This window comes from Halichoeres trimaculatus, unplaced genomic scaffold, assembly GCF_033239565.1.
Source record: "Halichoeres trimaculatus isolate MK-OKI-2021-1 unplaced genomic scaffold, fHalTri1.1 fHalTri1_scaffold_12, whole genome shotgun sequence".
Lineage (NCBI taxonomy): Eukaryota > Metazoa > Chordata > Actinopteri > Labriformes > Labridae > Halichoeres > Halichoeres trimaculatus.
The window spans coordinates 38,524-110,612 of NW_027437190.1; positions in this window are offsets into that span (position 1 = coordinate 38,524).

Below are 72,089 nucleotides of genomic sequence, written 5' to 3' on the forward strand. Positions count from 1 at the left end.
TGTTGACCTGATGGCCAGTCAGAGAGTTGTATGGAATGCAGGATTAAAAGCTAATGTTTTTGGATAACAATTAGTGACTTGGTCACGTGACAGGGTGAAATCCAAGCTCTGATTTGATATCAAACTTGTTTGATTTGAAGGATGTTTAGTAGTATAATGATTGATTGATGTTAGACAAATAACACAGGGTTGAAAGTCAGCCAGGTCAGCTAAAATGACAAAGAACTCAACAGGCTGCAGATCATGACAGCAAAATTCAATCTGAACATGGAAGCCCTCATTGGAAAGCTTTCAATCTTATCTTTACATTGAGGGGTCACTTATCTGAACAAGACAAAGCAGTCCTTTTAAATCGTTCAAAACATGACATTAACTTTTGTGCGTTTGTTGACCTGATGGCCAGTCAGACGGTTGTATGGAATGCTAGATTATAAGCTAATGTTTTGGGATAACAATGAGTGACTTGGTCACGTGACAGGGTGAAATCCAAGCTCTGATATGATATCAAACTTGTTTGATTTGAAGGATGTTTAGTAGTATAAAGATTGATTCATATTAGACAAATAACACAGGGTTGAAAGTCAGCCAGGAAATCTGAAAAAAATACAGAGCTCAACAGGCTGCAGATCATGACAGCAAAATTCAATCTGAACATGGAAGCCCTCATTGGAAAGCTTTCAATCTTATCTTTACATTGAGGGGTCACTTATCTGAACAAGACAAAGCAGTCCTTTTAAATCAGTCAAAACATGACAAGAACTTTTGTGTGTTTGTTGACCTGATGGCCAGTCAGACGGTTGTATGGAATGCTAGATTATAAGCTAATGTTTCAGGATTAAATGTAGTGACTTGGTCACGTGACAGGGTGAAATCCAAGCTTGTAATTGATATCAAACTTGTTTGATTTGAAGAATGTTTAGTAGTTGAAAGATTGATTGATATTAGACAAATAACACAGGGTTGAAAGTCAGCCAGGTCAGCTAAAATGACAAAGAACTCAACAGGCTGCAGATCATGACAGCAAAATTCAATCTGAACATGGAAGCCCTCATTGGAAAGCTTTCAATCTTATCTACACATTGAGGGGTCACTTATCTGAACAAGACAAAGCAGTCCTTTTAAATCGTTCAAAACATGACATTAACTTTTGTGCGTTTGTTGACCTGATGGCCAGTTAGACGGTTGTATGGAATGCTAGATTATAAGCTAATGTTTCAGGATAACAATGAGTGACTTGGTCACGTGACAGGGTGAAATCCGAGCTCTGATTCGACATCAAACTTGTTTGATTTGAAGGATGTTTAGTAGTATAAAGATTGATTGATATTAGACAAATAACACAGGGTTGAAAGTCAGCCAGGTCAGCTAATATGACACAAAACTCAACAGGCTGCAGATCATGACAGCAAAATTAAATCTGAACATGGAAGCCCTCATTGGAAAGCTTTAAATCTTATCTTTACAATAAGGGGACACTGATTAAATTCAGACAAAGCAGTCCTTTTAAATCAGTCACAACATGACATCAACTTTTGTGTGTTTGTTGACCTGATGGCCAGTAAGAGGGTTGTATGGAATGCTAGATTATAAACTAATGTTTCAGGATTAAATGTAGTGACTTGGTCACATGACAGGGTGAAATCCAAGCCCTTCATTGATATCAAACTTGTTTGATTTGAAGGATGTTTAGTAGTATAAAGATTGATTGACATTAGACAAATAACACAGGGTTGAAAGTCAGTCAGGTCAGCGGAAATGACACAGAACTCAACAGGCTGCAGATCATGACAGCAAAATTCAATCTGAACATGGAAGCCCTCATTGGAAAGCTTTCAATCTTATCTTTACATTGAGGGGTCACTTATCCGAACAAGACAAAGCAGTCCTTTTAAATCAGTCAAAACATGACATTAACTTTTGGGCGTTTGTTGACCTGATGGCCAGTCAGAGAGTTGTATGGAATGCAGGATTAAAAGCTAATGTTTTTGGATAACAATTAGTGACTTGGTCACGTGACAGGGTGAAATCCAAGCTCTGATTTGATATCAAACTTGTTTGATTTGAAGGATGTTTAGTAGTTGAAAGATTGATTGATATTAGACAAATAACACAGGGTTGAAAGTCAGCCAGGAAAGCTGAAAAAAAATACAGAGCTCAACAGGCTGCAGATCATGACAGCAAAATTCAATCTGAACATGGAAGCCCTCATTGGAAAGCTTTCAATCTTATCTTTACATTGAGGGGTCACTTATCTGAACAAGACAAAGCAGTCCTTTTAAATCTTTCAAAACATGACATTAACTTTTGTGCGTTTGTTGACCTGATGGCCAGTCAGACGGTTGTATTGAATGCTAGATTATAAGCTAATGTTTTGGAATAACAATTAGTGACTTGGTCACGTGACAGGGTGAAATCCAAGCCCTTAATTGATATCAAACTTGTTTGATTTGAAGGATGTTTAGTAGTATAAAGATTGATTGACATTAGACAAATAACACAGGGTTGAAAGTCAGTCAGGTCAGCGGAAATGACAAAGAACTCAACATGCTGCAGATCATGACAGCAAAATTCAATCTGAACATGGAAGCCCTCATTGGAAAGCTTTCAATTTTATCTTTACATTGGGGGGTCACTTATCTGAACAAGACAAAGCAGTCCTTTTAAATCAGTCAAAACATGACATTAACTTTTGGGCGTTTGTTGACCTGATGGCCAGTCAGAGAGTTGTATGGAATGCTAGATTATAAGCTAATGTTTTTGGATAACAATTAGTGACTTGGTCACGTGACAGGGTGAAATCCAAGCCCTTAATTGATATCAAACTTGTTTGATTTGAAGGATGTTTAGTAGTATAATGATTGATTGATGTTAGACAAATAACACAGGGTTGAAAGTCAGCCAGGGGGGTATTCCACGAAGCTGGCTTAGCTCAAAGCCTGGCTTATTTGGGTTAGCCGCGCTAACTTTAGCGAGAGTTGGGTTCCACAAACGAGGCTTAGGGCTAGCGTGGCTTGGTAACCATGGTAAATTAGCCAGTGCGACTAGCCTGGTCCCGGGCAGGCTAAACGTCAGGCTTACCTTAGCTGCGTCTCAGAGAAGGTCAGACCGGCTTCTAAAAGACGCCTTGTGAACTGCAGGTGTCACATTAAATTAATCTATATCTGTAATAGATGATGTTCTTGTTCAGAAACATAAACTGAGACCTTTTGGTAACTTTTCTGACACCTGCTAAAAACCAAAAAGTGAGAAGGATCGTGAGGCTCCGCTTTCACGGTCCGTATTCATACTGAAAATCAAGATCAAGCGAGCTTTTGTCCTTCAGCTCCACGGGAGGTTTCCGTCTTCCCTGAGCTCGCTTTAGGACACCTGCGTGATCCTTTGACAGGTGAACCGCCCCAGTTATACTAGACTGGAATAACCGTGAGTCAAGACATGTCAGATACTAGACTGTCTAACTATACGGTAGGAAAGTTGGTGGCTGAGAGGTTAGAGAGTAGGGCACTGACGCACGGTGATCCATGCTTTATTTGTGGCGTGGGTTCGATCCCACTTGTGGTAACTATTTGAAATAACGATTTTCTTTCTTCTGTCACCCTCAAAGTACAGTCAACATATAACAGAATAAAAGCACAAATTGTCTTATGATATAAAAGGTGACAACAGCCACAATTTTCCATAGAAATACCCTCCTTTACCGGCGGTCCGTTCTGATCATGATGATAATGTAAAGGTGATTCCACATGGTGACATAACTTTGTGTCTTCCTCCTTATTTAAATATAGGGCACTGTATCACTGACACATCTCATCTGACAGCTGAATCATCTTTAATAAGAAAAAAAAAGACATCTCATCTACATGTCTTTTTCTGCTGTTTTAGTCAGTGTTTGATGAAACATCACCCCATGAAGTATATAGGCCTATATATATGAACAGCTTTAATTTAATCAAGACCAATCTCCTCTGGGCCACAGCAGTGTGAGGAGCTTCAGAGTGAGAAGAAAAAGGGTCATCAAACTCAGCAGAAACAGTCAGTGTTGATTTGACACATAAGCATGATATTCTTGAACCAGCAGCGTCTCTGGCTTTATTAATTGCCACCGTGTCACCCTTTTATGTGATTTTCATTTTGTAGTCATCATACGACTCCATGTAGGAGTGTTTTCTCCGCTGAGGGAAACATCTCCGCTCTCGGTTTTGACATGATTTGGTCATTTCGACAATCGACACGTCGGGGCTTTTTATCTACCGCGGACACGCGCTTAGCCGCAGCTTAGATCAGCCTGGCTTGAATAAGCGTCTCTGAAAATCAGCTGAGCCTCGTTAGTGGAACGACTTGCAGCTAAGATTAAAGTGGCAGCTTATTCAAGCCACGCTTACCGGCGATAGCCCAGCCTTCTTTAGCCAGCTTCGTGGAATACCCCCCAGGTCAGCTAAAATGACAAAGAACTCAACAGGCTGCAGATCATGACAGCAAAATTCAATCTGAACATGGAAGCCCTCATTGGAAAGCTTTCAATCTTATCTTTACATTGAGGGGTCACTTATCTGAACAAGACAAAGCAGTCCTTTTAAATCAGTCAAAACATGACAAGAACTTTTGTGTGTTTGTTGACCTGATGGCCAGTCAGACGGTTGTATGGAATGCTAGATTATAAGCTAATGTTTCAGGATTAAATGAAGTGACTTGGTCACGTGACAGGGTGAAATCCAAGCTCTGATTTGATATCAAACTTGTTTGATTTGAAGGATGTTTAGTAGTTGAAAGATTGATTGATATTAGACAAATAACACAGGGTTGAAAGTCAGTCAGGTCAGCTAAAATGACAAAGAACTCAACAGGCTGCAGATCATGACAGCAAAATTCAATCTGAACATGGAAGCCCTCTTTGGACAGCTTTCAATCTTATCTTTACATTGAGGGGTCACTTATCTGAACAAGACAAAGCAGTCCTTTTAAATCAGTCAAAACATGACATTAACTTTTGGGCATTTGTTGACCTGATGGCCAGTCAGAGAGTTGTATGGAATGCAGGATTAAAAGCTAATGTTTTTGGATAACAATTAGTGACTTGGTCACATGAAAGGGTGAAATCCAAGCTCTGATTTGATATCAAACTTGTTTGATTTGAAGGATGTTTAGTAGTATAAAGATTGATTGATATTAGACAAATAACACAGGGTTGAAAGTCAGCCAGGAAAGCTGAAAAAAAATACAGAGCTCAACAGGCTGCAGATCATGACAGCAAAATTCAATCTGAACATGGAAGCCCTCATTGGAAAGCTTATAATCTTATCTTTACATTGAGGGGTCACTTATCTGAATCAGACAAAGCAGTCCTTTTAAATCGTTCAAAACATGATCTTAACTTTTGGGCATTTGTTGACCTGATGGCCAGTCAGACGGTTGTATGGAATGCTAGATTATAAGCTAATGTTTTTGGATAACAATGAGTGACTTGGTCACGTGACAGGGTGAAATCCAAGCTCTGATTTGATATCAAACTTGTTTGATTTGAAGGATGTTTAGGAGTATAAAGATTGATTGATATTAGACAAATAACACAGCGTTGAAAGTCAGCCAGGTCATTTAAAATGACAAAGAACTCAACATGCTGCAGATCATGACAGCAAAATTCAATCTGACCATGGAAGCCCTCATTGGAAAGCTTTCAATCTTATCTTTACATTGAGGGGTCACTTATCTGAACAAGACAAAGCAGTCCTTTTAAATCAGTCAAAACATGACATTAACTTTTGTTTGTTTGTTGACCTGATGGCCAGTCAGACGGTTGTATTGAATGCAGGATTATAAGCTAATGTTTTGGGATAACAATTAGTGACTTGGTCACGTGACAGGGTGAAATCCAAGCCCTTCATTGATATCAAACTTGTTTGATTTGAAGGTTGTTTAGTAGTATAAAGATTGATTCATATTAGACAAATAACACAGGGTTGAAAGTCAGCCAGGAAAGCTGAAAAAAATACAGAGCTCAACAGGCTGCAGATCATGACAGCAAAATTCAATCTGAACATGGAAGCCCTCTTTGGACAGCTTTCAATCTTATCTGTACATTGAGGGGTCACTTATCTGAACAAGACAAAGCTGTCCTTTTAAATCAGTCAAAACATGACATTAACTTTTGTGCGTTTGTGGACCTGATGGCCAGTCAGAGGGTTGTATGGAATGCTAGATTATAAGCTAATGTTTCAGGATTAAATGTAGTGACTTGGTCACGTGACAGGGTGAAATCCAAGCCCTTAATTGATATCAAACTTGTTTGATTTGAAGGATGTTTAGTAGTTGAAAGATTGATTGATATTAGACAATGAACACAGGGTTGAAAGTCAGCCAGGTCAGCTAAAATGACAAAGAACTCAACAGGCTGCAGATCTTGACAGCAAAATTCAATCTGAACATGGAAGCCCTCATTGGAAAGCTTTCAATCTTATCTTTACATTGTGGGGTCACTGATCTGACCAAGACAAAGCTGTCCTTTTAAATTAGTCACAACATTACATTAACTTTTGGGCGTTTGTTGACCTGATGGCCAGTCAGACGGTTGTATGGAATGCTAGATTATAAGCTAATGTTTCAGGATTAAATGTAGTGACTTGGTCACGTGATAGGGTAAAAACCAAGCTTGTAATTGATATCAAACTTGTTTGATTTGAAGGATGTTTAGTAGTATAAAGATTGATTGATATTAGACAAATAACACAGGGTTGAAAGTCAGCCAGGAAAGCTGAAAAAAATACAGAGCTCAACAGGCTGCAGATCATGACAGCAAAATTCAATCTGAACATGGAAGCCCTCATTGGAAAGCTTTCAATCTTATCTTTACATTAAGGGGTCACTTATCTGAACAAGACAAAGCTGTCCTTTTAAATCAGTCAAAACATGACATTAACTTTTGTGCATTTGTTGACCTGATGGCCAGTCAGACAGTTGTATGGGATGCAGGATTATTAGCTAATGTTTCAGGATTAAAAGTAGTGACTTGGTCACATGACAGGGTGAAATCCAAGCCCTTAATTGATATCAAACTTGTTTGATTTGAAGGATGTTTAGTAGTATAAAGATTGATTGATGTTAGACAAATAACACAGGGTTGAAAGTCAGCCAGGTCAGCTAAAATGACAAAGAACTCAACAGGCTGCAGATCATGACAGCAAAATTCAATCTGAACATGGAAGACCGCATTGGAAAGCTTTCAATCTTATCTTTACATTGAGGGGTCACTTATCTGAACAAGACAAAGCTGTCCTTTTAAATCAGTCAAAACATGACATTAACTTTTGTGCGTTTGTTGACCTGATGGCCAGTCAGAGGGTTGTATGGAATGCTAGATTATAAGCTAATGTTTCAGGATTAAATGTAGTGACTTGGTCACGTGACAGGGTGAAATCCAAGCTCTGATTTGATATCAAACTTGTTTGATTTGAAGGATGTTTAGTAGTATAAAGATTGATTGATATTAGACAAATAACACAGGGTTGAAAGTCAGCCAGGTCAGCTAAAATGACAAAGAACTCAACAGGCTGCAGATCTTGACAGCAAAATTCAATCTGAACATGGAAGCCCTCATTGGAAAGCTTTCAATCATATCTTTACATTGAGGGGTCACTTATCTGAACAAGACAAAGCAGTCCTTTTAAATCAGTCAAAACATGACATTAACTTTTGTTTGTTTGTTGACCTGATGGCCAGTCAGACGGTTGTATTGAATGCTAGATTATAAGCTAATGTTTTTGGATAACAATGAGTGACTTGGTCACGTGACAAGGTGAAATCCAAGCTCTGATTTGATATCAAACTTGTTTGATTTGAAGGATGTTTAGTAGTATAAAGATTGATTGATATTAGACAAATAACACAGGGTTGAAAGTCAGCCAGGAAAGCTGAAAAAAATACAGAGCTCAACAGGCTGCAGATCATGACAGCAAAATTCAATCTGAACATGGAAGCCCTCATTGGAAAGCTTTCAACCTTATCTTTACATTGAGGGGTCACTTATCTGAACAAGACAAAGCTGTCCTTTTAAATCAGTCAAAACATGACAAGAACTTTTGTGTGTTTGTTGACCTGATGGCCAGTCAGACGGTTGTATGGAATGCTAGATTATAAGCTAATGTTTCAGGATTAAAAGTAGTGACTTGGTCACGTGACAGGGTGAAATCCAAGCCCTTAATTGATATCAAACTTGTTTGATTTGAAGGTTGTTTAGTAGTATAAAGATTGATTCATATTAGACAAATAACACAGGGTTGAATGTCAGCCAGGAAAGCTGAAAAAAATACAGAGCTCAACAGGCTGCAGATCATGACAGCAAAATTCAATCTGAACATGGAAGCCCTCTTTGGACAGCTTTCAATCTTATCTTTACATTGAGGGGTCACTTATCTGAACAAGACAAAGCAGTCCTTTTAAATCAGTCAAAACATGACATTAACTTTTGGGCATTTGTTGACCTGATGGCCAGTCAGAGGGTTGTATGGAATACAGGATTAAAAGCTAATGTTTTTGGATTACAATTAGTGACTTGGTCACGTGACAGGGTGAAATCCAAGCTCTGATTTGATATCAAACTTGTTTGATTTGAAGGATGTTTAGTAGTATAAAGATTGATTGATATTAGACAAATAACACAGGGTTGAAAGTCAGCCAGGAAAGCTGAAAAAAAATACAGAGCTCAACAGGCTGCAGATCATGACAGCAAAATTCAATCTGAACATGGAAGCCCTCATTGGAAAGCTTTCAATCTTATCTTTACATTGAGGGGTCACTGATCTGAATCAGACAAAGCAGTCCTTTTAAATCGTTCAAAACAGGATCTTAACTTTTGTGCGTTTGTTGACCTGATGACCAGTCAGACGGTTGTATGGAATGCTAGATTATAAGCTAATGTTTCAGGATAACAATGAGTGACTTTGTCACATGACAGGGTGAAATCCAAGCTCTGATTTGATATCAAACTTGTTTGATTTGAAGGATGTTTCGTAGTATAAAGATTGATTGATGTTAGACAAATAACACAGGGTTGAAAGTCAGTCAGGAAAGCTGAAAAAAATACAGAGCTCAACAGGCTGCAGATCATGACAGCAAAATTCAATCTGAACATGGAAGCCCTCATTGGAAAGCTTTCAATCTTATCTTTACATTGAGGGGTCACTTATCTGAACAAGACAAAGCAGTCCTTTTAAATCAGTCAAAACATGACATTAACTTTTGGGCATTTGTTGACCTGATGGCCAGTCAGACGGTTGTATGGAATGCTAGATTATAAGCTAATGTTTCAGGATAAAAAGTAGTGACTTCGTCACGTGACAGGGTAAAAACCAAACTTTTAATTGATATCAAACCTGTTTGATTTGAAGGATGTTTAGTAGTATAAAGATTGATTGATATTAGACAAATAACACAGGGTTGAAAGTCAGCCAGGAAAGCTGAAAAAAAATACAGAGCTCAACAGGCTGCAGATCATGACAGCAAAATTCTTTTTGAACATGGAAGCCCTCATTGGAAAGCTTTCAATCTTATCTTTACATTGAGGGGTCACTGATCTGAATCAGACAAAGCAGTCCTTTTAAATCGTTCAAAACATGATCTTAACTTTTGTGCGTTTGTTGACCTGATGGCCAGTCAGACGGTTGTATGGATACTAGATTATAAGCTTATGTTTTTGGATAACAATGAGTGACTTGGTCACGTGACAGGGTGAAATCCAAGCCCTGATTTGATATCAAACTTGTTTGATTTGAAGAATGTTTAGTAGTTGAAAGATTGATTGATATTAGACAAATAACACAGGGTTGAAAGTCAGCCAGGAAAGCTGAAAAAAATACAGAGCTCAACAGGCTGCAGATCATGACAGCAAAATTCAATCTGAACATGGAAGCCCTCATTGGAAAGCTTATAATCTTATCTTTACATTGAGGGGTCACTTATCTGAATCAGACAAAGCTGTCCTTTTAAATCGTTCAAAACATGATCTTAACTTTTGGGCATTTGTTGACCTGATGGCCAGTCAGACGGTTGTATGGAATGCTAGATTATTAGCTAATGTTTTTGGATAACAATGAGTGACTTGGTCACGTGACAGGGTGAAATCCAAGCTCTGATTTGATATCAAACTTGTTTGATTTGAAGGATGTTTAGGAGTATAAAGATTGATTGATATTAGACAAATAACACAGCGTTGAAAGTCAGCCAGGTCAGCTAAAATGACAAAGAACTCAACAGGCTGCAGATCATGACAGCAAAATTCAATCTGAACATGGAAGCCCTCTTTGGACAGCTTTCAATCTTATCTTTACATTGAGGGGTCACTTATCTGAACAAGACAAAGCAGTCCTTTTAAATCAGTCAAAACATGACATTAACTTTTGGGCATTTGTTGACCTGATGGCCAGTCAGAGGGTTGTATGGAATACAGGATTAAAAGCTAATGTTTTTGGATTACAATTAGTGACTTGGTCACGTGACAGGGTGAAATCCAAGCTCTGATTTGATATCAAACTTGTTTGATTTGAAGGATGTTTAGTAGTATAAAGATTGATTGATATTAGACAAATAACACAGGGTTGAAAGTCAGCCAGGAAAGCTGAAAAAAAATACAGAGCTCAACAGGCTGCAGATCATGACAGCAAAATTAAATCTGAACATGGAAGCCCTCATTGGAAAGCTTTCAATCTTATCTTTACATTGAGGGGTCACTGATTAAATTCAGACAAAGCAGTCCTTTTAAATCAGTCAAAACATGACATTAACTTTTGGGCGTTTGTTGACCTGATGGCCAGTCAGAGGGTTGTATGGAATACAGGATTAAAAGCTAATGTTTCAGGATTAAATGTAGTGACTTGGTCACGTGACAGGGTGAAATCCAAGCTCTGATTTGATATCAAACTTGTTTGATTTGAAGGATGTTTAGTAGTATAAAGATTGATTGATATTAGACAAATAACACAGGGTTGAAAGTCAGCCAGGTCAGCTAAAATGACAAAGAACTCAACAGGCTGCAGATCTTGACAGCAAAATTCAATCTGAACATGGAAGCCCTCATTGGAAAGCTTTCAATCTTATCTTTACATTGTGGGGTCACTGATCTGACCAAGACAAAGCTGTCCTTTTAAATTAGTCACAACATTACATTAACTTTTGGGCGTTTGTTGACCTGATGGCCAGTCAGACGGTTGTATGGAATGCTAGATTATAAGCTAATGTTTCAGGATTAAATGTAGTGACTTGGTCACGTGATAGGGTAAAAACCAAGCTTGTAATTGATATCAAACTTGTTTGATTTGAAGGACGTTTAGTAGTATAAAGATTGATTGATATTAGACAAATAACACAGGGTTGAAAGTCAGCCAGGAAAGCTGAAAAAAATACAGAGCTCAACAGGCTGCAGATCATGACAGCAAAATTCAATCTGAACATGGAAGCCCTCATTGGAAAGCTTTCAATCTTATCTTTACATTAAGGGGTCACTTATCTGAACAAGACAAAGCTGTCCTTTTAAATCAGTCAAAACATGACATTAACTTTTGTGCATTTGTTGACCTGATGGCCAGTCAGACAGCTGTATGGGATGCAGGATTATTAGCTAATGTTTCAGGATTAAAAGTAGTGACTTGGTCACATGACAGGGTGAAATCCAAGCCCTTAATTGATATCAAACTTGTTTGATTTGAAGGATGTTTAGTAGTATAAAGATTGATTGATGTTAGACAAATAACACAGGGTTGAAAGTCAGCCAGGTCAGCTAAAATGACAAAGAACTCAACAGGCTGCAGATCTTGACAGCAAAATTCAATCTGAACATGGAAGCCCTCATTGGAAAGCTTTCAATCTTATCTTTACATTGAGGGGTCACTTATCTGAACAAGACAAAGCAGTCCTTTTAAATCAGTCACAACATGACATTAACTTTTGTGTGTTTGTTGACCTGATGGCCAGTCAGAGGGTTGTATGGAATGCTAGATTATAAGCTAATGTTTTGGGATAACAATTAGTGACTTTGTCACGTGACAGGGTGAAATCCAAACCCTTAATTGATATCAAACTTGTTTGATTTGAAGGATGTTTAGTAGTTGAAAGATTGATTGATATTAGACAAATAACACAGGGTTGAAAGTCAGCCAGGAAAGCTGAAAAAAAATACAGAGCTCAACAGGCTGCAGATCATGACAGCAAAATTCAATCTGAACATGGAAGCCCTCATTGGAAAGCTTTCAATCTTATCTTTACATTGAGGGGTCACTTATCTGAACAAGACAAAGCAGTCCTTTTAAATCAGTCAAAACATGACAAGAACTTTTGTGTGTTTGTTGACCTGATGGCCAGTCAGAGGGTTGTATGGAATGCTAGATTATAAGCTAATGTTTCACGATTAAAAGTAGTGACTTGGTCACGTGACAGGGTGAAATCCAAGCTCTGATTTGATATCAAACTTGTTTGATTTGAGGGATGTTTAGTAGTATAAAGATTGATTGATATTAGACAAATAACACAGGGTTGAAAATAAGCCAGGAAAGCTGAAAAAAAATACAGAGCTCAACAGGCTGCAGATCATGACAGCAAAATTCAATCTGAACATGGAAGCCCTCATTGGAAAGCTTATAATCTTATCTTTACATTGAGGGGTCACTTATCTGAATCAGACAAAGCAGTCCTTTTAAATCGTTCAAAACATGATCTTAACTTTTGGGCATTTGTTGACCTGATGCCAGTCAGACGGTTGTATGGAATGCTAGATTATAAGCTAATGTTTTTGGATAACAATGAGTGACTTGGTCACGTGACAGGGTGAAATCCAAGCTCTGATTTGATATCAAACTTGTTTGATTTGAAGGATGTTTAGTAGTATAAAGATTGATTGATATTAGACAAATAACACAGGGTTGAAAGTCAGCCAGGAAAGCTGAAAAAAATACAGAGCTCAACAGGCTGCAGATCATGACAGCAAAATTCAATCTGGACATGGAAGACCGCATTGGAAAGCTTTCAATCTTATCTTTACATTGAGGGGTCACTTATCTGAACAAGACAAAGCTGTCCTTTTAAATCAGTCAAAACATGACATTAACTTTTGGGCGTTTGTTGACCTGATGGCCAGTCAGAGGGTTGTATGGAATGCAGGATTATAAGCTAATGTTTTGGGATAACAATTAGTGACTTGGTCACGTGACAGGGTGAAATCCAAGCCCTTCATTGATATCAAACTTGTTTGATTTGAAGGATGTTTAGTAGTATAAAGATTGATTGATATTAGACAAATAACACAGGGTTGAAAGTCAGCCAGGAAAGCTGAAAAAAATACAGAGCTCAACAGGCTGCAGATCATGACAGCAAAATTCAATCTGAACATGGAAGCCCTCATTGGAAAGCTTTCAATCTTATCGTTACATTGAGGGGTCACTCATCTAATTAAGACAAAGCTGTTCTTTTAAATCAGTCAAAACATTACATTAACTTTTGGGCGTTTGTTGACCTGATGGCCAGTCAGACGGTTGTATGGAATGCTAGATTATAAGCTAATGTTTCAGGATTAAATGTAGTGACTTGGTCACGTGACAGGGTGAAATCCAAGCCCTTAATTGATATCAAACTTGTTTGATTTGAAGGATGTTTAGTAGTTGAAAGATTGATTGATATTAGACAAATAACACAGGGTTGAAAGTCAGCCAGGTCAGCTAAAATGACATAGAACTCAACAGGCTGCAGATCTTGACAGCAAAATTCAATCTGAACATGGAAGCCCTCATTGGAAAGCTTTCAATCTTATCTTTACATTGTGGGGTCACTGATCTGACCTAGACAAAGCTGTCCTTTTAAATCAGTCACAACATTACATTAACTTTTGGGCGTTTGTTGACCTGATGGCCAGTCAGACGGTTGTATGGAATGCTAGATTATAAGCTAATGTTTCAGGATTAAATGTAGTGACTTGGTCACGTGACAGGGTAAAAACCAAGCTTGTAATTGATATCAAACTTGTTTGATTTGAAGGATGTTTAGTAGTATAAAGATTGATTGATATTAGACAAATAACACAGAGTTGAAAGTCAGCCAGGAAAGCTGAAAAAAATACAGAGCTCAACAGGCTGCAGATCATGACAGCAAAATTCAATCTGAACATGGAAGCCCTCATTGGAAAGCTTTCAATCTTATCTTTACATTAAGGCGTCACTTATCTGAACAAGACAAAGCAGTCCTTTTAAATCAGTCAAAACATTATCTTAACTTTTGTGCGTTTGTTGACCTGATGGCCAGTCAGAGGGTTGTATGGAATGCTAGATTATAAGCTAATGTTTCAGGATTAAATGTAGTGACTTGGTCACGTGACAGGGTGAAATCCAAGCTCTGATTTGATATCAAACTTGTTTGATTTGAAGGATGTTTAGTAGTATAAAGATTGATTGATATTAGACAAATAACACAGGGTTGAAAGTCAGCCAGGTCAGCTAAAATGACAAAGAACTCAACAGGCTGCAGATCTTGACAGCAAAATTCAATCTGGACATGGAAGCCCTCATTGGAAAGCTTTCAATCTTATCTTTACATTGAGGGGTCACTTATCTGAACAAGACAAAGCAGTCCTTTTAAATCAGTCACAACATGACATTAACTTTTGTGTGTTTGTTGACCTGATGGCCAGTCAGAGGGTTGTATGGAATGCTAGATGATAAGCTAATGTTTTTGGATAACAATTAGTGACTTGGTCACGTGACAGGGTGAAATCCAAGCTCTGATTTGATATCAAACTTGTTTGATTTGAAGGATGTTTAGTAGTATAAAGATTGATTGATATTAGACAAATAACACAGGGTTGAAAGTCAGCCAGGAAAGCTGAAAAAAATACAGAGCTCAACAGGCTGCAGATCATGACAGCAAAATTCAATCTGGACATGGGAGCCCTCATTGGAAAGCTTTCATTCATATCTTTACATTGAGGGGTCACTTATCTGAACAAGACAAAGCAGTCCTTTTAAATCAGTCAAAACATGACATTAACTTTTGGGCGTTTGTTGACCTGATGGCCAGTCAGAGGGTTGTATGGAATGCAGGATTATAAGCTAATGTTTTGGGATAACAATTAGTGACTTGGTCACGTGACAGGGTGAAATCCAAGCCCTTAATTGATATCAAACTTGTTTGATTTGAAGGATGTTTAGTAGTATAATGATTGATTGATGTTAGACAAATAACACAGGGTTGAAAGTCAGCCAGGAAAGCTGAAATAAATACAGAGCTCAACAGGCTGCAGATCATGACAGCAAAATTCAATCTGAACATGGAAGCCCTCATTGAAAAGCTTTCAATCTTATCTTTACATTGAGGGGTCACTTATCTGAACAAGACAAAGCTGTCCTTTTAAATCGTTCAAAACATGATCTTAACTTTTGTGCGTTTGTTGACCTGATGGCCAGTCAGACGGTTGTATGGGATGCAGGATTATTAGCTAATGTTTCATGATTAAAAGTAGTGACTTGGTCACGTGACAGGGTGAAATCCAAGCCCTTCATTGATATCAAACTTGTTTGATTTGAAGGATGTTTAGTAGTATAAAGATTGATTGATATTAGACAAATAACACAGGGGTGAAGGTCAGCCAGGTCAGCTAAAATGACAAATAGCTCAACAGGCTGCAGATCATGACAGCAAAATTCAATCTGAACATGGAAGCCCTCATTGGAAAGCTTTCAATCTTATCTTTACATTGAGGGGTCACTTATCTGAATAAGACAAAGCAGTCCTTTTAAATCAGTCAAAACATGATCTTAATTTTTGTGCGTTCGTTGACCTAATGGCCAGTCAGACGGTTGTATGGAATGCTAGATTATAAGCTAATGTTTTTGGATAACAATGAGTGACTTGGTCACGTGACAGGGTGAAATCCAATCTCTGATTTGATATCAAACTTGTTTGATTTGAAGGATGTTTAGTAGTATAAAGATTGATTGACATTAGACAAATAACACAGGGTTGAAAGTCAGTCAGGTCAGCGGAAATGACAAAGAACTCAACATGCTGCAGATCATGACAGCAAAATTCAATCTGAACATGGAAGCCCTCATTGGAAAGCTTTCAATTTTATCTTTACATTGAGGGGTCACTTATCTGAACAAGACAAAGCAGTCCTTTTAAATCAGTCAAAACATGACATTAACTTTTGGGCGTTTGTTGACCTGATGGCCAGTCAGAGAGTTGTATGGAATGCAGGATTAAAAGCTAATGTTTTTGGATAACAATTAGTGACTTGGTCACGTGACAGGGTGAAATCCAAGCTCTGATTTGATATCAAACTTGTTTGATTTGAAGGATGTTTAGTAGTATAATGATTGATTGATATTAGACAAATAACACAGGGTTGAAAGTCAGCCAGGTCAGCTAAAATGACAAAGAACTCAACAGGCTGCAGATCATGACAGCAAAATTCAATCTGAACATGGAAGCCCTCATTGGAAAGCTTTCAATCTTATCTACACATTGAGGGGTCACTTATCTGAACAAGACAAAGCAGTCCTTTTAAATCGTTCAAAACATGACATTAACTTTTGTGCGTTTGTTGACCTGATGGCCAGTTAGACGGTTGTATGGAATGCTAGATTATAAGCTAATGTTTTGGAATAACAATTAGTGACTTGGTCACGTGACAGGGTGAAATCCAAGCCCTTAATTGATATCAAACTTGTTTGATTTGAAGGATGTTTAGTAGTATAAAGATTGATTGACATTAGACAAATAACACAGGGTTGAAAGTCAGCCAGGTCAGCTAAAATGACAAAGAACTCAACAGGCTGCAGATCATGACAGCAAAATTCAATCTGAACATGGAAGCCCTCATTGGAAAGCGTTCAATCTTATCTTTACAATAAGGGGTCACTGATTAAATTCAGACAAAGCAGTCCTTTTAAATCAGTCACAACATGACATCAACTTTTGTGTGTTTGTTGACTTGATGGCCAGTCAGAGGGTTGTATGGAATGCTAGATTATAAGCTAATGTTTCAGGATTAAATGTAGTGACTTGGTCACATGACAGGGCGAAATCCAAGCCCTTCATTGATATCAAACTTGTTTGATTTGAAGGATGTTTAGTAGTATAAAGATTGATTGACATTAGACAAATAACACAGGGGTGAAAGTCAGCCAGGAAAGCGCAAAAAATACAGAACTCAACAGGCTGCAGATCATGACAGCAAAATTCAACCTGAACATGGAAGCCCTCATTGGAAAGCTTTCAATCTTATCTTTACATTGAGGGGTCACTGATCTGAATCAGACAAAGCTGTCCTTTTATATCGTTCAAAACATGATCTTTACTTTTGTGTGTTTGTTGACCTGATGGCCAGTCAGACGGTTGTATGGAATGCTAGATTATAAGCTAATGTTTTTGGATAACAATGAGTGACTTGGTCACATGACAGGGTGAAATCCAAGCCCTTAATTGATATCAAACTTGTTTGATTTGAAGGATGTTTAGTAGTATAAAGATTGATTGACATTAGACAAATAACACAGGGTTGAAAGTCAGCCAGGAAATCTGAAAAAAATACAGAGCTCAACAGGCTGCAGATCATGACAGCAAAATTCAATCTGAACATGGAAGCCCTCATTGGAAAGCTTTCAATCTTATCTTTACATTGAGGGGTCACTTATCTGAACAAGACAAAGCAGTCCTTTTAAATCGTTCAAAACATGACAAGAACTTTTGTGTGTTTGTTGACCTGATGGCCAGTCAGACGGTTGTATGGAATGCTAGATTATAAGCTAATGTTTCAGGATTAAATGAAGTGACTTGGTCACGTGACAGGGTGAAATCCAAGCTCTGATTTGATATCAAACTTGTTTGATTTGAAGGATGTTTAGTAGTTGAAAGATTGATTGATATTAGACAAATAACACAGGGTTGAAAGTCAGCCAGGTCAGCTAAAATGACAAAGAACTCAACAGGCTGCAGATCTTGACAGCAAAATTCAATCTGAACATGGAAGCCCTCATTGGAAAGCTTTCAATCTTATCTACACATTGAGGGGTCACTTATCTGAACAAGACAAAGCAGTCCTTTTAAATCGTTCAAAACATGACATTAACTTTTGTGCGTTTGTTGACCTGATGGCCAGTCAGACGGTTGTATGGAATGCTAGATTATAAGCTAATGTTTCAGGATAACAATGAGTGACTTGGTCACGTGACAGGGTGAAATCCGAGCTCTGATTCGACATCAAACTTGTTTGATTTGAAGGATGTTTAGTAGTATAAAGATTGATTGATATTAGACAAATAACACAGGGTTGAAAGTCAGCCAGGAAATCTGAAAAAAATACAGAGCTCAACAGGCTGCAGATCATGACAGCAAAATTCAATCTGAACATGGAAGCCCTCATTGGAAAGCTTTCAATCTTATCTTTACATTGAGGGGTCACTTATCTGAACAAGACAAAGCAGTCCTTTTAAATCAGTCAAAACATGACAAGAACTTTTGTGTGTTTGTTGACCTGATGGCCAGTCAGAGGGTTGTATGGAATGCTAGATTATAAGCTAATGTTTCAGGATTAAATGAAGTGACTTGGTCACGTGACAGGGTGAAATCCAAGCTCTGATTTGATATCAAACTTGTTTGATTTGAAGGATGTTTAGTAGTTGAAAGATTGATTGATATTAGACAAATAACACAGGGTTGAAAGTCAGCCAGGTCAGCTAAAATGACAAAGAACTCAACAGGCTGCAGATCTTGACAGCAAAATTCAATCTGAACATGGAAGCCCTCATTGGAAAGCTTTCAATCTTATCTACACATTGAGGGGTCACTTATCTGAACAAGACAAAGCAGTCCTTTTAAATCGTTCAAAACATGACAAGAACTTTTGTGTGTTTGTTGACCTGATGGCCAGTCAGACGGTTGTATGGAATGCTAGATTATAAGCTAATGTTTCAGGATAACAATGAGTGACTTGGTCACGTGACAGGGTGAAATCCGAGCTCTGATTCGACATCAAACTTGTTTGATTTGAAGGATGTTTAGTAGTATAAAGATTGATTGATATTAGACAAATAACACAGGGTTGAAAGTCAGCCAGGAAATCTGAAAAAAATACAGAGCTCAACAGGCTGCAGATCATGACAGCAAAATTCAATCTGAACATGGAAGCCCTCATTGGAAAGCTTTCAATCTTATCTTTACATTGAGGGGTCACTTATCTGAACAAGACAAAGCAGTCCTTTTAAATCGTTCAAAACATGATCTTAACTTTTGTGTTTGTTGACCTGATGGCCAGTCAGATGGTTGTATAGAATGCTAGATTATAAGCTAATGTTTTTGGATAACAATTAGTGACTTGGTCACGTGACAGGGTGAAATCCAAGCCCTTAATTGATATCAACTTGTTTGATTTGAAGGATGTTTAGTAGTATAAAGATTGATTGATATTAGAGAAATAACAGGGTTGAAAGTCAGCCAGGAAAGCTGAAAAAAATACAGAGCTCAACAGGCTGCAGATCATGACAGCAAAATTCAATCTGAACATGAAAGCCCTCATTGGAAAGCTTTCAATCTTATCTTTAGATTGAGGGGTCACTTATCTGAATCAGACAAAGCTGTCCTTTTAAATCAGTCAAAACATGACATTAACTTTTTTGCCTTTGTTGACCTGATGGCCAGTCAGAGGGTTGTATGGAATGCTAGATTATAAGCTAATGTTTCAGGATTAAATGTAGTGACTTGGTCACGTGACAGGGTGAAATCCAAGCTCTGATTTGATATCAAACTTGTTTGATTTGAAGGATGTTTAGTAGTATAAAGATTGATTGATATTAGACAAATAACACAGGGGTGAAAGTTAGCCAGGTCAGCTAAAATGACAAAGAGCTCAACAGGCTGCAGATCATGACAGCAAAATTCAATCTGAACATGGAAGCCCTCATTGGAAAGCTTTCAATCTTATCTGTACATTGAGGGGTCACTTATCTGAACAAGACAAAGCTGTCCTTTTAAATCGTTCAAAACATGATCTTAACTTTTTTGCCTTTGTTGACCTGATGGCCAGTCAGAAGGTTGTATAGAATGCTAGATTATAAGCTAATGTTTTTGGATAACAATTAGTGACTTGGTCACGTGACAGGGTGAAATCCAAGCTCTGATTTGATATCAAACTTGTTTGATTTGAAGGATGTTTAGTAGTATAAAGATTGATTGATATTAGAGAAATAACAGGGGTGAAAGTCAGCCAGGTCAGCTAAAATGAAAAAGAACTCAACAGGCTGTGGATCTTGACAGCAAAATTCAATCTGAACATGGAAGCCCTCATTGGAAAGCTTTCAATCTTATCTTTACATTGAGGGGTCACTTATCTGAATCAGACAAAGCTGTCCTTTTAAATCAGTCAAAACATGACATTAACTTTTTTGCGTTTGTTGACCTGATGGCCAGTCAGAGGGTTGTATGGAATGCTAGATTATAAGCTAATGTTTTTGGATAACAATTAGTGACTTCGTCACGTGACAGGGTGAAATCCAAGCCCTTCATTGATATCAAACTTGTTTGATTTGAAGGATGTTTAGTAGTATAAAGATTGATTGATATTAGACAAATAACACAGGGTTGAAAGTCAGTCAGGTCAGCGGAAATGACACAGAGCTCAACAGGCTGCAGATCATGACAGCAAAATTCAATCTGAACATGGAAGCCCTCATTGGAAAGCTTTCAATCATATCTTTACATTGAGGGGTCACTGATCTGAATCAGACAAAGCAGTCCTTTTAAATCAGTCACAACATGACATCAACTTTTGTGTGTTTGTTGACCTGATGGCCAGTCCAACGGTTGTATGGAATGCTAGATTATAAACTAATGTTTCAGGATTAAATGTAGTGACTTGGTCACGTGACAGGGTGAAATCCAAGCTCTGATTCAATATCAAACTTGTTTGATTTGAAGGATGTTTAGTAGTTGAAAGATGGATTGATATTAGACAAATAACACAGGGTTGAAAGTCTGCCAGGTCAGCTAAAATGACAAAGAACTCAACAGGCTGCAGATCTTGACAGCAAAATTCAATCTGAACATGGAAGCCCTCATTGGAAAGCATTCAATCTTATCTTTACATTGTAGGGTCTCTTATCTGAACAAGACAAAGCAGTCCTTTTAAATCGTTCAAAACATGATCTTAAGTTTTGTGCGTTTTTTGACCTGATGGCCAGTCAGAGGGTTGTATGGAATGCAGGATTATAAGCTAATGTTTTGGGATAACAATTAGTGACTTGGTCAAGTGACAGGGTGAAATCCAAGCCCTTCATTGATATCAAACTTGTTTGATTTGAAGGATGTTTAGTAGTATAAAGATTGATTGATATTAGACAAATAACACAGGGTTGAAAGCCAGCCAGGAAAGCTGAAAAAAATACAGAGCTCAACAGGCTGCAGATCATGACAGCAAACTTCAATCTGAACATGGAAGCCCTCATTGGAAAGCTTTCAATCTTATCTTTACATTGAGGGGTCACTTATCTGAACAAGACAAAGCAGTCCTTTTAAATCAGTCACAACATGACATTAACTTTTGTGTGTTTGTTGACCTGATGGCCAGTCAGAGGGTTGTATGGAATGCTAGATTATAAGCTAATGTTTCAGGATTAAATGTAGTGACTTGGTCACGTGACAGGGTAAAAACCAAGCTTGTAATTGATATCAAACTTGTTTGATTTGAAGGATGTTTAGTAGTATAAAGATTGATTGATATTAGACAAATAACACAGGGTTGAAAGTCAGCCAGGAAAGCTGAAAAAAAATACAGAGCTCAACAGGCTGCAGATCATGACAGCAAAGTTCAATCTGAACATGGAAGCCCTCATTGGAAAGCTTTCAATCTTATCTTTACATTAAGGGGTCACTGATCTGAACAAGACAAAGCTGTCCTTTGAAATCAGTCACAACATTACATTAACTTTTGGGCGTTTGTTGACCTGATGGCCAGTCAGACGGTTGTATGGAATGCTAGATTATAAGCTAATGTTTCAGGATTAAAAGTAGTGACTTGGTCACGTGACAGGGTGAAATCCAAGCCCTTAATTGATATCAAACTTGTTTGATTTGAAGGATGTTTAGTAGTATAAAGATTGATTGATATTAGACAAATAACACAGGGTTGAAAGTCACCCAGGTCAGCTAAAATGACAAAGAGCTCAACAGGCTGCAGATCATGACAGCAAAATTCAATCTGACCATGGAAGCCCTCATTGGAAAGCTTTCAATCGTATCTTTACATTGAGGGGTCACTTATCTGAACAAGACAAAGCAGTCCTTTTAAATCGTTCAAACATGACATTAACTTTTGGGCGTTTGTTGACCTGATGGCCAGTCAGACGGTTGTATTGAATGCTAGATTATAAGCTAATGTTTTTGGATAACAATGAGTGACTTGGTCATGTGACAGGGTGAAATCCGAGCTCTGATTCGATATCAAACTTGTTTGATTTGAAGGATGTTTAGTAGTATAAAGATTGATTGATATTAGACAAATAACACAGGGTTGAAAGTCACCCAGGTCAGCTAAAATGACAAATAGAGCTCAACAGGCTGCAGATCATGACAGCAAAATTCAATCTGAACATGGAAGCCCTCATTGGAAAGCTTTCAATCTTATCTTTAAATTGAGGGGTCACTTATCTGAACAAGACAAAGCAGTCCTTTTAAATCAGTCACAACATGACATTTACTATTGTGCATTTGTTGACCTGATGGCCAGTCAGACGGTTGTATGGAATGCTAGATTATAAGCTAATGTTTTTGGATAACAATGAGTGACTTGGTCACGTGACAAGGTGAAATCCAATCTCTGATTTGATATCAAACTTGTTTGATTTGAAGGATGTTTAGTAGTTGAAAGATTGATTGATATTAGACAAATAACACAGGGTTGAAAGTCAGCCAGGTCAGCTAATATGACACAAAACTCAACAGGCTGCAGATCATGACAGCAAAATTCAATCTGAACATGGAAGCCCTCATTGGAAAGCTTTAAATCTTATCTTTACATTGAGGGGTCACTTATCCGAACAAGACAAAGCAGTCCTTTTAAATTGTTCAAAACATGACATTAACTTTTGTGCGTTTGTTGACCTGATGGCCAGTCAGACGGTTGTATTGAATGCTAGATTATAAGCTAATGTTTTTGGATAACAATGAGTGACTTGGTCACGTGACAAGGTGAAATCCAAGCCCTTCATTGATATCAAACTTGTTTGATTTGAAGGATGATTAGTAGTATAAAGATTGATTGATATTAGACAAATAACACAGGGTTGAAAGTCAGCCAGGAAAGCTGAAAAAAATACAGAGCTCAACAGGCTGCAGATCATGACAGCAAAATTCAATCTGACCATGGAAGCCCTCATTGGAAAGCTTTCAATCTTATCTTTACAATAAGGGGTCACTGATTAAATTCAGACAAAGCAGTCCTTTTAAATCAGTCACAACATGACATCAACTTTTGTGTCTTTGTTGACTTGATGGCCAGTCAGACGGTTGTATGGAATGCTAGATTATAAGCTAATGTTTCAGGATTAAATGTAGTGACTTGGTCACATGACAGGGTGAAATCCAAGCCCTTCATTGATATCAAACTTGTTTGATTTGAAGGATGATTAGTAGTATAAAGATTGATTGATATTAGACAAATAACACAGGGTTGAAAGTCAGCCAGGAAAGCTGAAAAAAATACAGAGCTCAACAGGCTGTAGATCATGACAGCAAAATTCAATCTGAACATGGAAGCCCTCATTGGAAAGCTTTCAATCTTATCTTTACATTGAGGGGTCACTTATCCGAACAAGACAAAGCAGTCCTTTTAAATCAGTCAAAACATGACATTAACTTTTGGGCGTTTGTTGACCTGATGGCCAGTCAGACGGTTGTATGGGATGCAGGATTATCAGCTAATGTTTCAGGATTAAAAGTAGTGACTTGGTCACGTGACAGGGTGAAATCCAAGCCCTTCATTGATATCAAACTTGTTTGATTTGAAGGATGTTTAGTAGTATAAAGATTGATTGATATTAGACAAATAACACAGGGTTGAAAGTCACCCAGGTCAGCTAAAATGACAAATAGAGCTCAACAGGCTGCAGATCATGACAGCAAAATTCAATCTGAACATGGAAGCCCTCATTGGAAAGCTTTCAATCTTATCTTTACATTGAGGGGTCACTTATCTGAACAAGACAAAGCAGTCCTTTTAAATCGTTCAAAACATGATCTTAAGTTTTGTGCGTTTGTTGACCTGATGGCCAGTCAGAGGGTTGTATGGAATGCAGGATTATAAGCTAATGTTTTGGGATAACAATTAGTGACTTGGTCACGTGACAGGGTGAAATCCAAGCCCTTAATTGATATCAAACTTGTTTGATTTGAAGGATGTTTAGTAGTTGAAAAATTGATTGATATTAGACAAATAACACAGGGTTGAAAGCCAGCCAGGAAAGCTGAAAAAAATACAGAGCTCAACAGGCTGCAGATCATGACAGCAAACTTCAATCTGAACATGGAAGCCCTCATTGGAAAGCTTTAAATCTTATCTTTACATTGAGGGGTCACTCATCCGAACAAGACAAAGCAGTCCTTTTAAATCAGTCACAACATGACATTTACTTTTGGGCGTTTGTTGACCTGATGGCCAGTCAGAGGGTTGTATGGAATGCTAGATCATAAGCTAATGTTTCAGGATTAAAAGTAGTGACTTGGTCACGTGACAGGGTGAAATCCAAGCCCTTCATTGATATCAAACTTGTTTGATTTGAAGGATGTTTAGTAGTATAAAGATTGATTGATATTAGACAAATAACACAGGGTTGAAAGTCAGCCAGGAAAGCTAAAATGACAAAGAGCTCAACAGGCTGCAGATCATGACAGCAAAATTCAATCTGAACATGGAAGCCCTCATTGGAAAGCTTTCAATCTTATCTTTACATTGAGGGGTCACTTATCTGAACAAGACAAAGCAGTCCTTTTAAATCAGTCACAACATGACATTTACTATTGTGCATTTGTTGACCTGATGGCCAGTCAGACGGTTGTATGGAATGCTAGATTATAAGCTAATGTTTCAGGATTAAATGTAGTGACTTGGTCACGTGACAGGGTGAAATCCAAGCTTGTAATTGATATCAAACTTGTTTGATTTGAAGGATGTTTAGTAGTTGAAAGATTGATTGATATTAGACAAATAACACAGGGTTGAAAGTCAGCCAGGTCAGCTAAAATAACACAGAACTCAACAGGCTGCAGATCATGACAGCAAAATTCAATCTGAACATGGAAGCCCTCATTGGAAAGCTTTCAATCTTATCTTTACAATAAGGGGTCACTTATCTGAATAAGACAAAGCAGTCCTTTTAAATCAGTCAAAACATGATCTTAATTTTTGTGCGTTCGTTGACCTAATGGCCAGTCAGACGGTTGTATGGAATGCTAGATTATAAGCTAATGTTTTTGGATAACAATGAGTGACTTGGTCACGTGACAAGGTGAAATCCAAGCTCTGATTTGATATCAAACTTGTTTGATTTGAAGGATGTTTAGTAGTATAAAGATTGATTGATATTAGACAAATAACACAGGGTTGAAAGTCAGCCAGGTCAGCTAATATGACACAAAACTCAACAGGCTGCAGATCATGACAGCAAAATTCAATCTGAACATGGAAGCCCTCATTGGAAAGCTTTCAATCTTATCTTTACATTGAGGGGTCACTGATTAAATTCAGACAAAGCAGTCCTTTTAAATCAGTCACAACATGACATCAACTTTTGTGTGTTTGTTGACTTGATGGCCAGTCAGAGGGTTGTATGGAATGCTAGATTATAAGCTAATGTTTCAGGATTAAATGTTGTGACTTGGTCACATGACAGGGTGAAATCCAAGCCCTTCATTGATATCAAACTTGTTTGATTTGAAGGATGTTTAGTAGTATAAAGATTGATTGATATTAGACAAATAACACAGGGTTGAAAGTCAGCCAGGAAAGCTGAAAAAAATACAGAGCTCAACAGGCTGCAGATCATGACAGCAAAATTCAATCTGACCATGGAAGCCCTCATTGGAAAGCTTTCAATCTTATCTTTACATTGAGGGGTCACTTATCTGAACAAGACAAAGCAGTCCTTTTAAATCGTTCAAAACATGATCTTAACTTTTGTGCGTTTGTGGACCTGATGGCCAGTCAGACGGTTGTATGGGATGCAGGATTATTAGCTAATGTTTCAGGATTAAAAGTAGTGACTTGGTCACGTGACAGGGTGAAATCCAAGCCCTTCATTGATATCAAACTTGTTTGATTTGAAGGATGTTTAGTAGTATAAAGATTGATTGATATTAGACAAATAACACAGGGTTGAAAGTCACCCAGGTCAGCTAAAATGACAAATAGAGCTCAACAGGCTGCAGATCATGACAGCAAAATTCAATCTGAACATGGAAGCCCTCATTGGAAAGCTTTCAATCTTATCTTTAAATTGAGGGGTCACTTATCTGAACAAGACAAAGCTGTCCTTTTAAATCGTTCAAAACATGATCTTAACTTTTGTGCGTTTGTTGACCTGATGGCCAGTCAGACGGTTGTATGGAATGCTAGATTATAAGCTAATGTTTCAGGATTAAAAGTAGTGACTTGGTCACGTGACAGGGTGAAATCCAAGCCCTTCATTGATATCAAACTTGTTTGATTTGAAGATGTTTCGTAGTATAAAGATTGATTGATATTAGACAAATAACACAGGGTTGAAAGTCAGCCAGGAAAGCTGAAAACAATACAGAGCTCAACAGGCTGCAGATCATGACAGCAAAATTCAATCTGAACATGGAAGCCCTCATTGGAAAGCTTTCAATCTTATCTTTACATTGAGGGGTCACTTATCTGAACAAGACAAAGCAGTCCTTTTAAATCAGTCAAAACATGATCTTAATTTTTGTGCGTTCGTTGACCTAATGGCCAGTCAGACGGTTGTATGGAATGCTAGATTATAAGCTAATGTTTTTGGATAACAATGAGTGACTTGGTCACGTGACAGGGTGAAATCCAAGCCTTTCATTGATATCAAACTTGTTTGATTTGAAGGATGTTTAGTAGTATAAAGATTGATTGATATTAGACAAATAACACAGGGTTGAAAGTCAGCCAGGTCAGCTAAAATAACACAGAACTCAACAGGCTGCAGATCATGACAGCAAAATTCAATCTGACCATGGAAGCCCTCATTGGAAAGCTTTCAATCTTATCTTTACATTGAGGGGTCACTTATCTGAACAAGACAAAGCAGTCCTTTTAAATCGTTCAAAACATGACATTAACTTTTGGGCGTTTGTTGACCTGATGGCCAGTCAGACGGTTGTATTGAATGCTAGATTATAAGCTAATGTTTTTGGATAACAATGAGTGACTTGGTCACGTGACAAGGTGAAATCCAAGCTCTGATTTGATATCAAACTTGTTTGATTTGAAGGATGTTTAGTAGTATAAAGATTGATTGATATTAGACAAATAACACAGGGGTAAAGTCAGCCAGGTCAGCTAAAATGACAAAGAGCTCAACAGGCTGCAGATCATGACAGCAAAATTCAATCTGAACATGGAAGCCCTCATTGGAAAGCTTTCAATCTTATCTTTACATTGAGGGGTCACTTATCTGAACAAGACAAAGCAGTCCTTTTAAATCAGTCAAAACATGACATTAACTTTTGTTTGTTTGTTGACCTGATGGCCAGTCAGACGGTTGTATTGAATGCTAGATTATAAGCTAATGTTTTTGGATAACAATGAGTGACTTGGTCACGTGACAAGGTGAAATCCAAGCTCTGATTTGATATCAAACTTGTTTGATTTGAAGGATGTTTAGTAGTATAAAGATTGATTGATATTAGACAAATAACACAGGGTTGAAAGTCAGCCAGGAAATCTGAAAAAAATACAGAGCTCAACAGGCTGCAGATCATGACAGCAAAATTCAATCTGGACATGGAAGACCGCATTGGAAAGCTTTCAATCTTATCTTTACATTGAGGTGTCACTTATCTGAACAAGACAAAGCTGTCCTTTTAAATCAGTCAAAACATGACATTAACTTTTGGGCGTTTGTTGACCTGATGGCCAGTCAGAGGGTTGTATGGAATGCAGGATTATAAGCTAATGTTTTGGGATAACAATTAGTGACTTGGTCACGTGACAGGGTGAAATCCAAGCCCTTCATTGATATCAAACTTGTTTGATTTGAAGGTTGTTTAGTAGTATAAAGATTGATTCATATTAGACAAATAACACAGGGTTGAAAGTCAGCCAGGAAAGCTGAAAAAAATACAGAGCTCAACAGGCTGCAGATCATGACAGCAAAATTCAATCTGAACATGGAAGCCCTCTTTGGACAGCTTTCAATCTTATCTTTACATTGAGGGGTCACTTATCTGAACAAGACAAAGCTGTCCTTTTAAATCAGTCAAAACATGACATTAACTTTTGTGCGTTTGTTGACCTGATGGCCAGTCAGAGGGTTGTATGGAATGCTAGATTATAAGCTAATGTTTCAGGATTAAATGTAGTGACTTGGTCACGTGACAGGGTGAAATCCAAGCCCTTAATTGATATCAAACTTGTTTGATTTGAAGGATGTTTAGTAGTTGAAAGATTGATTGATATTAGACAATGAACACAGGGTTGAAAGTCAGCCAGGTCAGCTAAAATGACAAAGAACTCAACAGGCTGCAGATCTTGACAGCAAAATTCAATCTGAACATGGAAGCCCTCATTGGAAAGCTTTCAATCTTATCTTTACATTGTGGGGTCACTGATCTGACCAAGACAAAGCTGTCCTTTTAAATTAGTCACAACATTACATTAACTTTTGGGCGTTTGTTGACCTGATGGCCAGTCAGACGGTTGTATGGAATGCTAGATTATAAGCTAATGTTTCAGGATTAAATGTAGTGACTTGGTCACGTGATAGGGTAAAAACCAAGCTTGTAATTGATATCAAACTTGTTTGATTTGAAGGATGTTTAGTAGTATAAAGATTGATTGATATTAGACAAATAACACAGGGTTGAAAGTCAGCCAGGAAAGCTGAAAAAAATACAGAGCTCAACAGGCTGCAGATCATGACAGCAAAATTCAATCTGAACATGGAAGCCCTCATTGGAAAGCTTTCAATCTTATCTTTACATTAAGGGGTCACTTATCTGAACAAGACAAAGCTGTCCTTTTAAATCAGTCAAAACATGACATTAACTTTTGTGCATTTGTTGACCTGATGGCCAGTCAGACAGTTGTATGGGATGCAGGATTATTAGCTAATGTTTCAGGATTAAAAGTAGTGACTTCGTCACATGACAGGGTGAAATCCAAGCCCTTAATTGATATCAAACTTGTTTGATTTGAAGGATGTTTAGTAGTATAAAGATTGATTGATGTTAGACAAATAACACAGGGTTGAAAGTCAGCCAGGTCAGCTAAAATGACAAAGAACTCAACAGGCTGCAGATCATGACAGCAAAATTCAATCTGAACATGGAAGACCGCATTGGAAAGCTTTCAATCTTATCTTTACATTGAGGGGTCACTTATCTGAACAAGACAAAGCTGTCCTTTTAAATCAGTCAAAACATGACATTAACTTTTGTGCGTTTGTTGACCTGATGGCCAGTCAGAGGGTTGTATGGAATGCTAGATTATAAGCTAATGTTTCAGGATTAAATGTAGTGACTTGGTCACGTGACAGGGTGAAATCCAAGCTCTGATTTGATATCAAACTTGTTTGATTTGAAGGATGTTTAGTAGTATAAAGATTGATTGATATTAGACAAATAACACAGGGTTGAAAGTCAGCCAGGTCAGCTAAAATGACAAAGAACTCAACAGGCTGCAGATCTTGACAGCAAAATTCAATCTGAACATGGAAGCCCTCATTGGAAAGCTTTCAATCATATCTTTACATTGAGGGGTCACTTATCTGAACAAGACAAAGCAGTCCTTTTAAATCAGTCAAAACATGACATTAACTTTTGTTTGTTTGTTGACCTGATGGCCAGTCAGACGGTTGTATTGAATGCTAGATTATAAGCTAATGTTTTTGGATAACAATGAGTGACTTGGTCACGTGACAAGGTGAAATCCAAGCTCTGATTTGATATCAAACTTGTTTGATTTGAAGGATGTTTAGTAGTATAAAGATTGATTGATATTAGACAAATAACACAGGGTTGAAAGTCAGCCAGGAAAGCTGAAAAAAATACAGAGCTCAACAGGCTGCAGATCATGACAGCAAAATTCAATCTGAACATGGAAGCCCTCATTGGAAAGCTTTCAACCTTATCTTTACATTGAGGGGTCACTTATCTGAACAAGACAAAGCTGTCCTTTTAAATCAGTCAAAACATGACAAGAACTTTTGTGTGTTTGTTGACCTGATGGCCAGTCAGACGGTTGTATGGAATGCTAGATTATAAGCTAATGTTTCAGGATTAAAAGTAGTGACTTGGTCACGTGACAGGGTGAAATCCAAGCCCTTAATTGATATCAAACTTGTTTGATTTGAAGGTTGTTTAGTAGTATAAAGATTGATTCATATTAGACAAATAACACAGGGTTGAATGTCAGCCAGGAAAGCTGAAAAAAATACAGAGCTCAACAGGCTGCAGATCATGACAGCAAAATTCAATCTGAACATGGAAGCCCTCTTTGGACAGCTTTCAATCTTATCTTTACATTGAGGGGTCACTTATCTGAACAAGACAAAGCAGTCCTTTTAAATCAGTCAAAACATGACATTAACTTTTGGGCATTTGTTGACCTGATGGCCAGTCAGAGGGTTGTATGGAATACAGGATTAAAAGCTAATGTTTTTGGATTACAATTAGTGACTTGGTCACGTGACAGGGTGAAATCCAAGCTCTGATTTGATATCAAACTTGTTTGATTTGAAGGATGTTTAGTAGTATAAAGATTGATTGATATTAGACAAATAACACAGGGTTGAAAGTCAGCCAGGAAAGCTGAAAAAAAATACAGAGCTCAACAGGCTGCAGATCATGACAGCAAAATTCAATCTGAACATGGAAGCCCTCATTGGAAAGCTTTCAATCTTATCTTTACATTGAGGGGTCACTGATTAAATTCAGACAAAGCAGTCCTTTTAAATCAGTCAAAACATGACATTAACTTTTGGGCATTTGTTGACCTGATGGCCAGTCAGAGGGTTGTATGGAATACAGGATTAAAAGCTAATGTTTCAGGATTAAATGTTGTGACTTGGTCACGTGACAGGGTGAAATCCAAGCTCTGATTTGATATCAAACTTGTTTGATTTGAAGGATGTTTAGTAGTATAAAGATTGATTGATATTAGACAAATAACACAGGGTTGAAAGTCAGCCAGGTCAGCTAAAATGACAAAGAACTCAACAGGCTGCAGATCTTGACAGCAAAATTCAATCTGAACATGGAAGCCCTCATTGGAAAGCTTTCAATCTTATCTTTACATTGTGGGGTCACTGATCTGACCAAGACAAAGCTGTCCTTTTAAATTAGTCACAACATTACATTAACTTTTGGGCGTTTGTTGACCTGATGGCCAGTCAGACGGTTGTATGGAATGCTAGATTATAAGCTAATGTTTCAGGATTAAATGTAGTGACTTGGTCACGTGATAGGGTAAAAACCAAGCTTGTAATTGATATCAAACTTGTTTGATTTGAAGGACGTTTAGTAGTATAAAGATTGATTGATATTAGACAAATAACACAGGGTTGAAAGTCAGCCAGGAAAGCTGAAAAAAATACAGAGCTCAACAGGCTGCAGATCATGACAGCAAAATTCAATCTGAACATGGAAGCCCTCATTGGAAAGCTTTCAATCTTATCTTTACATTAAGGGGTCACTTATCTGAACAAGACAAAGCTGTCCTTTTAAATCAGTCAAAACATGACATTAACTTTTGTGCATTTGTTGACCTGATGGCCAGTCAGACAGTTGTATGGGATGCAGGATTATTAGCTAATGTTTCAGGATTAAAAGTAGTGACTTGGTCACATGACAGGGTGAAATCCAAGCCCTTAATTGATATCAAACTTGTTTGATTTGAAGGATGTTTAGTAGTATAAAGATTGATTGATGTTAGACAAATAACACAGGGTTGAAAGTCAGCCAGGTCAGCTAAAATGACAAAGAACTCAACAGGCTGCAGATCATGACAGCAAAATTCAATCTGAACATGGAAGCCCTCATTGGAAAGCTTTCAATCTTATCTTTACATTGAGGGGTCACTTATCTGAACAAGACAAAGCAGTCCTTTTAAATCAGTCACAACATGACATTAACTTTTGTGTGTTTGTTGACCTGATGGCCAGTCAGAGGGTTGTATGGAATGCTAGATTATAAGCTAATGTTTTGGGATAACAATTAGTGACTTTGTCACGTGACAGGGTGAAATCCAAACCCTTAATTGATATCAAACTTGTTTGATTTGAAGGATGTTTAGTAGTTGAAAGATTGATTGATATTAGACAAATAACACAGGGTTGAAAGTCAGCCAGGAAAGCTGAAAAAAAATACAGAGCTCAACAGGCTGCAGATCATGACAGCAAAATTCAATCTGAACATGGAAGCCCTCATTGGAAAGCTTTCAATCTTATCTTTACATTGAGGGGTCACTTATCTGAACAAGACAAAGCAGTCCTTTTAAATCAGTCAAAACATGACAAGAACTTTTGTGTGTTTGTTGACCTGATGGCCAGTCAGAGGGTTGTATGGAATGCTAGATTATAAGCTAATGTTTCACGATTAAAAGTAGTGACTTGGTCACGTGACAGGGTGAAATCCAAGCTCTGATTTGATATCAAACTTGTTTGATTTGAGGGATGTTTAGTAGTATAAAGATTGATTGATATTAGACAAATAACACAGGGTTGAAAATAAGCCAGGAAAGCTGAAAAAAAATACAGAGCTCAACAGGCTGCAGATCATGACAGCAAAATTCAATCTGAACATGGAAGCCCTCATTGGAAAGCTTATAATCTTATCTTTACATTGAGGGGTCACTTATCTGAATCAGACAAAGCTGTCCTTTTAAATCGTTCAAAACATGATCTTAACTTTTGGGCATTTGTTGACCTGATGCCAGTCAGACGGTTGTATGGAATGCTAGATTATAAGCTAATGTTTTTGGATAACAATGAGTGACTTGGTCACGTGACAGGGTGAAATCCAAGCTCTGATTTGATATCAAACTTGTTTGATTTGAAGGATGTTTAGTAGTATAAAGATTGATTGATATTAGACAAATAACACAGGGTTGAAAGTCAGCCAGGAAAGCTGAAAAAAATACAGAGCTCAACAGGCTGCAGATCATGACAGCAAAATTCAATCTGGACATGGAAGACCGCATTGGAAAGCTTTCAATCTTATCTTTACATTGAGGTGTCACTTATCTGAACAAGACAAAGCAGTCCTTTTAAATCAGTCAAAACATGACATTAACTTTTGGGCGTTTGTTGACCTGATGGCCAGTCAGAGGGTTGTATGGAATGCAGGATTATAAGCTAATGTTTTGGGATAACAATTAGTGACTTGGTCACGTGACAGGGTGAAATCCAAGCCCTTCATTGATATCAAACTTGTTTGATTTGAAGGATGTTTAGTAGTATAAAGATTGATTGATATTAGACAAATAACACAGGGTTGAAAGTCAGCCAGGAAAGCTGAAAAAAATACAGAGCTCAACAGGCTGCAGATCATGACAGCAAAATTCAATCTGAACATGGAAGCCCTCATTGGAAAGCTTTCAATCTTATCGTTACATTGAGGGGTCACTCATCTAATTAAGACAAAGCTGTTCTTTTAAATCAGTCAAAACATTACATTAACTTTTGGGCGTTTGTTGACCTGATGGCCAGTCAGACGGTTGTATGGAATGCTAGATTATAAGCTAATGTTTCAGGATTAAATGTAGTGACTTGGTCACGTGACAGGGTGAAATCCAAGCCCTTAATTGATATCAAACTTGTTTGATTTGAAGGATGTTTAGTAGTTGAAAGATTGATTGATATTAGACAAATAACACAGGGTTGAAAGTCAGCCAGGTCAGCTAAAATGACATAGAACTCAACAGGCTGCAGATCTTGACAGCAAAATTCAATCTGAACATGGAAGCCCTCATTGGAAAGCTTTCAATCTTATCTTTACATTGTGGGGTCACTGATCTGACCTAGACAAAGCTGTCCTTTTAAATCAGTCACAACATTACATTAACTTTTGGGCGTTTGTTGACCTGATGGCCAGTCAGACGGTTGTATGGAATGCTGGATTATAAGCTAATGTTTCAGGATTAAATGTAGTGACTTGGTCACGTGACAGGGTAAAAACCAAGCTTGTAATTGATATCAAACTTGTTTGATTTGAAGGATGTTTAGTAGTATAAAGATTGATTGATATTAGACAAATAACACAGAGTTGAAAGTCAGCCAGGAAAGCTGAAAAAAATACAGAGCTCAACAGGCTGCAGATCATGACAGCAAAATTCAATCTGAACATGGAAGCCCTCATTGGAAAGCTTTCAATCTTATCTTTACATTAAGGCGTCACTTATCTGAACAAGACAAAGCAGTCCTTTTAAATCAGTCAAAACATTATCTTAACTTTTGTGCGTTTGTTGACCTGATGGCCAGTCAGAGGGTTGTATGGAATGCTAGATTATAAGCTAATGTTTCAGGATTAAATGTAGTGACTTGGTCACGTGACAGGGTGAAATCCAAGCTCTGATTTGATATCAAACTTGTTTGATTTGAAGGATGTTTAGTAGTATAATGATTGATTGATGTTAGACAAATAACACAGGGTTGAAAGTCATCCAGGTCAGCTCAAATGACAAAGAGCTCAACAGGCTGCAGATCATGACAGCAAAATTCAATCTGAACATGGAAGCCCTCATTGGAAAGCTTTCACTCTTATCCTTACATTGAGGGGTGACTTATCTGAATCAGACAAAGCTGTCCTTTTAAATCGTTCAAAACATGATCTTAACTTTTGGGCATTTGTTGACCTGATGGCCAGTCAGACGGTTGTATGGAATGCTAGATTATAAGCTAATGTTTTGGGATAACAATTAGTGACTTGGTCACGTGACAGGGTGAAATCCAAGCTCTGATTTGATATCAAACTTGTTTGATTTGAAGGATGTTTAGTAGTTGAAAGATTGATTGATATTAGACAAATAACACAGGGGTGAAGGTCAGCCAGGTCAGCTAAAATGACAAATAGCTCAACAGGCTGCAGATCATGACAGCAAAATTCAATCTGAACATGGAAGCCCTCATTGGAAAGCTTTCAATCTTATCTTTACATTGAGGGGTCACTTATCTGAATAAGACAAAGCAGTCCTTTTAAATCAGTCAAAACATGATCTTAATTTTTGTGCGTTCGTTGACCTAATGGCCAGTCAGACGGTTGTATGGAATGCTAGATTATAAGCTAATGTTTTTGGATAACAATGAGTGACTTGGTCACGTGACAGGGTGAAATCCAATCTCTGATTTGATATCAAACTTGTTTGATTTGAAGGATGTTTAGTAGTATAAAGATTGATTGACATTAGACAAATAACACAGGGTTGAAAGTCAGTCAGGTCAGCGGAAATGACAAAGAACTCAACATGCTGCAGATCATGACAGCAAAATTCAATCTGAACATGGAAGCCCTCATTGGAAAGCTTTCAATTTTATCTTTACATTGAGGGGTCACTTATCTGAACAAGACAAAGCAGTCCTTTTAAATCAGTCAAAACATGACATTAACTTTTGGGCGTTTGTTGACCTGATGGCCAGTCAGAGAGTTGTATGGAATGCTAGATTATAAGCTAATGTTTTTGGATAACAATTAGTGACTTGGTCACGTGACAGGGTGAAATCCAAGCCCTTAATTGATATCAAACTTGTTTGATTTGAAGGATGTTTAGTAGTATAATGATTGATTGATATTAGACAAATAACACAGGGTTGAAAGTCAGCCAGGTCAGCTAAAATGACAAAGAACTCAACAGGCTGCAGATCATGACAGCAAAATTCAATCTGAACATGGAAGCCCTCATTGGAAAGCTTTCAATCTTATCTACACATTGAGGGGTCACTTATCTGAACAAGACAAAGCAGTCCTTTTAAATCGTTCAAAACATGACATTAACTTTTGTGCGTTTGTTGACCTGATGGCCAGTTAGACGGTTGTATGGAATGCTAGATTATAAGCTAATGTTTTGGAATAACAATTAGTGACTTGGTCACGTGACAGGGTGAAATCCAAGCCCTTAATTGATATCAAACTTGTTTGATTTGAAGGATGTTTAGTAGTATAAAGATTGATTGACATTAGACAAATAACACAGGGTTGAAAGTCAGCCAGGTCAGCTAAAATGACAAAGAACTCAACAGGCTGCAGATCATGACAGCAAAATTCAATCTGAACATGGAAGCCCTCATTGGAAAGCGTTCAATCTTATCTTTACAATAAGGGGTCACTGATTAAATTCAGACAAAGCAGTCCTTTTAAATCAGTCACAACATGACATCAACTTTTGTGTGTTTGTTGACTTGATGGCCAGTCAGAGGGTTGTATGGAATGCTAGATTATAAGCTAATGTTTCAGGATTAAATGTAGTGACTTGGTCACATGACAGGGCGAAATCCAAGCCCTTCATTGATATCAAACTTGTTTGATTTGAAGGATGTTTAGTAGTATAAAGATTGATTGACATTAGACAAATAACACAGGGTTGAAAGTCATCCAGGTCAGCTCAAATGACAAAGAGCTCAACAGGCTGCAGATCATGACAGCAAAATTCAACCTGAACATGGAAGCCCTCATTGGAAAGCTTTCAATCTTATCTTTACATTGAGGGGTCACTGATCTGAATCAGACAAAGCTGTCCTTTTATATCGTTCAAAACATGATCTTTACTTTTGTGTGTTTGTTGACCTGATGGCCAGTCAGACGGTTGTATGGAATGCTAGATTATGAGCTAATGTTTCAGGATAACAATGAGTGACTTGGTCACGTGACAGGGTGAAATCCGAGCTCTGATTCGACATCAAACTTGTTTGATTTGAAGGATGTTTAGTAGTATAAAGATTGATTGATATTAGACAAATAACACAGGGTTGAAAGTCAGCCAGGAAATCTGAAAAAAATACAGAGCTCAACAGGCTGCAGATCATGACAGCAAAATTCAATCTGAACATGGAAGCCCTCATTGGAAAGCTTTCAATCTTATCTTTACATTGAGGGGTCACTTATCTGAACAAGACAAAGCAGTCCTTTTAAATCAGTCAAAACATGACAAGAACTTTTGTGTGTTTGTTGACCTGATGGCCAGTCAGACGGTTGTATGGAATGCTAGATTATAAGCTAATGTTTCAGGATTAAATGAAGTGACTTGGTCACGTGACAGGGTGAAATCCAAGCTCTGATTTGATATCAAACTTGTTTGATTTGAAGGATGTTTAGTAGTTGAAAGATTGATTGATATTAGACAAATAACACAGGGTTGAAAGTCAGCCAGGTCAGCTAAAATGACAAAGAACTCAACAGGCTGCAGATCTTGACAGCAAAATTCAATCTGAACATGGAAGCCCTCATTGGAAAGCTTTCAATCTTATCTACACATTGAGGGGTCACTTATCTGAACAAGACAAAGCAGTCCTTTTAAATCGTTCAAAACATGACATTAACTTTGGTTTGTTTGTTGACCTGATGGCCAGTCAGACGGTTGTATTGAATGCTAGATTATAAGCTAATGTTTTTGGATAACAATGAGTGACTTGGTCACGTGACAGGGTGAAATCCGAGCTCTGATTCGACATCAAACTTGTTTGATTTGAAGGATGTTTAGTAGTATAAAGATTGATTGATATTAGACAAATAACACAGGGTTGAAAGTCAGCCAGGTCAGCTAATATGACACAAAACTCAACAGGCTGCAGATCATGACAGCAAAATTAAATCTGAACATGGAAGCCCTCATTGGAAAGCTTTCAATCTTATCTTTACATTGAGGGGTCACTTATCTGAACAAGACAAAGCAGTCCTTTTAAATCAGTCAAAACATGACATTAACTTTTGTGCGTTTGTTGACCTGATGGCCAGTCAGACGGTTGTATGGAATGCTAGATTATAAGCTAATGTTTCAGGATAACAATGAGTGACTTGGTCACGTGACAGGGTGAAATCCGAGCTCTGATTCGACATCAAACTTGTTTGATTTGAAGGATGTTTAGTAGTATAAAGATTGATTGATATTAGACAAATAACACAGGGTTGAAAGTCAGCCAGGTCAGCTAATATGACACAAAACTCAACAGGCTGCAGATCATGACAGCAAAATTAAATCTGAACATGGAAGCCCTCATTGGAAAGCTTTCAATCTTATCTTTACATTGAGGGGTCACTTATCTGAACAAGACAAAGCAGTCCTTTTAAATCAGTCAAAACATGACATTAACTTTTGTGCGTTTGTTGACCTGATGGCCAGTCAGACGGTTGTATGGAATGCTAGATTATAAGCTAATGTTTCAGGATAACAATGAGTGACTTGGTCACGTGACAGGGTGAAATCCGAGCTCTGATTCGACATCAAACTTGTTTGATTTGAAGGATGTTTAGTAGTATAAAGATTGATTGATATTAGACAAATAACACAGGGTTGAAAGTCAGCCAGGAAATCTGAAAAAAATACAGAGCTCAACAGGCTGCAGATCATGACAGCAAAATTCAATCTGAACATGGAAGCCCTCATTGGAAAGCTTTCAATCTTATCTTTACATTGAGGGGGTCACTTATCTGAACAAGACAAAGCAGTCCTTTTAAATCAGTCAAAACATGACAAGAACTTTTGTGTGTTTGTTGACCTGATGGCCAGTCAGACGGTTGTATGGAATGCTAGATTATAAGCTAATGTTTCAGGATTAAATGAAGTGACTTGGTCACGTGACAGGGTGAAATCCAAGCTCTGATTTGATATCAAACTTGTTTGATTTGAAGGATGTTTAGTAGTTGAAAGATTGATTGATATTAGACAAATAACACAGGGTTGAAAGTCAGCCAGGAAATCTGAAAAAAATACAGAGCTCAACAGGCTGCAGATCATGACAGCAAAATTCAATCTGAACATGGAAGCCCTCATTGGAAAGCTTTCAATCTTATCTACACATTGAGGGGTCACTTATCTGAACAAGACAAAGCAGTCCTTTTAAATCGTTCAAAACATGACATTAACTTTTGTGCGTTTGTTGACCTGATGGCCAGTCAGACGGTTGTATGGAATGCTAGAATATAAGCTAATGTTTTGGGATAACAATTAGTGACTTTGTCACATGACAGGGTGAAATCCAAGCTCTGATTTGATATCAAACTTGTTTGATTTGAAGATGTTTCGTAGTATAAAGATTGATTGATATTAGACAAATAACACAGCGTTGAAAGTCAGCCAGGTCAGCTAATATGACACAAAACTCAACATGCTGCAGATCATGACAGCAAAATTCAATCTGAACATGGAAGCCCTCATTGGAAAGCTTTCAATCTTATCTTTACAATAAGGGGTCACTGATTAAATTCAGACAAAGCAGTCCTTTTAAATCAGTCACAACATGACATCAACTTTTGTGTGTTTGTTGACCTGATGGCCAGTCAGACGGTTGTATGGAATGCTAGATTATAAGCTAATGTTTTGGGATAACAATTAGTGACTTTGTCACATGACAGGGTGAAATCCAAGCTCTGATTGGATATCAAACTTGTTTGATTTGAAGATGTTTCGTAGTATAAAGATTGATTGATATTAGACAAATAACACAGGGTTGAAAGTCAGCCAGGAAAGCTGAAAAAAATACAGAGCTCAACAGGCTGCAGATCATGACAGCAAAATTCTATCTGAACATGGAAGCCCTCATTGGAAAGCTTTCAATCTTATCTTTACATTGAGGGGTCACTTATCTGAACAAGACAAAGCAGTCCTTTCAAATCAGTCAAAACATGACATCAACTTTTGTGTGTTTGTTGACCTGATGGCCAGTCAGACGGTTGTATGGAATGCTAGATTATAAGCTAATGTTTCAGGATTAAAAGTAGTGACTTGGTCACGTGACAGGGTGAAATCCAAGCCCTGATTTGATATCAAACTTGTTTGATTTGAAGGATGTTTAGTAGTTGAAAGATTGATTGATATTAGACAAATAACACAGGGTTGAAAGTCAGTCAGGTCACCGGAAATGACACAGAGCTCAACAGGCTGCAGATCATGACAGCAAAATTCAATCTGAACATGGAAGCCCTCATTGGAAAGCTTTCAATCTTATCTTTACATTGAGGGGTCACTTATATGAATCAGACAAAGCAGTCCTTTTAAATCAGTCAAAACATGACATTAAGTTTTGTGTGTTTGTTGACCTGATGGCCAGTCAGAGGGTTGTATGGAATGCAGGATTATAAGCTAATGTTTTGGGATAACAATTAGTGACTTGGTCACGTGACAGGGTGAAATCCAAGCCCTTCATTGATATCAAACTTGTTTGATTTGAAGGTTGTTTAGTAGTATAAAGATTGATTCATATTAGACAAATAACACAGGGTTGAAAGTCAGCCAGGAAAGCTGAAAAAAATACAGAGCTCAACAGGCTGCAGATCATGACAGCAAAATTCAATCTAGACATGGAAGACCGCATTGGAAAGCTTTCAATCTTATCTTTACATTGAGGTGTCACTTATCTGAACAAGACAAAGCTGTCCTTTTAAATCAGTCACAACATGACATTAACTTTTGTGTGTTTGTTGACCTGGTGGCCAGTCAGAGGGTTGTATGGAATGCGAGATTATAAGCTAATGTTTTGGGATAACAATGAGTGACTTGGTCACGTGACAGGGTGAAATCCAAGCTCTGATTTGATATCAAACTTGTTTGATTTGAAGGTTGTTTAGTAGTATAAAGATTGATTGATGTTAGACAAATAACACAGGGTTGAAAGTCAGCCAGGAAAGCTGAAAAAAATACAGAGCTCAACAGGCTGCAGATCATGACAGCAAAATTCAATCTGAACATGGAAGCCCTCATTGGAAAGCTTATAATCTTATCTTTACATTGAGGGGTCACTTATCTGAATCAGACAAAGCAGTCCTTTTAAATCGTTCAAAACATGATCTTAACTTTTGGGCATTTGTTGACCTGATGGCCAGTCAGACGGTTGTATGGAATGCTAGATTATAAGCTAATGTTTTTGGATAACAATGAGTGACTTGGTCACGTGACAGGGTGAAATCCAAGCTCTGATTTGATATCAAACTTGTTTGATTTGAAGGATGTTTAGGAGTATAAAGATTGATTGATATTAGACAAATAACACAGCGTTGAAAGTCAGCCAGGTCAGCTAAAATGACAAAGAACTCAACAGGCTGCAGATCATGACAGCAAAATTCAATCTGAACATGGAAGCCCTCATTGGAAAGCTTATAATCTTATCTTTACATTGAGGGGTCACTTATCTGAACAAGACAAAGCAGTCCTTTTAAATCGTTCAAAACATGACATTAACTTTTGTGTGTTTGTTGACTTGATGGCCAGTCAGACGGTTGTATTGAATGCTAGATTATAAGCTAATGTTTTTGGATAACAATGAGTGACTTGGTCACGTGACAAGGTGAAATCCAAGCTCTGATTTGATATCAAACTTGTTTGATTTGAAGGATGTTTAGTAGTATAAAGATTGATTGATATTAGACAAATAACACAGGGTTGAAAGTCAGCCAGGAAAGCTGAAAAAAATACAGAGCTCAACAGGCTGCAGATCATGACAGCAAAATTCAATCTGGACATGGAAGACCGCATTGGAAAGCTTTCAATCTTATCTTTACATTGAGGTGTCACTTATCTGAACAAGACAAAGCAGTCCTTTTAAATCAGTCAAAACATGACATTAACTTTTGGGCGTTTGTTGACCTGATGGCCAGTCAGAGGGTTGTATGGAATGCAGGATTATAAGCTAATGTTTTGGGATAACAATTAGTGACTTGGTCACGTGACAGGGTGAAATCCAAGCCCTTCATTGATATCAAACTTGTTTGATTTGAAGGTTGTTTAGTAGTATAAAGATTGATTGATATTAGACAAATAACACAGGGTTGAAAGTCAGCCAGGAAAGCTGAAATGACAAAGAACTCAACAGGCTGCAGATCATGACAGCAAAATTCAATCTGAACATGGAAGACCGCATTGGAAAGCTTTCAATCTTATCTTTACATTGAGGTGTCACTTATCCAAACAAGACAAAGCAGTCCTTTTAAATCAGTCAAAACATGACATTAACTTTTGTGCGTTTGTTGACCTGATGGCCAGTCAGAGGGTTGTATGGAATGCTAGATTATAAGCTAATGTTTTGGGATAACAATTAGTGACTTGGTCACGTGACAGGGTGAAATCCAAACCCTTAATTGATATCAAACTTGTTTGATTTGAAGGATGTTTAGTAGTTGAAAGATTGATTGATATTAGACAAATAACACAGGGTTGAAAGTCACCCAGGTCAGCTAAAATGACATAGAACTCAACAGGCTGCAGATCTTGACAGCAAAATTCAATCTGAACATGGAAGCCCTCATTGGAAAGCTTTCAATCTTATCTTTACATTGTGGGGTCACTGATCTGACCAAGACAAAGCTGTCCTTTTAAATCAGTCACAACATTACATTAACTTTTGGGCGTTTGTTGACCTGATGGCCAGTCAGACGGTTGTATGGAATGCTAGATTATAAGCTAATGTTTCAGGATTAAATGTAGTGACTTGGTCACGTGACAGGGTGAATTCCAAGCCCTGATTTGATATCAAACTTGTTTGATTTGAAGGATGTTTAGTAGTATAAAGATTGATTGATATTAGACAAATAACACAGGGTTGAAAGTCAGCCAGGAAAGCTGAAAAAAATACAGAGCTCAACAGGCTGCAGATCATGACAGCAAAATTCAATCTGAACATGGAAGCCCTCTTTGGACAGCTTTAAATCTTATCTTTACATTGAGGGGTCACTTATCTGAACAAGACAAAGCTGTCCTTTTAAATCAGTCACAACATGACATTAACTTTTGGGCATTTGTTGACCTGATGGCCAGTCCGAGGGTTGTATGGAATGCAGGATTAAAAGCTAATGTTTTTGGATAACAATTAGTGACTTGGTCACGTGACAGGGTGAAATCCAAGCTCTGATTTGATATCAAACTTGTTTGATTTGAAGGATGTTTAGTAGTATAAAGATTGATTGATATTAGACAAATAACACAGGGTTGAAAGTCAGCCAGGAAAGCTGAAAAAAATACAGAGCTCAACAGGCTGCAGATCATGACAGCAAAATTCAATCTGAACATGGAAGCCCTCATTGGAAAGCTTTCAATCTTATCTTTACATTAAGGGGTCACTTATCTGAACAAGACAAAGCTGTCCTTTTAAATCAGTCAAAACATGACATTAACTTTTGTGCATTTGTTGACCTGATGGCCAGTCAGACAGTTGTATGGGATGCAGGATTATTAGCTAATGTTTCAGGATTAAAAGTAGTGACTTGGTCACATGACAGGGTGAAATCCAAGCCCTTAATTGATATCAAACTTGTTTGATTTGAAGGATGTTTAGTAGTATAAAGATTGATTGATGTTAGACAAATAACACAGGGTTGAAAGTCAGCCAGGTCAGCTAAAATGACAAAGAACTCAACAGGCTGCAGATCATGACAGCAAAATTCAATCTGAACATGGAAGACCGCATTGGACAGCTTTAAATCTTATCTTTACATTGAGGTGTCCCTTATCCGAACAAGACAAAGCAGTCCTTTTAAATCAGTCACAACATGACATCAACTTTTGTGCGTTTGTTGACCTGATGGCCAGTCAGAGGGTTGTATGGAATGCTAGATTATAAGCTAATGTTTTGGGATAACAATGAGTGACTTGGTCACGTGACAGGGTGAAATCCAAGCCCTTCATTGATATCAAACTTGTTTGATTTGAAGGATGTTTAGTAGTATAAAGATTGATTGATGTTAGACAAATAACACAGGTTTGAAAGTCAGCCAGGTCAGCTAAAATGACAAAGAGCTCAACAGGCTGCAGATCATGACAGCAAAATTCAATCTGAACATGGAAGCCCTCATTGGAAAGCTTTCAATCTTATCTTTACATTGAGGGGTCACTTATCTGAATCAGACAAAGCTGTCCTTTTAAATCGTTCAAAACATGATCTTACCTTTTGGGCATTTGTTGACCTGATGGCCAGTCAGACGGTTGTATGGAATGCGAGATTATAAGCTAATGTTTTGGGATAACAATGAGTGACTTGGTCACGTGACAGGGTGAAATCCAAGCTCTGATATGATATCAAACTTGTTTGATTTGAAGGATGTTTAGTAGTATAAAGATTGATTGATATTAGACAAATAACACAGGGTTGAAAGTCAGCCAGGAAAGCTGAAATAAATACAGAGCTCAACAGGCTGCAGATCATGACAGCAAAATTCAATCTGAACATGGAAGCCCTCATTGAAAAGCTTTCAATCTTATCTTTACATTGAGGGGTCACTTATCTGAACAAGACAAAGCTGTCCTTTTAAATCGTTCAAAACATGATCTTAACTTTTGTGCGTTTGTTGACCTGATGGCCAGTCAGACGGTTGTATGGGATGCAGGATTATTAGCTAATGTTTCATGATTAAAAGTAGTGACTTGGTCACGTGACAGGGTGAAATCCAAGCCCTTCATTGATATCAAACTTGTTTGATTTGAAGGATGTTTAGTAGTATAAAGATTGATTGATATTAGACAAATAACACAGGGTTGAAAGTCAGCCAGGTCAGCTAAAATGACAAATAGCTCAACAGGCAGCAGATCATGACAGCAAAATTCAATCTGAACATGGAAGCCCTCATTGGAAAGCTTTCAATCTTATCTTTACATTGAGGGGTCACTTATCTGAATAAGACAAAGCAGTCCTTTTAAATCAGTCAAAACATGATCTTAATTTTTGTGCGTTCGTTGACCTAATGGCCAGTCAGACGGTTGTATGGAATGCTAGATTATAAGCTAATGTTTTTGGATAACAATGAGTGACTTGGTCACGTGACAAGGTGAAATCCAATCTCTGATTTGATATCAAACTTGTTTGATTTGAAGGATGTTTAGTAGTATAAAGATTGATTGACATTAGACAAATAACACAGGGTTGAAAGTCAGTCAGGTCAGCGGAAATGACAAAGAACTCAACATGCTGCAGATCATGACAGCAAAATTCAATCTGAACATGGAAGCCCTCATTGGAAAGCTTTCAATCTTATCTTTACATTGAGGGGTCACTTATCTGAACAAGACAAAGCAGTCCTTTTAAATCAGTCAAAACATGACATTAACTTTTGGGCGTTTGTTGACCTGATGGCCAGTCAGAGAGTTGTATGGAATGCAGGATTAAAAGCTAATGTTTTTGGATAACAATTAGTGACTTGGTCACGTGACAGGGTGGAATCCAAGCTCTGATTTGATATCAAACTTGTTTGATTTGAAGGATGTTTAGTAGTATAATGATTGATTGATGTTAGACAAATAACACAGGGTTGAAAGTCAGCCAGGTCAGCTAAAATGACAAAGAACTCAACAGGCTGCAGATCATGACAGCAAAATTCAATCTGAACATGGAAGCCCTCATTGGAAAGCTTTCAATCTTATCTTTACATTGAGGGGTCACTGATTAAATTCAGACAAAGCTGTCCTTTTAAATCGTTCAAAACATGACATTAACTTTTGTGCGTTTGTTGACCTGATGGCCAGTCAGACGGTTGTATTGAATGCTAGATTATAAGCTAATGTTTTGGGATAACAATGAGTGACTTGGTCACGTGACAGGGTGAAATCCAAGCCCTTAATTGATATCAAACTTGTTTGATTTGAAGGATGTTTAGTAGTATAAAGATTGATTGATATTAGACAAATAACACAGGGTTGAAAGTCAGCCAGGATAGCTGAAAAAAAATACAGAGCTCAACAGGCTGCAGATCATGACAGCAAAATTCAATCTGAACATGGAAGCCCTCATTGGAAAGCTTTCAATCTTATCTTTACATTGAGGGGTCACTGATTATATTCAGACAAAGCAGTCCTTTTAAATCAGTCACAACATGACATTAACTTTTGTGTGTTTGTTGACCTGATGGCCAGTCAGAGGGTTGTATGGAATGCGAGATTATAAGCTAATGTTGTGGGATAACAATGAGTGACTTGGTCACGTGACAGGGTGAAATCCAAGCTCTGATATGATATCAAACTTGTTTGATTTGAAGGATGTTTAGTAGTATAAAGATTGATTGATGTTAGACAAATAACACAGGGTTGAAAGTCAGCCAGGAAAGCTGAAAAAAATACAGAACTCAACAGGCTGCAGATCATGACAGCAAAATTCAATCTGAACATGGAAGCCCTCATTGGAAAGCTTTCAATCTTATCTTTACATTGAGGGGTCACTTATCTGAACAAGACAAAGCTGTCCTTTTGAATCAGTCACAACATGACATTAACTTTTCTGTGTTTGTTGACCTGATGGCCAGTCAGAGGGTTTTATGGAATGCTAGATTATAAGCTAATGTTTTGGGATTAAAAGTAGTGACTTGGTCACATGACAGGGTGAAATCCAAGCCCTTAATTGATATCAAACTTGTTTGATTTGAAGGATGTTTAGTAGTATAAAGATTGATTGATGTTAGACAAATAACACAGGGTTGAAAGTCAGCCAGGTCAGCTAAAATGACAAAGAACTCAACAGGCTGCAGATCATGACAGCAAAATTCAATCTGAACATGGAAGCCCTCATTGGAAAGCTTTCAATCTTATCTTTACATTGAGGGGTCACTTATCTGAATCAGACAAAGCTGTCCTTTTAAATCGTTCAAAACATGATCTTACCTTTTGGGCATTTGTTGACCTGATGGCCAGTCAGACGGTTGTATGGAATGCTAGATTATAAGCTAATGTTTTGGGATAACAATTAGTGACTTGGTCACGTGACAGGGTGAAATCCAAGCCCTTAATTGATATCAAACTTGTTTGATTTGAAGGATGTTTAGTAGTATAAAGATTGATTGATATTAGACAAATAACACAGGGTTGAAAGTCAGCCAGGAAAGCTGAAATAAATACAGAGCTCAACAGGCTGCAGATCATGACAGCAAAATTCAATCTGAACATGGAAGCCCTCATTGAAAAGCTTTCAATCTTATCTTTACATTGAGGGGTCACTTATCTGAACAAGACAAAGCTGTCCTTTTAAATCGTTCAAAACATGATCTTAACTTTTGTGCGTTTGTTGACCTGATGGCCAGTCAGACGGTTGTATGGGATGCAGGATTATTAGCTAATGTTTCATGATTAAAAGTAGTGACTTGGTCACGTGACAGGGTGAAATCCAAGCCCTTCATTGATATCAAACTTGTTTGATTTGAAGGATGTTTAGTAGTATAAAGATTGATTGATATTAGACAAATAACACAGGGGTGAAGGTCAGCCAGGTCAGCTAAAATGACAAATAGCTCAACAGGCAGCAGATCATGACAGCAAAATTCAATCTGAACATGGAAGCCCTCATTGGAAAGCTTTCAATCTTATCTTTACATTGAGGGGTCACTTATCTGAATAAGACAAAGCAGTCCTTTTAAATCAGTCAAAACATGATCTTAATTTTTGTGCGTTCGTTGACCTAATGGCCAGTCAGACGGTTGTATGGAATGCTAGATTATAAGCTAATGTTTTTGGATAACAATTAGTGACTTGGTCACGTGACAGGGTGAAATCCAAGCCCTTAATTGATATCAAACTTGTTTGATTTGAAGGATGTTTAGTAGTATAAAGATTGATTGATGTTAGACAAATAACACAGGGTTGAAAGTCAGCCAGGTCAGCTAAAATGACAAAGAACTCAACAGGCTGCAGATCATGACAGCAAAATTCAATCTGAACATGGAAGCCCTCATTGGAAAGCTTTCAATCTTATCTTTACATTGAGGGGTCACTGATTAAATTCAGACAAAGCAGTCCTTTTAAATCGTTCAAAACATGACATTAACTTTTGTGTGTTTGTTGACCTGATGGCCAGTCAGAGGGTTGTATGGATACTAGATTATAAGCTAATGTTTTGGGATAACAATGAGTGACTTGGTCACGTGACAGGGTGAAATCCGAGCTCTGATTCGATATCAAACTTGTTTGATTTGAAGGATGTTTAGTAGTATAAAGATTGATTGATATTAGACAAATAACACAGGGTTGAAAGTCAGCCAGGAAAGCTGAAAAAAATACAGAGCTCAACAGGCTGCAGATCATGACAGCAAAATTCAATCTGAACATGGAAGCCCTCATTGGAAAGCTTTCAATCTTATCTTTACATTGAGGGGTCACTTATCTGAACAAGACAAAGCTGTCCTTTTAAATCAGTCAAAACATGACAAGAACTTTTGTGTGTTTGTTGACCTGATGGCCAGTCAGACGGTTGTATGGAATGCTAGATTATAAGCTAATGTTTCAGGATTAAATGTAGTGACTTGGTCACATGACAGGGTGAAATCCAAGCCCTTCATTGATATCAAACTTGTTTGATTTGAAGGCTGTTTAGTAGTATAAAGATTGATTGACATTAGACAAATAACACAGGGTTGAAAGTCAGTCAGGTCAGCGGAAATGACACAGAACTCAACATGCTGCAGATCATGACAGCAAAATTCAATCTGAACATGGAAGCCCTCATTGGAAAGCTTTCAATCTTATCTTTACATTGAGGGGTCACTTATCTGAACAAGACAAAGCAGTCCTTTTAAATCAGTCAAAACATGACATTAACTTTTGGGCATTTGTTGACCTGATGGCCAGTCAGAGGGTTGTATGGAATGCTAGATTATAAGCTAATGTTTCAGGATAAAAAGTAGTGACTTCGTCACGTGACAGGGTAAAAACCAAGCTTTTAATTGATATCAAACCTGTTTGATTTGAAGGATGTTTAGTAGTATAAAGATTGATTGATATTAGACAAATAACACAGGGTTGAAAGTCAGCCAGGAAAGCTGAAAAAAAATACAGAGCTCAACAGGCTGCAGATCATGACAGCAAAATTCTTTTTGAACATGGAAGCCCTCATTGTAAAGCTTTCAATCTTATCTTTACATTGAGGGGTCACTGATTAAATTCAGACAAAGCAGTCCTTTTAAATCAGTCACAACATGACATTAACTTTTGTGTGTTTGTTGACCTGATGGCCAGTCAGAGGGTTGTATGGAATGCGAGATTATAAGCTAATGTTTTGGGATAACAATGAGTGACTTGGTCACGTGACAGGGTGAAATCCAAGCTCTGATATGATATCAAACTTGTTTGATTTGAAGGATGTTTAGTAGTATAAAGATTGATTGATATTAGACAAATAACACAGGGTTGAAAGTCAGCCAGGAAAGCTGAAAAAAATACAGAGCTCAACAGGCTGCAGATCATGACAGCAAAATTCAATCTGAACATGGAAGCCCTCATTGGAAAGCTTTCAATCTTATCTTTACATTGAGGGGTCACTTATCTGAACAAGACAAAGCAGTCCTTTTAAATCAGTCAAAACATGACAAGAACTTTTGTGTGTTTGTTGACCTGATGGCCAGTCAGAGGGTTGTATGGAATGCGAGATTATAAGCTAATGTTTCAGGATTAAAAGTAGTGACTTGGTCACGTGACAGGGTGAAATCCAAGCCCTTAATTGATATCAAACTTGTTTGATTTGAAGGATGTTTAGTAGTATAAATATTGATTGATATTAGACAAATAACACAGGGTTGAAAATAAGCCAGGAAAGCTGAAAAAAAATACAGAGCTCAACAGGCTGCAGATCATGACAGCAAAATTCAATCTGAACATGGAAGCCCTCATTGGACAGCTTTCAATCTTATCTTTACATTGAGGGGTCACTTATCTGAACAAGACAAAGCAGTCCTTTTAAATCAGTCAAAACATGACATTAACTTTTGGGCGTTTGTTGACCTGATGGCCAGTCAGACGGTTGTATGGAATGCTAGATTATAAGCTAATGTTTTGGGATAACAATTAGTGACTTGTTCACATGACAAGGTGAAATCGAAGCTCTGATTTGATATCAAACTTGTTTGATTTGAAGGATGTTTAGTAGTATAAAGGTTGATTGATATTAGACAAATAACACAGGGTTGAAAGTCAGCCAGGTCAGCTAAAATGACAAAGAACTCAACATGCTGCAGATCATGACAGCAAAATTCAATCTGAACATGGAAGCCCTCATTGGAAAGCTTTCAATCTTATCTTTACATTGAGGGGTCACTGATCTGAATCAGACAAAGCAGTCCTTTTAAATCGTTCAAAACATGATCTTAACTTTTGTGCGTTTGTTGACCTGATGGCCAGTCAGACGGTTGTATGGATACTAGATTATAAGCTTATGTTTTTGGATAACAATGAGTGACTTGGTCACGTGACAGGGTGAAATCCAAGCCCTGATTTGATATCAAACTTGTTTGATTTGAAGGATGTTTAGTAGTTGAAAGATTGATTGATATTAGACAAATAACACAGGGTTGAAAGTCAGTCAGGTCACCGGAAATGACACAGAGCTCAACAGGCTGCAGATCATGACAGCAAAATTCAATCTGAACATGGAAGCCCTCATTGGAAAGCTTTCAATCTTATCTTTACATTGAGGGGTCACTTATCTGAACAAGACAAAGCAGTCCTTTTAAATCAGTCACAACATGACATTAACTTTTGGGCGTTTGTTGACCTGATGACCAGTCAGACGGTTGTATGGAATGCTAGATTATAAGCTAATGTTTCAGGATAACAATGAGTGACTTTGTCACATGACAGGGTGAAATCCAAGCTCTGATTTGATATCAAACTTGTTTGATTTGAAGGATGTTTCGTAGTATAAAGATTGATTGATATTAGACAAATAACACAGGGTTGAAAGTCAGCCAGGAAAGCTGAAAAAAATACAGAGCTCAACAGGCTGCAGATCATGACAGCAAAATTCAATCTGAACATGGAAGCCCTCATTGGAAAGCTTTCAATCTTATCTTTACATTGAGGGGTCACTTATCTGAACAAGACAAAGCAGTCCTTTTAAATCAGTCAAAACATGACATTAACTTTTGGGCATTTGTTGACCTGATGGCCAGTCAGAGGGTTGTATGGAATGCTAGATTATAAGCTAATGTTTCAGGATAAAAAGTAGTGACTTCGTCACGTGACAGGGTAAAAACCAAGCTTTTAATTGATATCAAACCTGTTTGATTTGAAGGATGTTTAGTAGTATAAAGATTGATTGATATTAGACAAATAACACAGGGTTGAAAGTCAGCCAGGAAAGCTGAAAAAAAATACAGAGCTCAACAGGCTGCAGATCATGACAGCAAAATTCTTTTTGAACATGGAAGCCCTCATTGTAAAGCTTTCAATCTTATCTTTACATTGAGGGGTCACTGATTAAATTCAGACAAAGCAGTCCTTTTAAATCAGTCACAACATGACATTAACTTTTGTGTGTTTGTTGACCTGATGGCCAGTCAGAGGGTTGTATGGAATGCGAGATTATAAGCTAATGTTTTGGGATAACAATGAGTGACTTGGTCACGTGACAGGGTGAAATCCAAGCTCTGATATGATATCAAACTTGTTTGATTTGAAGGATGTTTAGTAGTATAAAGATTGATTGATATTAGACAAATAACACAGGGTTGAAAGTCAGCCAGGAAAGCTGAAAAAAATACAGAGCTCAACAGGCTGCAGATCATGACAGCAAAATTCAATCTGAACATGGAAGCCCTCATTGGAAAGCTTTCAATCTTATCTTTACATTGAGGGGTCACTTATCTGAACAAGACAAAGCAGTCCTTTTAAATCAGTCAAAACATGACAAGAACTTTTGTGTGTTTGTTGACCTGATGGCCAGTCAGAGGGTTGTATGGAATGCGAGATTATAAGCTAATGTTTCAGGATTAAAAGTAGTGACTTGGTCACGTGACAGGGTGAAATCCAAGCCCTTAATTGATATCAAACTTGTTTGATTTGAAGGATGTTTAGTAGTATAAATATTGATTGATATTAGACAAATAACACAGGGTTGAAAATAAGCCAGGAAAGCTGAAAAAAAATACAGAGCTCAACAGGCTGCAGATCATGACAGCAAAATTCAATCTGAACATGGAAGCCCTCATTGGACAGCTTTCAATCTTATCTTGACATTGAGGGGTCACTTATCTGAACAAGACAAAGCAGTCCTTTTAAATCAGTCAAAACATGACATTAACTTTTGGGCGTTTGTTGACCTGATGGCCAGTCAGACGGTTGTATGGAATGCTAGATTATAAGCTAATGTTTTGGGATAACAATTAGTGACTTGTTCACATGACAAGGTGAAATCGAAGCTCTGATTTGATATCAAACTTGTTTGATTTGAAGGATGTTTAGTAGTATAAAGGTTGATTGATATTAGACAAATAACACAGGGTTGAAAGTCAGCCAGGTCAGCTAAAATGACAAAGAACTCAACAGGCTGCAGATCATGACAGCAAAATTCAATCTGAACATGGAAGCCCTCATTGGAAAGCTTTCAATCTTATCTTTACATTGAGGGGTCACTTATCTGAATCAGACAAAGCTGTCCTTTTAAATCGTTCAAAACATGATCTTACCTTTTGGGCATTTGTTGACCTGATGGCCAGTCAGACGGTTGTATGGAATGCTAGATTATAAGCTAATGTTTTGGGATAACAATGAGTGACTTGGTCACGTGACAGGGTGAAATCCAAGCTCTGATTTGATATCAAACTTGTTTGATTTGAAGGATGTTTAGGAGTATAAAGATTGATTGATATTAGACAAATAACACAGCGTTGAAAGTCAGCCAGGTCAGCTAAAATGACAAAGAACTCAACAGGCTGCAGATCTTGACAGCAAAATTCAATCTGACCATGGAAGCCCTCATTGGAAAGCTTTCAATCTTATCTTTACATTAAGGGGTCACTTATCTGAACAAGACAAAGCAGTCCTTTTAAATCAGTCAAAACATGACATTAACTTTGGTTTGTTTGTTGACCTGATGGCCAGTCAGACGGTTGTATTGAATGCTAGTTTATAAGCTAATGTTTTTGGATAACAATGAGTGACTTGGTCACGTGACAGGGTGAAATCCAAGCCCTTCATTGATATCAAACTTGTTTGATTTGAAGGTTGTTTAGTAGTATAAAGATTGATTCATATTAGACAAATAACACAGGGTTGAAAGTCAGCCAGGAAAGCTGAAAAAAATACAGAGCTCAACAGGCTGCAGATCATGACAGCAAAATTCAATCTGAACATGGAAGCCCTCATTTGAAAGCTTTCAATCTTATCTTTACATTGAGGGGTCACTTATCTGAACAAGACAAAGCAGTCCTTTTAAATCAGTCAAAACATGACAAGAACTTTTGTGTGTTTGTTGACCTGATGGCCAGTCAGACGGTTGTATGGAATGCTAGATTATAAGCTAATGTTTCAGGATTAAAAGTAGTAACTTGGTCACGTGACAGGGTGAAATCCAAGCCCTTAATTGATATCAAACTTGTTTGATTTGAAGGATGTTTAGTAGTATAAAGATTGATTGATATTAGACAAATAACACAGGGTTGAAAGTCAGCCAGGAAAGCTGAAAAAAATACAGAGCTCAACAGGCTGCAGATCATGACAGCAAAATTCAATCTGAACATGGAAGCCCTCATTGGACAGCTTTCAATCTTATCTTTACATTGAGGGGTCACTTATCTGAACAAGACAAAGCTGTCCTTTTAAATCAGTCACAACATGACATTAACTTTTGGGCATTTGTTGACCTGATGGCCAGTCAGAGAGTTGTATGGAATGCAGGATTATAAGCTAATGTTTTGGGATAACAATTAGTGACTTGGTCACGTGACAGGGTGAAATCCAAGCTCTGATTTGATATCAAACTTGTTTCATTTGAAGGATGTTTAGTAGTATAAAGATTGATTGATATTAGACAAATAACACAGGGTTGAAAGTCAGCCAGGAAAGCTGAAAAAAATACAGAGCTCAACAGGCTGCAGATCATGACAGCAAAATTCAATCTGAACATGGAAGCCCTCATTGGAAAGCTTTCAATCTTATCGTTACATTGAGGGGTCACTCATCTAATTAACACAAAGCTGTTCTTTTAAATCAGTCAAAACATTACATTAACTTTTGGGCGTTTGTTGACCTGATGGCCAGTCAGACGGTTGTATGGAATGCTAGATTATAAGCTAATGTTTTTGGATAACAATGAGTGACTTGGTCACGTGACAAGGTGAAATCCAATCTCTGATTTGATATCAAACTTGTTTGATTTGAAGGATGTTTAGTAGTATAAAGATTGATTGATATTAGACAAATAACACAGGGTTGAAAGTCAGCCAGGTCAGCTAAAATGACAAAGAACTCAACAGGCTGCAGATCTTGACAGCAAAATTCAATCTGAACATGGAAGCCCTCATTGGAAAGCTTTCAATCTTATCTTTACATTGTGGGGTCACTGATCTGACCAAGACAAAGCTGTCCTTTTAAATTAGTCACAACATTACATTAACTTTTGGGCGTTTGTTGACCTGATGGCCAGTCAGACGGTTCTATGGAATGCTAGATTATAAGCTAATGTTTCAGGATTAAATGTAGTAACTTGGTCACGTGATAGGGTAAAAACCAAGCTTGTAATTGATATCAAACTTGTTTGATTTGAAGGATGTTTAGTAGTATAAAGATTGATTGATATTAGACAAATAACACAGGGTTGAAAGTCAGCCAGGAAAGCTGAAAAAAATACAGAGCTCAACAGGCTGCAGATCATGACAGCAAAATTCAATCTGAACATGGAAGCCCTCATTGGAAAGCTTTCAATCTTATCTTTACATTAAGGGGTCACTTATCTGAACAAGACAAAGCTGTCCTTTTAAAACAGTCAAAACATGACATTAACTTTTGTGCATTTGTTGACCTGATGGCCAGTCAGACAGTTGTATGGGATGCAGGATTATTAGCTAATGTTTCAGGATTAAAAGTAGTGACTTGGTCACATGACAGGGTGAAATCCAAGCCCTTAATTGATATCAAACTTGTTTGATTTGAAGGATGTTTAGTAGTATAAAGATTGATTGATGTTAGACAAATAACACAGGGTTGAAAGTCAGCCAGGTCAGCTAAAATCACAAAGAACTCAACAGGCTGCAGATCATGACAGCAAAATTCAATCTGAACATGGAAGACCGCATTGGAAAGCTTTCAATCTTATCTTTACATTGAGGTGTCACTTATCTGAACAAGACAAAGCAGTCCTTTTAAATCAGTCAAAACATGACATTAACTTTTGTGCGTTTGTTGACCTGATGGCCAGTCAGAGGGTTGTATGGAATGCTAGATTATAAGCTAATGTTTTGGGATAACAATTAGTGACTTGGTCACGTGACAGGGTGAAATCCAAACCCTTAATTGATATCAAACTTGTTTGATTTGAAGGATGTTTAGTAGTTGAAAGATTGATTGATATTAGACAAATAACACAGGGTTGAAAGTCACCCAGGTCAGCTAAAATGACATAGAACTCAACAGGCTGCAGATCTTGACAGCAAAATTCAATCTGAACATGGAAGCCCTCATTGGAAAGCTTTCAATCTTATCTTTACAATGTGGGGTCACTGATCTGACCAAGACAAAGCTGTCCTTTTAAATCAGTCACAACATTACATTAACTTTTGGGCGTTTGTTGACCTGATGGCCAGTCAGAGGGTTGTATGGAATGCTAGATTATAAGCTAATGTTTCAGGATTAAATGTAGTGACTTGGTCACGTGACAGGGTGAGATCCAAGCCCTTAATTGATATCAAACTTGTTTGATTTGAAGGATGTTTAGTAGTATAAAGATTGATTGATATTAGACAAATAACACAGGGTTGAAAGTCAGCCAGGAAAGCTGAAAAAAATACAGAGCTCAACAGGCTGCAGATCATGACAGCAAAATTCAATCTGAACATGGAAGCCCTCTTTGGACAGCTTTCAATCTTATCTTTACATTGAGGGGTCACTTATCTGAACAAGACAAAGCTGTCCTTTTAAATCAGTCACAACATGACATTAACTTTTGGGCATTTGTTGACCTGATGGCCAGTCAGAGAGTTGTATGGAATGCAGGATTATAAGCTAATGTTTTGGGATAACAATTAGTGACTTGGTCACGTGACAGGGTGAAATCCAAGCTCTGATTTGATATCAAACTTGTTTCATTTGAAGGATGTTTAGTAGTATAAAGATTGATTGATATTAGACAAATAACACAGGGTTGAAAGTCAGCCAGGAAAGCTGAAAAAAATACAGAGCTCAACAGGCTGCAGATCATGACAGCAAAATTCAATCTGAACATGGAAGCCCTCATTGGAAAGCTTTCAATCTTATCGTTACATTGAGGGGTCACTCATCTAATTAACACAAAGCTGTTCTTTTAAATCAGTCAAAACATTACATTAACTTTTGGGCGTTTGTTGACCTGATGGCCAGTCAGACGGTTGTATGGAATGCTAGATTATAAGCTAATGTTTTTGGATAACAATGAGTGACTTGGTCACGTGACAAGGTGAAATCCAATCTCTGATTTGATATCAAACTTGTTTGATTTGAAGGATGTTTAGTAGTATAAAGATTGATTGATATTAGACAAATAACACAGGGTTGAAAGTCAGCCAGGTCAGCTAAAATGACAAAGAACTCAACAGGCTGCAGATCTTGACAGCAAAATTCAATCTGAACATGGAAGCCCTCATTGGAAAGCTTTCAATCTTATCTTTACATTGTGGGGTCACTGATCTGACCAAGACAAAGCTGTCCTTTTAAATTAGTCACAACATTACATTAACTTTTGGGCGTTTGTTGACCTGATGGCCAGTCAGACGGTTCTATGGAATGCTAGATTATAAGCTAATGTTTCAGGATTAAATGTAGTGACTTGGTCACGTGATAGGGTAAAAACCAAGCTTGTAATTGATATCAAACTTGTTTGATTTGAAGGATGTTTAGTAGTATAAAGATTGATTGATATTAGACAAATAACACAGGGTTGAAAGTCAGCCAGGAAAGCTGAAAAAAATACAGAGCTCAACAGGCTGCAGATCATGACAGCAAAATTCAATCTGAACATGGAAGCCCTCATTGGAAAGCTTTCAATCTTATCTTTACATTAAGGGGTCACTTATCTGAACAAGACAAAGCTGTCCTTTTAAAACAGTCAAAACATGACATTAACTTTTGTGCATTTGTTGACCTGATGGCCAGTCAGACAGTTGTATGGGATGCAGGATTATTAGCTAATGTTTCAGGATTAAAAGTAGTGACTTGGTCACATGACAGGGTGAAATCCAAGCCCTTAATTGATATCAAACTTGTTTGATTTGAAGGATGTTTAGTAGTATAAAGATTGATTGATGTTAGACAAATAACACAGGGTTGAAAGTCAGCCAGGTCAGCTAAAATCACAAAGAACTCAACAGGCTGCAGATCATGACAGCAAAATTCAATCTGAACATGGAAGACCGCATTGGAAAGCTTTCAATCTTATCTTTACATTGAGGTGTCACTTATCTGAACAAGACAAAGCAGTCCTTTTAAATCAGTCAAAACATGACATTAACTTTTGTGCGTTTGTTGACCTGATGGCCAGTCAGAGGGTTGTATGGAATGCTAGATTATAAGCTAATGTTTTGGGATAACAATTAGTGACTTGGTCACGTGACAGGGTGAAATCCAAACCCTTAATTGATATCAAACTTGTTTGATTTGAAGGATGTTTAGTAGTTGAAAGATTGATTGATATTAGACAAATAACACAGGGTTGAAAGTCACCCAGGTCAGCTAAAATGACATAGAACTCAACAGGCTGCAGATCTTGACAGCAAAATTCAATCTGAACATGGAAGCCCTCATTGGAAAGCTTTCAATCTTATCTTTACAATGTGGGGTCACTGATCTGACCAAGACAAAGCTGTCCTTTTAAATCAGTCACAACATTACATTAACTTTTGGGCGTTTGTTGACCTGATGGCCAGTCAGAGGGTTGTATGGAATGCTAGATTATAAGCTAATGTTTCAGGATTAAATGTAGTGACTTGGTCACGTGACAGGGTGAGATCCAAGCCCTTAATTGATATCAAACTTGTTTGATTTGAAGGATGTTTAGTAGTATAAAGATTGATTGATATTAGACAAATAACACAGGGTTGAAAGTCAGCCAGGAAAGCTGAAAAAAATACAGAGCTCAACAGGCTGCAGATCATGACAGCAAAATTCAATCTGAACATGGAAGCCCTCTTTGGACAGCTTTCAATCTTATCTTTACATTGAGGGGTCACTTATCTGAACAAGACAAAGCTGTCCTTTTAAATCAGTCACAACATGACATTAACTTTTGGGCATTTGTTGACCTGATGGCCAGTCAGAGGGTTGTATGGAATGCAGGATTATAAGCTAATGTTTTGGGATAACAATTAGTGACTTGGTCACGTGACAGGGTGAAATCCAAGCTCTGATTTGATATCAAACTTGTTTCATTTGAAGGATGTTTAGTAGTATAAAGATTGATTGATATTAGACAAATAACACAGGGTTGAAAGTCAGCCAGGAAAGCTGAAAAAAATACAGAGCTCAACAGGCTGCAGATCATGACAGCAAAATTCAATCTGAACATGGAAGCCCTCATTGGAAAGCTTTCAATCTTATCGTTACATTGAGGGGTCACTCATCTAATTAACACAAAGCTGTTCTTTTAAATCAGTCAAAACATTACATTAACTTTTGGGCGTTTGTTGACCTGATGGCCAGTCAGACGGTTGTATGGAATGCTAGATTATAAGCTAATGTTTCAGGATTAAATGTAGTGACTTGGTCACGTGACAGGGTGAAATCCAAGCCCTTAATTGATATCAAACTTGTTTGATTTGAAGGATGTTTAGTAGTTGAAAGATTGATTGATATTAGACAAATAACACAGGGTTGAAAGTCAGCCAGGTCAGCTAAAATGACATAGAACTCAACAGGCTGCAGATCTTGACAGCAAAATTCAATCTGAACATGGAAGCCCTCATTGGAAAGCTTTCAATCTTATCTTTACATTGTGGGGTCACTGATCTGACCAAGACAAAGCTGTCCTTTTAAATCAGTCACAACATTACATTAACTTTTGGGCGTTTGTTGACCTGATGGCCAGTCAGAGGGTTGTATGGAATGCTAGATTATAAGCTAATGTTTCAGGATTAAATGTAGTGACTTGGTCACGTGACAGGGTGAAATCCAAGCCCTTAATTGATATCAAACTTGTTTGATTTGAAGGATGTTTAGTAGTATAAAGATTGATTGATATTAGACAAATAACACAGAGTTGAAAGTCAGCCAGGAAAGCTGAAAAAAATACAGAGCTCAACAGGCTGCAGATCATGACAGCAAAATTCAATCTGAACATGGAAGCCCTCATTGGAAAGCTTTCAATCTTATCTTTACATTGAGGGGTCACTTATCTGAACAAGACAAAGCAGTCCTTTTAAATCAGTCACAACATGACATTAACTTTTGTGTGTTTGTTGACCTGATGGCCAGTCAGAGGGTTGTATGGAATGCGAGATTATAAGCTAATGTTTTTGGATAACAATTAGTGACTTGGTCACGTGACAGGGTGAAATCCAAGCTCTGATTTGATATCAAACTTGTTTGATTTGAAGGATGTTTAGTAGTATAAAGATTGATTGATATCAAACAAATAACACAGGGTTGAAAGTCATCCAGGTCAGCTCAAATGACAAAGAGCTCAACAGGCTGCAGATCATGACAGCAAAATTCAATCTGAACATGGAAGCCCTCATTGGAAAGCTTTCACTCTTATCTTTACATTGAGGGGTCACTTATCTGAATCAGACAAAGCTGTCCTTTTAAATCGTTCAAAACATGATCTTAACTTTTGGGTGTTTGTTGACCTGATGGCCAGTCAGAGGGTTGTATGGAATGCGAGATTATAAGCTAATGTTTTTGGATAACAATTAGTGACTTGGTCACGTGACAGGGTGAAATCCAAGCCCTTAATTGATATCAAACTTGTTTGATTTGAAGGATGTTTAGTAGTTGAAAGATTGATTGATATTAGACAAATAACACAGGGTTGAAAGTCAGCCAGGTCAGCTAATATGACACAAAACTCAACATGCTGCAGATCATGACAGCAAAATTCAATCTGAACATGGAAGCCCTCATTGAAAAGCTTTCAATCTTATCTTTACAATAAGGGGTCACTGATTAAATTCAGATAAAGCAGTCCTTTTAAATCAGTCACAACATGACATGAACTTTTGTGTGTTTGTTGACCTGATGGCCAGTCAGAGGGTTGTATGGAATGCTAGATTATAAGCTAATGTTTCAGGATTAAATGTAGTGACTTGGTCACATGACAGGGTGAAATCCCATCCCTTCATTGATATCAAACTTGTTTGATTTGAAGGATGTTTAGTAGTTGAAAGATTGATTGATATTAGACAAATAACACAGGGTTGAAAGTCAGTCAGGTCACCGGAAATGACACAGAGCTCAACAGGCTGCAGATCATGACAGCAAAATTCAATCTGAACATGGAAGCCCTCATTGGAAAGCTTTCAATCTTATCTTTACATTGAGGGGTCACTTATCTGAATCAGACAAAGCTGTCCTTTTAAATCGTTCAAAACATGATCTTAACTTTTGGGCATTTGTTGACCTGATGGCCAGTCAGACGGTTGTATGGAATGCTAGATTATAAGCTAATGTTTTTGGATAACAATGAGTGACTTGGTCACGTGACAGGGTGAAATCCAAGCTCTTAATTGATATCAAACTTGTTTGATTTGAAGGATGTTTAGTAGTTGAAAGATTGATTGATATTAGACAAATAACACAGGGTTGAAAGTCATCCAGGTCACCGGAAATGACACAGAGCTCAACAGGCTGCAGATCATGACAGCAAAATTCAATCTGAACATGGAAGCCCTCATTGAAAAGCTTTCAATCTTATCTTTACATTGAGGGGTCACTTATCTGAACAAGACAAAGCTGTCCTTTTAAATCAGTCAAAACATGACATGAACTTTTGTGTGTTTGTTGACCTGATGGCCAGTCAGACGGTTGTATGGAATGCTAGATTATAAGCTAATGTTTCAGGATTAAATGTAGTGACTTGGTCACGTGACAGGGTGAAATCCAAGCCCTGATTTGATATCAAACTTGTTTGATTTGAAGGATGTTTAGTAGTATAAAGATTGATTGATATTAGACAAATAACACAGGGTTGAAAGTCAGCCAGGAAAGCTGAAAAAAATACAGAGCTCAACAGGCTGCAGATCATGACAGCAAAATTCAATCTGAACATGGAAGCCCTCTTTGGACAGCTTTAAATCTTATCTTTACATTGAGGGGTCACTTATCTGAACAGGACAAAGCTGTCCTTTTAAATCAGTCACAACATGACATTAACTTTTGGGCATTTGTTGACCTGATGGCCAGTCCGAGGGTTGTATGGAATGCAGGATTAAAAGCTAATGTTTTTGGATAACAATTAGTGACTTGGTCACGTGACAGGGTGAAATCCAAGCTCTGATTTGATATCAAACTTGTTTGATTTGAAGGATGTTTAGTAGTATAAAGATTGATTGATGTTAGACAAATAACACAGGGTTGAAAGTCAGCCAGGTCAGCTAAAATGACAAAGAACTCAACAGGCTGCAGATCATGACAGCAAAATTCAATCTGAACATGGAAGACCGCATTGGAAAGCTTTCAATCTTATCTTTACATTGAGGTGTCCCTTATCCGAACAAGACAAAGCAGTCCTTTTAAATCAGTCACAACATGACATCAACTTTTGTGCGTTTGTTGACCTGATGGCCAGTCAGAGGGTTGTATGGAATGCTAGATTATAAGCTAAGGTTTTGGGATAACAATTAGTGACTTGGTCACGTGACAGGGTGAAATCCAAGCCCTTAATTGATATCAAACTTGTTTGATTTGAAGGATGTTTAGTAGTATAAAGATTGATTGATATTAGACAAATAACACAGGGTTGAAAGTCAGCCAGGAAAGCTGAAAAAAATACAGAGCTCAACAGGCTGCAGATCATGACAGCAAAATTCAATCTGAACATGGAAGCCCTCATTGGAAAGCTTTCAATCTTATCTTTACATTGAGGGGTCACTGATTATATTTAGACAAAGTAGTCCTTTTAAATCAGTCACAACATGACATTAACTTTTGTGTGTTTGTTGACCTGATGGCCAGTCAGAGGGTTGTATGGAATGCGAGATTATAAGCTAATGTTGTGGGATAACAATGAGTGACTTGGTCCCGTGACAGGGTGAAATCCAAGCTCTGATATGATATCAAACTTGTTTGATTTGAAGGATGTTTAGTAGTATAAAGATTGATTGATATTAGACAAATAACACAGGGTTGAAAGTCAGCCAGGAAAGCTGAAAAAAATACAGAACTCAACAGGCTGCAGATCATGACAGCAAAATTCAATCTGAACATGGAAGCCCTCATTGGAAAGCTTTCAATCTTATCTTTACATTGAGGGGTCACTTATCTGAACAAGACAAAGCAGTCCTTTTAAATCGTTCAAAACATGACATTAACTTTTGTGCGTTTGTTGACCTGATGGCCAGTCAGAGGGTTGTATGGAATGCAGGAGTATAAGCTAATGTTTTGGGATAACAATTAGTGACTTGTTCACATGACTAGGTGAAATCGAAGCTCTGATTTGATATCAAACTTGTTTGATTTGAAGGATGTTTCGTAGTATAAAGATTGATTGATATTAGACAAATAACACAGCGTTGAAAGTCAGCCAGGTCAGCTAAAATGACAAAGAACTCAACAGGCTGCAGATCATGACAGCAAAATTCAATCTGAACATGGAAGCCCTCATTGGAAAGCTTTTAATCATATCTTTACATTGAGGGGTCACTGATCTGAATCAGACAAAGCTGTCCTTTTAAATTGTTCAAAATATGATCTTGACTTTTGGGCATTTGTTGACCTGATGGCCAGTCAGACGGTTGTATGGAATGCTAGATTATAAGCTAATGTTTTTGGATAACAATTAGTGACTTGGTCACGTGACAGGGTGAAATCCAAGCTCTGATTTGATATCAAACTTGTTTGATTTGAAGGATGTTTAGTAGTTGAAAGATTGATTGATATTAGACAAATAACACAGGGTTGAAAGTCAGACAGGAAAGCTGAAAAAAATACAGAGCTCAAAAGGCTGCAGATCATGACAGCAAAATTCAATCTGAACATGGAAGCCCTCATTGGAAAGCTTTTAATCATATGTTTACATTGAGGGGTCACTGATCTGAATCAGACAAAGCAGTCCTTTTAAATCAGTCAAAACATGACATTAACTTTTGGGCGTTTGTTGACCTGATGGCCAGTCAGACGGTTGTATGGAATGCAGGATTATAAGCTAATGTTTTGGGATAACAATTAGTGACTTGTTCACATGACTAGGTGAAATCGAAGCTCTGATTTGATATCAAACTTGTTTGATTTGAAGGATGTTTAGTTGTATAAAGAATGATTGATGTTAGACAAATAACACAGGGTTGAAAGTCATCCAGGTCAGCTCAAATGACAAAGAGCTCAACAGGCTGCAGATCATGACAGCAAAATTCAATCTGAACATGGAAGCCCTCATTGGAAAGCTTTCAATCTTATCTTTTCATTGAGGTGTCACTTATCTGAACAAGACAAAGCAGTCCTTTTAAATCAGTCAAAACATGACATTAACTTTTGTGCGTTTGTTGACCTGATGGCCAATCAGAGGGTTGTATGGAATGCTAGATTATAAGCTAATGTTTTGGGATAACAATTAGTGACTTGGTCACGTGACAGGGTGAAATCCAAGCCCTTAATTGATATCAAACTTGTTTGATTTGAAGGATGTTTAGTAGTATAATGATTGATTGATGTTAGACAAATAACACAGGGTTGAAAGTCATCCAGGTCAGCTCAAATGACAAAGAACTCAACAGGCTGCAGATCATGACAGCAAAATTCAATCTGAACATGGAAGCCCTCATTGGAAAGCTTTCAATCTTATCTTTACATTGAGGGGTCACTTATCTGAATCAGAAAAAGCAGTCCTTTTAAATCGTTCAAAACATGATCTTAACTTTTGGGCATTTGTTGACCTGATGGCCAGTCAGACGGTTGTATGGAATGCTAGATTATAAGCTAATGTTTTTGGATAACAATGAGTGACTTGGTCACGTGACAGGGTGAAATCCAAGCTCTTAATTGATATCAAACTTGTTTGATTTGAAGGATGTTTAGTAGTTGAAAGATTGATTGATATTAGACAAATAACACAGGGTTGAAAGTCAGTCAGGTCACCGGAAATGACACAGAGCTCAACAGGCTGCAGATCATGACAGCAAAATTCAATCTGAACATGGAAGCCCTCATTGAAAAGCTTTCAATCTTATCTTTACATTGAGGGGTCACTTATCTGAACAAGACAAGGCTGTCCTTTTAAATCAGTCAAAACATGACATTAACTTTTGTGCATTTGTTGACCTGATGGCCAGTCAGACAGTTGTATGGGATGCAGGATTATTAGCTAATGTTTCAGGATTAAAAGTAGTGACTTGGTCACATTACAGGGTGAAATCCAAGCCCTTAATTGATATCAAACTTGTTTGATTTGAAGGATGTTTCGTAGTATAAAGATTGATTGATATTAGACAAATAACACAGGGTTGAAAGTCAGCCAGGAAAGCTGAAAAAAATACAGAGCTCAACAGGCTGCAGATCATGACAGCAAAATTCAATCTGAACATGGAAGCCCTCATTGGAAAGCTTTCAATCTTATCTTTACATTGAGGTGTCCCTTATCTGAACAAGACAAAGCTGTCCTTTTAAATCAGTCAAAACATGACATCAACTTTTGTGCGTTTGTTGACCTGATGGCCAGTCAGAGGGTTGTATGGAATGCTAGATTATAAGCTAATGTTTTGGGATAACAATTAGTGACTTGGTCACGTGACAGGGTGAAATCCAAGCCCTTAATTGATATCAAACTTGTTTGATTTGAAGGATGTTTAGTAGTATAAAGATTGATTGATATTAGACAAATAACACAGGGTTGAAAGTCAGCCAGGATAGCTGAAAAAAAATACAGAGCTCAACAGGCTGCAGATCATGACAGCAAAATTCAATCTGAACATGGAAGCCCTCATTGGAAAGCTTTCAATCTTATCTTTACATTGAGGGGTCACTGATTATATTCAGACAAAGCAGTCCTTTTAAATCAGTCACAACATGACATTAACTTTTGTGTGTTTGTTGACCTGATGGCCAGTCAGAGGGTTGTATGGAATGCGAGATTATAAGCTAATGTTGTGGGATAACAATGAGTGACTTGGTCACGTGACAGGGTGAAATCCAAGCTCTGATATGATATCAAACTTGTTTGATTTGAAGGATGTTTAGTAGTATAAAGATTGATTGATGTTAGACAAATAACACAGGGTTGAAAGTCAGCCAGGAAAGCTCAAATGACAAAGAACTCAACAGGCTGCAGATCATGACAGCAAAATTCAATCTGAACATGGAAGCCCTCATTGAAAAGCTTTCAATCTTATCTTTACAATAAGGGGTCACTGATTAAATTCAGACAAAGCTGTCCTTTTAAATCAGTCACAACATGATCTTAACTTTTGTGCGTTTGTTGACCTGATGGCCTGTCAGAGGGTTGTATGGAATGCAGGATTATAAGCTAATGTTTTGGGATAACAATTAGTGACTTGGTCACGTGACAGGGTGAAATCCAAGCTCTGATTTGATATCAAACTTGTTTCATTTGAAGGATGTTTAGTAGTTGAAAGATTGATTGATATTAGACAAATAACACAGGGTTGAAAGTCAGCCAGGTCAGCTAAAATGACAAAGAACTCAACAGGCTGCAGATCATGACAGCAAAATTCAATCTGAACATGGAAGCCCTCATTGGAAAGCTTTCAATCTTATCTTTTCATTGAGGTGTCACTTATCTGAACAAGACAAAGCAGTCCTTTTAAATCAGTCAAAACATGACATTAACTTTTGTGCGTTTGTTGACCTGATGGCCAATCAGAGGGTTGTATGGAATGCTAGATTATAAGCTAATGTTTTGGGATAACAATTAGTGACTTGGTCACGTGACAGGGTGAAATCCAAGCCCTTAATTGATATCAAACTTGTTTGATTTGAAGGATGTTTAGTAGTATAATGATTGATTGATGTTAGACAAATAACACAGGGTTGAAAGTCATCCAGGTCAGCTCAAATGACAAAGAGCTCAACAGGCTGCAGATCATGACAGCAAAATTCAATCTGAACATGGAAGCCCTCATTGGAAAGCTTTCAATCTTATCTTTACATTGAGGGGTCACTTATCTGAATCAGAAAAAGCTGTCCTTTTAAATCGTTCAAAACATGATCTTAACTTTTGGGCATTTGTTGACCTGATGGCCAGTCAGACGGTTGTATGGAATGCTAGATTATAAGCTAATGTTTTTGGATAACAATGAGTGACTTGGTCACGTGACAGGGTGAAATCCAAGCTCTTAATTGATATCAAACTTGTTTGATTTGAAGGATGTTTAGTAGTTGAAAGATTGATTGATATTAGACAAATAACACAGGGTTGAAAGTCAGTCAGGTCACCGGAAATGACACAGAGCTCAACAGGCTGCAGATCATGACAGCAAAATTCAATCTGAACATGGAAGCCCTCATTGAAAAGCTTTCAATCTTATCTTTACATTGAGGGGTCACTTATCTGAACAAGACAAGGCTGTCCTTTTAAATCAGTCAAAACATGACATTAACTTTTGTGCATTTGTTGACCTGATGGCCAGTCAGACAGTTGTATGGGATGCAGGATTATTAGCTAATGTTTCAGGATTAAAAGTAGTGACTTGGTCACATGACAGGGTGAAATCCAAGCCCTTAATTGATATCAAACTTGTTTGATTTGAAGGATGTTTCGTAGTATAAAGATTTATTGATATTAGACAAATAACACAGGGTTGAAAGTCAGCCAGGAAAGCTGAAAAAAATACAGAGCTCAACAGGCTGCAGATCATGACAGCAAAATTCAATCTGAACATGGAAGCCCTCATTGGAAAGCTTTCAATCTTATCTTTACATTGAGGTGTCCCTTATCTGAACAAGACAAAGCAGTCCTTTTAAATCAGTCAAAACATGACATCAACTTTTGTGCGTTTGTTGACCTGATGGCCAGTCAGAGGGTTGTATGGAATGCTAGATTATAAGCTAATGTTTTGGGATAACAATTAGTGACTTGGTCACGTGACAGGGTGAAATCCAAGCCCTTAATTGATATCAAACTTGTTTGATTTGAAGGATGTTTAGTAGTATAAAGATTGATTGATATTAGACAAATAACACAGGGTTGAAAGTCAGCCAGGATAGCTGAAAAAAAATACAGAGCTCAACAGGCTGCAGATCATGACAGCAAAATTCAATCTGAACATGGAAGCCCTCATTGGAAAGCTTTCAATCTTATCTTTACATTGAGGGGTCACTGATTATATTCAGACAAAGCAGTCCTTTTAAATCAGTCACAACATGACATTAACTTTTGTGTGTTTGTTGACCTGATGGCCAGTCAGAGGGTTGTATGGAATGCGAGATTATAAGCTAATGTTGTGGGATAACAATGAGTGACTTGGTCACGTGACAGGGTGAAATCCAAGCTCTGATATGATATCAAACTTGTTTGATTTGAAGGATGTTTAGTAGTATAAAGATTGATTGATGTTAGACAAATAACACAGGGTTGAAAGTCAGCCAGGAAAGCTCAAATGACAAAGAACTCAACAGGCTGCAGATCATGACAGCAAAATTCAATCTGAACATGGAAGCCCTCATTGAAAAGCTTTCAATCTTATCTTTACAATAAGGGGTCACTGATTAAATTCAGACAAAGCTGTCCTTTTAAATCAGTCACAACATGATCTTAACTTTTGTGCGTTTGTTGACCTGATGGCCTGTCAGAGGGTTGTATGGAATGCAGGATTATAAGCTAATGTTTTGGGATAACAATTAGTGACTTGGTCACGTGACAGGGTGAAATCCAAGCTCTGATTTGATATCAAACTTGTTTCATTTGAAGGATGTTTAGTAGTTGAAAGATTGATTGATATTAGACAAATAACACAGGGTTGAAAGTCAGCCAGGTCAGCTAAAATGACAAAGAACTCAACAGGCTGCAGATCATGACAGCAAAATTCAATCTGAACATGGAAGCCCTCATTGGAAAGCTTTCAATCTTATCTTTACATTGAGGGGTCACTTATCTGAACAAGACAAAGCAGTCCTTTTAAATCAGTCAAAACATGACATGAACTTTTGTTTGTTTGTTGACCTGATGGCCAGTCAGACGGTTGTATGGAATGCTAGATTATAAGCTAATGTTTCAGGATTAAATGTAGTGACTTGGTCACGTGACAGGGTGAAATCCAAGCCCTTAATTGATATCAAACTTGTTTGATTTGAAGGATGTTTAGTAGTTGAAAGATTGATTGATATTAGACAAATAACACAGGGTTGAAAGTCAGCCAGGTCAGCTAAAATGACAAAGAACTCAACAGGCTGCAGATCTTGACAGCAAAATTCAATCTGAACATGGAAGCCCTCATTGGAAAGCTTTCAATCTTATCTTTACATTGAGGGGTGTTATGCCCAGCTCGTTGTAGAGCATAACAAATAAGGGAGGTCAACACAGTGATAGCTTTAAGTAAAGAAATAAGTTTATTGAGCAACTCAAGAAACCTAACTTGTGGTTTAGTCAGCATCAGTAGTGAGGTGAGGGTGTTGGGTGCAGTGAAATGTGAACAGATTATTAAGACTATGTGTAAAGGAAACTGAATCTAAACTTAGCATTACCAAACCAAACCAAACCAAACCAAACCAAACCAAACCAAAGGTGGGTGCCTGGCAGGCACCAGCCTTCCAGGAAGGGAGAGAGAGCCCATGTGGGACTCAAACATTTTTTAAAAGCTCCCACCAGGTGGATCCAATCCCCAGATGAGAGGGGAGGAGCAGGGAAACCAGGAAGCCCTGGAAAAAGAAAACAGAGGCAGGCAGGCAAGACAGCAGACCCTGATCCCAAGGCCTGTGGCCGTCACACCCCCCCCCCATAAAACAAAGACCCCCACCAACAGGGTCTTTGTGGAATCAACATGGTGCTCTAGAAAGCGCGTCAGCCATAATGTTTTCACGACCCTTAATATGTTTCACATTAAGAGTATAAGGCTGAAGAAACATAATCCACCGCATTAGTCTTTGATTAGCATTTTGTATACTTTCCAAGAAAGTTAGTGGACTATGATCTGTGTAAACTGTCACTGGCACAGACGGTGTTACATAAACCTCAAAAAACTTCAGTGCCCAAATCAAAGCCAGTGTCTCTTTTTCGACCACTGAATAGTTCAACTGGTGACGATTGAACTTACGGGAGAAGAAGCAGACTGGATGTTCAACTCCCCCTTCCCCCTCCTGCAGGAGAACAGCCCCAGCTCCAACCTCACTTGCATCCACCTGTATCTCAAAGGGTTTATCAAACACAGGAGCTGCAAGAACAGGGGCAGAACAGATAAGTTTTCGGACAGCATCAAAAGCAGTTTGACATTGAGGAGACCAGACAAAAGGAGTGTTTTTCTTCAAGAGATCAGTCAAAGGGGCAACCACAGTAGAGAAATTACGGCAAAAACTGCGGTAATATCCCACTAATCCTAGAAACCGCATCAGCTGTTTTTTGGATGATGGTATGGGATATTCATCAATGGCCTCCACCTTAGCCTGCACAGGCCGGACTTCACCTTGGCCTACAACTTTGCCCAGATAGGTCACGGTTGCTTTAGCAAACTCACATTTTTTCAAATTAATGGTTAAATGTGCTTCTGCCAACCTGTTAAAAACTGCCTTTAAGCGCTGAACATGAGATTCCCATGTGTCGCTGAACACCACTACATCGTCTAGGTATGCTGCACAGCCTGACTGACCAGCTAACACCCTATTCATAAGGCGCTGAAATGTTGCTGGGGCATTTCTCAGCCCAAATGGCATCACATTATAGGAAAATAACCCCCAAGGTGTAACAAAAGAGGAAATTTCCTTGGCCCTCTGGGTTAATGGCACCTGCCAATAACCTTTTAAAAGGTCAAGTTTGGTCACAAACTTTGCACTCCCCACCTGGTCAATGCAGTCCTCCATTCGAGGCATAGGATAACAATCAGGCTTGGTGACAGCATTAACCTTTCTAAAATCTGTGCAAAATCTGTCAGAACCATCAGCTTTATCTGCCAACAGACATGGAGAGGCCCAGCTGGAACACGTTGGCTCTGCTATCCCATGTTCTAACATGTACTCCACCTCCCTCTCCATCCGTTCCCGCTTCTCCATGGGCAGACGGTAGAAACGCTGTTTGACAGGTTTGGCATCACCCACCTCTATATCATGCTCAATTAGGCTGGTGCGTGAAGGTGTATCTGAGAAGAGAGACAAGTGAGAATTAAGCAGCTCCACCAGGTCTGCGCGCTGATTGGCTACCAGATAACTCAAGTGACTGTCTATGTGTTTGAGATACTCAGAATTGTTGAGTTTTCCTTTCAGAACAGGCTCAGATGGCACCTCAAAATCTTCTGAAGGCCCAACTTCCACTGTAGTGACCGTAGCCACCGACTTTACAGACTCACCTACTTGAGAGGCAGAGATAGGAGAATGATAGGCCTTCAATAGGTTCACATGACACCACTGAACTTTTTTCCTTCTGTCAGGTGTGTACACTAAATAGTCCCTATCTGACACACGGCTTTTAACTGTGTAAGGTCCACTAAATTTTGCCTGAAAGGGTGAACCTACCAGAGGTAACAGGGCCAAAACTTGATCCCCAGGCTCAAACCTGCGCGATTCAGCTTTGCGATCAAAAAGCTCCTTCATTTTCCCTTGTGCACAGCTAAGCTTTTTGTGAGCAGCAGCACACGCAACATGCAAACGACGACGAAAATCATTGACATAATCTAGGACATTGTCAGGTGGCTCAACATTCTTCAAATCATCCCCCAACACAGCAAGTGGACCTCGAACTGTATGGCCAAATACAAGTTCATTAGGACTAAAACCTGTGCTCTCCTGTGAAACCTCGCGCACAGCCAGCAACAGCCAAGGCAGGCCCTCCTCCCAATCCTGAGAAAGCTCAGTACAATAAGAACGCAGCATAGATTTTAAAGTCTGATGAAAACGTTCAAGTGCTCCCTGAGACTCAGGATGGTATGCGCTTGACACCTGATGTTTAACTTTCAACTGTTTTAGCACCTGGGAAAATGTACGAGACATGAAATTACTCCCTTGGTCAGTTTGTACCACCTTCGGGACCCCAAAGGTGGTAATGAACGAAGTCAGTGCTTTCAGAACTGGTTTACTTTTAATGGAACGTAGAGGAAACACAGCAGGAAAGCGTGTACTCTTACACATTACTGTCAACAAATAGCTACTCCCAGACTTACTTTTTGGAAGCGGACCCACACAGTCAAGAAGCAGATGTTCAAATGGCTTCTCAACCACAGGAATGGGGTACAATGGAGCTGGTTTAATCTGTTGGTTGGGCTTCCCGGTTCGCTGGCAGGTGCTACAAGTTCTGCAATACATTGTCACGTCACTCTTCAAACGAGGCCAGAAAAAATGGCGAAGCACCCTGTCATATGTTTTCTTCACACCTAGATGACCTGCCACACCATCATGAGATGTGCTCAACACCAGCTTTCTGAACTTTGAAGGGACCACAATCTGAACGACACTGTCTACCTGTACACCATTCACCACCCGAGCCCATTTCCTCAAC